At 40.7% G+C, this 72,089-nt stretch overlaps 3 protein-coding genes across 4 annotated transcripts in view; all 3 read left to right on the top strand.

The window, feature by feature from the left end:
* Positions 1–5,293, top strand: part of macc1 (MET transcriptional regulator MACC1) — an 8,969-nt gene extending 3,676 nt beyond the window's left edge. Inside the window, exons 2-5 of one of the 2 annotated variants that reach the window (XM_066715566.1) lie at positions 1–74; positions 790–2,834; positions 3,248–3,436; positions 3,574–5,293. The exon at positions 1–74 is cut by the window's left edge and continues 58 nt beyond it. In XM_066715566.1, coding sequence (XP_066571663.1) covers positions 1–74; positions 790–2,834; positions 3,248–3,436; positions 3,574–3,783 — 2,518 coding nt within the window. In that variant the 3' untranslated portion in view covers positions 3,784–5,293. Of the gene's footprint in view, positions 75–789; positions 2,835–3,247; positions 3,437–3,573 lie in introns of those variants that run through there. The other variant, XM_066715567.1, reaches the window with a different exon arrangement.
* A 24,517-nt stretch (positions 5,294–29,810) lies between these two features.
* LOC136759619 (transmembrane protein 196) lies at positions 29,811–36,053 on the top strand. The gene is made up of 4 exons (XM_066714602.1): positions 29,811–30,783; positions 32,843–32,899; positions 34,593–34,847; positions 35,406–36,053. Exons 1-4 carry the CDS (start codon positions 30,619–30,621, stop codon positions 35,475–35,477), a joined length of 549 nt encoding a protein of 182 aa, XP_066570699.1. The 5' UTR covers positions 29,811–30,618; the 3' UTR covers positions 35,478–36,053.
* A 4,755-nt stretch (positions 36,054–40,808) lies between these two features.
* Positions 40,809–46,345, top strand: polr1f (RNA polymerase I subunit F). Its single transcript, XM_066715565.1, has 4 exons — positions 40,809–41,138; positions 41,913–42,054; positions 42,321–42,529; positions 43,181–46,345. The coding sequence occupies exons 1-4, from the start codon at positions 40,849–40,851 to the stop codon at positions 43,611–43,613; spliced, it is 1,074 nt and encodes a 357-aa protein (XP_066571662.1). The 5' UTR covers positions 40,809–40,848; the 3' UTR covers positions 43,614–46,345.
* Positions 46,346–72,089: the final 25,744 nt, after the last annotated feature.

The following is a 72,089-nucleotide window of genomic DNA, read 5'->3' as shown; positions in this document are numbered from 1 at the left end:
TAAATCAGAGGGGATGCTGATTGACCTGGGTGATGATGGACCCTTGAACAACAACAACAACAACAATTTTAAAGGTAACATCTGTTTGGTATTTGTTCAGCATGGAGTTTGTTCCATGACTTCAGATATTATTAGTGAAGCATTATATAAGGTAAGCAAAAGGGAGTCTGTCAAGGTCTTTCAGTCAGCCCAAATGTGTTTCATCATCTGTAATCTACTAATCTTGCTGATATCTCATTGGAAAGAAACTGTGCGAGAACAGAAAATAGCTCAGCGCTATGTGTACTGAGGAAAGTCAATCTATTTTTCAGTTTCTGGAAATGCACTATTAACAACTTAGTCAGAAACGTGAAAATGTATTAAACTCCAAAACCAATTTTGTATTCATAGTCAATTCTAAGCACATATTTCTTTGTATATTGTTTTTATGTTAATGATGATGCCACTGATTGAAATTCATTCATGTGTACTGGATGTGATGCCCCTTAAATAGTTGTATTACATTTTGAGGTCCCCCTTTCCCTCAAGAAAAGATATATTAAATGGCTATGAATGCCTTCACAGAAATGGCCGTCATTAAGAAACGCACATGGTTTTTGTTTGATAGTACATAGGTTTGTTGTGTATACATCCAAACATGACCACTTACTATAAGTCATGTAACGTTCTAAAACAGGAGGTCTGAATTGAAATAAAATGTAATCTCTGTCTAAAGTTATGTATTATTTTGACCAATTTCATGCCATTTTTGTATAATAAAAAAAAAACATATGTATTTATTTATTGCAGGCAGTTTTGCTGCAGCTAATATAACAAACTATACAGAATGGCCCATTTTACAACCAGAGCTTCAGCCCTCGGCCAAAACCACAAACCCCTTCTGGAACGGTCTCTCTGGGTCGAATCCCTTCCTGGACGACATTGAATGTCAGAGATCAAAGGCCAATGTATCCAAATTGAAAGAGGACCCAATTGCTATCTTCGGTGACGACAATGCAGACTCTGTCAGCAACTCCTCCGATGAGATGAACGCCGATCACATTTTGAATTTGACAAGGAAGAGTGTGAAAAAAGCGGGCAGGTGGAACAGCGCGTCTGATATCCTGGACATTTTAGATGGGAAACAACCCCCCGGACAGAGCAGCGCAGCTCCTTCCAGTCAGTTCCTGAAACCCGATTTCGAGTGGCTTAAGAATGACAGGGAAGCCTACAAGATGGCCTGGTTGAGTCACCGGCAGTTGACTAGATCCTGCCTTGATTTGGGGATCATGAGTCAGAGCCCCGGCTGGGCCCAGACTCAAGCAACAGAGACACAGATTGTCTGTAAAGTAGACCACCGTGGGGGATCTGTACAGTTGCCCGATTCTGACATCAGTGCCCATATTCCTGAAGGCCATGTAGCCGAAGGAGAAATGCAGGAGATTGCACTGAAAGCGATGCTCGACCCACCGCAAGGACTGAACAATGACCTCTCCACGACGGTCAGCCCTCTTCTGGAAGTGAGTCTCAGCAACCCGAACACACACCAGTGCATTTCGCTGGAAATGAAGATCGCTGGCGAGATCAAGAATGATCCCCTCAGCCAGGTTATGTCCGATATTGTATGTTTGCGTGGTCACAAAAAAAACGGACCTTTCGAAAAGATAAAGAACTGTTACATTTATAAGGACATGTTACAAGTGAAACTGGAAGATATCAAGTCTCAAGTTTATATCATTGCAGCAGCTCAAGCCCTGGTGCTTCAGCCGCCAGCTTCCTCCATCTGGGACTACGTTGAGAGACGTATGACGGTCGGACTTTATGGCCCAAAGCATATCCACCCCTCTTTCAAAGTGGTGTGTGCAATTTTCTGTCATAATCAAATCCCACAAAAGCTTGCATTTTCAGATGCCAAAAAAGCGAACAAGAACTTGCCCCCAGTTGTGCTGCAACTTTGGGGGCAACATCAGTTCAGCCTGAAGTGGCTGCAGAATCTCCAGATTGTGATGACCTCAAGTGAGTCCATATTTGAGGTCGAAGCCATGGATCAAATGAAAGAGGTAAAGCAAGTACTTCTTAAAATGGGAAGAGTCATCCGTCTGCCATTTGCATTGTTTAAAACCCGACCAGGAGAAATGGGCCCCTTTAAAGTACAAGTTCAAGTCAAGGATTTGAATCGGGCAGTTCTGGCCGAGATCAGCGTGTTGACCCCAGGGGCTCCCCTGCGGCTCTCGGAGAGGTTGGGACAGAGACGGCTCGAAAAACGGAAAGAGCTGGCCTGTTCCGCTGACGTTCCCGAAACGACAATGCCGCAACCCCCCAAGTTCCAGGATCGGCCCATGGACGTGAGGCGCTATGGGGTGGCGTTAAAATCCGTCCTCCGGCAGCCAAAGGTCGAGTACCTGTTGGAGTATTTCAAAGGAGATACCATTGCGATCCTCTCTCTGGAGACGGTGAAGTCCATGGGACTGAGCAAAGTGAAGGAATGGTACATCGGCTTCCTCCGAGGGAAGGTGGGTCTCGTTCACTGCAAGAACGTCAAGGTCATCGGCAAAGAGCAAGTGATAGACTTCTCTGGGTTGAGGGTCACTACCCAAGGGCTCCTCGATCAGCTTCTGCTGCCCTATAAGAAGCTCACGTACATTTACTCTGCGATCCAGACGCTGGTCACGGAGAACATTCCTAGTTGGAAGGACTTCGCCGAGGCCCTTGGCTACTCCAGCTTGTTGATAGAGGATATGGCCAGAGTCCGGGCGCAGACGGAAACCGAGAAAGTTGCCTGTGTCCTTGAGAAGCTGAAAGAAGACTGCCATTCGGATAAAAGCAGGAAGAAATTCCAACATGAGCTCATAGCTGTAAGTAGGAATCCTTTCTTCCCCCCACCACATTTTTAAAGATTTTATCATCCACCCCAGATATTGAAGACTATTTGCACTGTTTTTAATAAAAATCTGTCATGCTCTAGTCTAGATGCATTTTATTTTACAGAAGTTGATGTGGTTTGAGAAATGTGATGATTGGAATTTATGCAAGATCAGACGTCTTCAGTTCAAGGTTCTGTGTTGGCCTCAAAAAAGGGAAAGGGATATGTGATGTGTTATTCCTGGATAATTTTATTTCAGTGTAGTTTCATTGCCATCTGAAAATAATGTTTTTTTTCATTGAAAAGCCTCTTGCGATCACCAGCAGTCTGGAAACTGTTCTGCTTGCTTTGGCGACGTGGTTCCTACTTTTCTTAAAACTCTTTTGTTTTCCTGCATTGCATCAGGGGCTTCTGAAGATTGATTGTCAAGGCCTTGTTGCGCAGCTCACTCAAAACACAGTCCTTCTCTCCACTGCAGTAGAGCTGGGCATTAGATGGAGGGAACTGGCTGAGCGAATGGGCAAGCTCTCGAGCGCTCAGATAGCTGGCTATGAGGCTCCCCACCGAGGGAAGAGTGGAGAAGTCGGCCTTCAGGTTTGTTCCCCGGTGCCTACCTAGAGTAACATCTTCCAGAGAGGCTTGGTGAAATAAGAAGTTAAATTAGTATCTGTTGGAAATTGTTCTTGCTGTAGAAGGTTTCAAATGGTTTAAGAGGTTTTCTGTCTCTGCAGTCCATGTGGAAACCTGCGTATGACTTCCTGTACACGTGGAGCGCGAGTTATGGAGACGCCTACAGAGACGTGTTGCAGGACCTCCACCTGGCCCTGGACAAAATGAAGAACCCGGTGACTAGGCAGTGGAGACATCTGACCGGAGCGCTCATTTTGGTGAGCTGCATGGACATACTTCGGGCTGCCGCCTTCCCAGTAGCAGCACAGTAGTAGAGGGTTTACCATGTCTGTACAGTGTGGACGTGTTTGTTACATTTTTAGCTTCATTCACAGCTCGATTTTGACTTTTTTCAAATACCTTTTACTTCGGAAAATAATTTTCAGAAATCATTTTGGTCTGTGTGTTTTTATATTTTTGTTAACCTGAGAGATAAATACATGAAAAAGAGTTCTGTTTTTGTTCACTGTGCTTGTGTAAATGCACTGGTTATTTAATGTTTTGCTAATACCTATACATTTGACTAAATAGGCATCTAAACAACGGACATCGTTAAATTTAACTTTAAAAAAACAAAACTCTGGAAATGATTATAATGGAAGTTATAACAAAATTGAAAAAATAAAGGCTTAAGAATAAAACATAAGGAGCATCTTATAAGATTATCTCACGAGATATTCACCGTTACAAAGTAATGCTATCCCAAGAAAATCTATGTTTTCCGTGGCTACTAGGTCATTGCATATTTTCTGCCCCCTATCTGTTACACACATTGGTTTCTAGTTTTCCAGTAGTAGTCCTATTGTACACAACTTTAATAAGCATTCAAAAATATCCTACAATTGTATAACTTTTGTTTCTTTTCCTGTATTCTGAAATGTGATCCTGCCATTGTAGTTAAAGAGATAATGAAGGGTCATACTTTTTAAACCAGATTTGTTTTGTTTTGTAAGCGTCTCAATGGGTCCCTGTCTCCGTAGCTTCATGCTTTTATATGCATGTAACTGAAATATCTGAACAAGTCTACAGTTGGGAGATGTATCTTAGTCTTAATATATTAATCTCCCATTGTATTTGATGCTAATAAAATATGCTTTATTGGGCGAATTGCGGACTATCTTTAAAGATAATTTGACATGTTTCTTATCAGCCAATAAATCAAATATTTTAGAAGTAAAAAAATTGGGATTGTAAACTTTGTCAACAAAACTCTGAGATATCGTTCTGTAGTGTGTTACAGTCCACAGAGAGGCATCACAGGGAATAACAAACCAGAGACTAATAATCTCATAGCTGTATTGGTAAATTATCTGTATGACAAATGTAATGTCAAGGTTATTAAATTGTAGTATTACAATGTAGTAAAGCAATTTCACCCACATTGTCCCTCATAAATTTGAATGCGGTGACTTTCTTTACTGTGATATGGCAACTGTAAAAGCTGATGTATTTTGTATGATGCATTCAAAGAAGATTCAGAGAATTGTCTGTCCAGTGTACTGTACCCATAAGGTGACTTCAGTATTTTAGAAAGTAGTAGTTCACCGATTGCCTTTAGTGATTTTTTTAAAACAATGTGCTGCTGAAACCATCCTTTAGAGATAACCGCTGTGAAGAGTTGTGTAAGTGTGGAGTCCTGTCAAAAGTATACCTTTTAAACAAATACAAAAAACAGGTCATTGTAGCTGTATATACATGTATTAATAGATTAGTCAATGAACTGTGTAATGTCAAAACAATTGCATTTATAAAATAAATGACTTGACTAACGGTTTTACGCCATCCTGTATACACATACATAATTGCTGTCATGAATATACTTTTTATTGCATTGCTGTCATTTTTCTGATATTGCAAACGTAGCAAAAAATGAAAAGGGGTGGGGGGGGAATGCTACTGGTGCCACACAGCACACTCGTTACATTGTGACCATTTTTCTGGAGAATGCCATCCATTCTCACTTACAGCTGTCAGGCTAATGAAAAAGCCAATGGCAGTGTTTGTCATGGGAATTCCTTCAGGACTGCACCAGACAATTTGTCAGCATACTTGTGAGGTTTGTGGAAGGGCACTCTCTTGAAAAGTTTCTCAAAGCTGTAATTGCCTACTGTATTGCTACTAGCAGTGTTCTCACTTCAAACTTTAAGGATTCATGTTCTCAGGTGATTATGGTGTGTGATTATAATTGTGTGCCATTTTAATATGATCAGACTCCACGGATATTCATTTTGAAGGCAGTATGGGGATGAAACTGGCTTAAAGACAACGAATTAACATCATTCCAGTTGTATAAAGTCTATTTGGCAGAAGTCTATCGGTCTCTAGAAAGTGTGATCCATTGAGTATCTTGTCTAATGCGATTAATATTTAATAAGGGTACTTGTTAACTTGGTGTTGAAAGAAACTGACACAGCAGATGTTATTTAAAACGGTGCAGATAACTTAAGAAGTAAATGAGGCATCAGAGATTTGGCGACCAGATTTGAACAGCTCGCTTGAACTGATGGACGGCTCCATTACACGACACTCTGTTGACCACGAACGACTCCACAATGTATGAAAATCAGTGGCAGCGTTTATTATAGGTGCTGCTATGGAACAGATGGAGTTCAAAAGGCACATAAATACTCAGCATTTAGGAAGAAAAAAAGACGCAGTGAAAATGACAGTAAACTGGCAACTACAGCTTCAGTGATTACTCAAAATAACAGGTTTGACAAGAAGGAAAAACTAGATCAATATATAATGTTTAAAGGCATTTACAACCCCCTTTGAAATATTATTCATCAGATGTTTTTCTTTGGGGAATCCACTTATGTTCATCATAAAAGAGTATAAACCTTTCCAAGATGAACCATATATTTAAACTAGCTACTAAAAATCACATTCTGACACGTAGGGGGATACACACTTGCCCACAAACCACTTTGCTCTACCAATGTATACCTACCAAGCTGGTTTCCATCTGATCCTCAACACAATTTCAGGGTGATGGGTTTTACATGCTCAAGACCCCCTGCTGAACATTCAACTCACATGGTATCATTACAAATCATATCTGAGATGTGTGTGTCTATATATGTACTTATACATTGTACACTCACCTAAAGGATTATTAGGAACACCACTGTGTTTGACCCCTTTTCGCCTTCAGAACTGCCTTAATTCTACGTGGCATTGATTCAACAAGGTGCTGAAAGCATTCTTTAGAAATGTTGGCCCATATTGATAGGATAGGATCTTGCAGTTGATGGAGATTTGTGGGATGCACATCCAGGGCACGAAGCTCCCGTTCCACCACATCCCAAAGATGCTCTATTGGGTTGAGACCTGGTGACTGTGGGGGCCAGTTTAGTACAGTGAACTCATTGTCATGTTCAAGAAACCAATTTGAAATGATTGGACCTTTGTGACATGGTGCATTATCCTGCTGGAAGTAGCCATCAGAGGATGGGTACATGGTGGTCATAAAGGGATGGACATGGTCAGAAACAATGCTCAGGTAGGCCGTGGCATTTAAACGATGCCCAATTGGCACTAAGGGGCCTAAAGTGTGCCAAGAAAACATCCCCCACACCATTACACCACCACCACCAGCCTGCACAGTGGTAACAAGGCATGATGGATCCATGTTCTCATTCTGTTTACGCCAAATTCTGACTCTACCATCTGAATGTCTCAACAGAAATCGAGACTCATCAGACCAGGCAACATTTTTCCAGTCTTCAACTGTCCAATTTTGGTGAGCTTGTGCAAGTTGTAGCCTCTTTTTCCTATTTGTAGTGGAGATGAGTGGTACCCGGTGGGGTCTTCTGCTGTTGTAGCCCATCCGCCTCAAGGTTGTACGTGTTGTGGCTTCACAAATGCTTTGCTGCATACCTCGGTTGTAACGAGTGGTTATTTCAGTCAAAGTTGCTCTTCTATCAGCTTGAATCAGTCGGCCCATTCTCCTCTGACCTCTAGCATCAACAAGGCATTTTCGCCCACAGGACTGCCGCATACTGGATGTTTTTCCCTTTTCACACAATTCTTTGTAAACCCTAGAAATGGTTGTGCGTGAAAATCCCAGTAACTGAGCAGATTGTGAAATACTCAGACCGGCCCGTCTGGCACCAACAACCATGCCACGCTCAAAATTGCTTAAATCACCTTTCTTTCCCATTCAGACATTCAGTTTGGAGTTCAGGAGATTGTCTTGACCAGGACCACACCCCTAAATGCATTGAAGCAACTGCCATGTGATTGGTTGGTTAGATAATTGCATTAATGAGAAACTGAACAGGTGTTCCTAATAATCCTTTAGGTGAGTGTATATACAGACACACACTTTTTTGTTGTAGATAGTTATTCCCCTGAAAGTTGTAATCAAGGTGTTGCCATATTACAGAGGTGACTATTAGATTACTTGGATAAATATTGGTCTTGGTGTATAATGAATCATTTTGTGGAGGTGGGGTGAAGTGTAGTGTTGGCCGAAAGTCACTTGAAGGGAGCGAGCACGGTGTAATTGGAAAAATGACTTCACTGATAGTTCACACCACAAACGCACCCAATGGGAGTTCATTAGACTGACATTTCACTTAAACTGGCCTGGTTACAGCTTCTAAATTTCCAGCCCAATCCCATGACTCTGGTGTGGTATTCTGTTACTCTTGTTTTGTCAAAGGGTTCCTATCACTTAATTATTAAAGCACACTTAGTCAATGAAACCTTTACAGCACTCTAGAAGAATGGTACATGAGAAAGTAACAATGGGTTTGTTTAATCAGCAAAGAAAGGAAATTAATGGGTCAGAAGGGATACTAAAGACCTCTTACTTTAGTAATATGATAGTACAAATTATACATGATGAAATAATCATTAATATATTGACTGGGCAGAAAAATTACTTTTTTCATTCATTCAGGAAGTCATCTCTATAAAACTAGATCTCCCCTCCTCCCTTTCAAAGACTTAAAATCTTTTGTATATAAAAAGATTGATAAAATATAAAGATAAAATGAAAACTAATTTTAATTTAGCTTTTAATTTGCAATACTGTGTAAAGACCACCCCTACAATTGTATATGTACATGTTCACAAATCAGAGACCTATACCAGCCCCCTCTCCTCCCAACCTAAGTTTCCAGGAAGGAAAATACAGTCAAGAGGTCCCTTCGAGGTCATGCAGAATGATACATATTGAAAGCTCATTATAAAGCATGAGAAACACACTGCACCTGTGATTGCATCATGACCTTGAAACTCCCCCTTCCACCCCACATAGCTCCCAAACACAACAGCTGCTCAACTTGCTCTTCCTGTATGGGTCAACATCTGACCACAGACATTTAAATACACATGCTCTTCTGTTGTGCTGTTGAAATGAGTGTCATTGAACATCTGGAATACATCATGTAGAAAAAAAAACATGATTTCTACATCTAGTAATATAGTTAATAATAATAATAATAATAATAATAATAATAATATTATTTCTTGGCAGACGCCCTTATCCAGGGTGACTTACAACATAAGTGCAAACAAAGTGCAAAAATACAGAGAAGTAGAGAAGGCATCAATCATTACAAATTCAATTTAGCTAAAACAGCAATTCAAAATAATACATTTTACAAATTCCAATTTACAATTTACACAAGTACAGTAAGTGACTTCCTAAATCCTGGACGGTGAAAGCTAAGTGCTGTCAAGATGTAGGGTCACAGTCAAGGGCTACGGGAAAGGGAGCAAGGAGGAAAACAATCAAGAACGCGAGAAGCATAATAAAAACTGTGAAGTGCTATCTAGCAGGGATAGAGGACTAATATTACAAGTACTGTCGGAAAAGATGCGTCTTGAGTAAGCTCCGGAATGAGGTCAAGGACTCTGCGGTTTTGAGTTCAATGGGAAGGTCGTTCCACCATTTAGGGGCCAGGGATGAGAAGGAGCGGCTCTGGAGGAAGGAGAGTGGAGAGGAGGCAGAGTTAGTCTTCTGGCACTGGAGGAGCACAGTGGTCTGGAGGGGATGTATGGAGAGACGAGTGACTAAGGTAGCTTGGTGCAGTGTGGTCGAGACAGCGGTAGGTGAGGGTCAAAGTCTTGAACTGAATGCGTGCCGCTAATCGGGAGCCAGTGGAGGGAGTGGAGCAGTGGAGTAGCGTGTGCGAATCGGGGCAGAGAGAATATCAGACGAGTTCTGGATGAGCTGGAGCGGGCGGGTAGTAGATGCAGGCAGGCTGGCCAGGAGGGAGTTGCAGTAGACCAGGCGGGAGAGGACCAGTGACTGGACGAGTAGCTGAGTCGAGTAGTCGGTGAGGAAGGGACGGATCCGGCGTATGTTGCTCAGGAAGAATCTGCAGGTGCGCGTCATCGTGGTGATGTGCTGGGTGTAGGAGAGCGCAGGATCGAGGGTGACTCCTAGATTTTTAGCGGAAGAAGAATGAGAGAGTGTGGTGGATTCCAAGGGATCGAGATGGGGAGATCAGCAGAAGGTGAGGAAGAGTGGGGGAAAAAGAGGAGATCCGATTTGGAGAGGTTGAGCTTGAGGTGGTGCGAGTGCATCCAGGCAGAGATAGCAGACAAGCAAGAAGAGATGCGAGAGGGGATGAGAGGGTCAGAAGAGGGAAAAGACAGGAAGATCTGGGCATCATCAGCGTAGAAGTGGTAGGAGAAACCATGGGAAGTGATGAGGGGGCCCAGGGAGCGAGTGTAGAGAGAGAACAGGAGGGGGCCCAGGACGGAGCCTTGGGGAACGCCTGTGAGGAGAGTTTGGGGGGTGGATGAGGAGCCTCGCCATGTCACTTGGTAGGACCGGTCACTGAGGTAGGAGGAGAACCAGGTGAGAGCAGTCCCAGAGATCCCAAGGTCAGCGAGGCAGGAGAGGAGGATGGAGTGATCAACGGTGTCAAATGCTGCGGAGAGGTCAAGGAGGATGAGGACTGAGGAGAGGGAGGCGCCCGAGCACAGCTGAGGGAGTCAGTGAGCCAGGAGAGCCGTCTCAGTGGAGTGAGCTGTGCGGAAGCCAGATTGCAGAGGATCAAGGAGTGAGTGATGGGAAAGAAAGTCAGAGAGCTGACGGTGGACCGCCCGCTCGAATGTCTTGGGGAGGAAGGGGAGTAGGGAGACAGGACGGTAGTTCTGAGAAGAGGTGGCATCAAGGGTTGGTTTCTTGAGCAGTGGGATGACAGCAGCTTGTTTAAATGCAGAGGGGAAACAACCAGAGAGGAGTGAGGAGTTGAGGAGGGAGGAGATGAAGGGGAGAAGATCAGGAGCGGTTGCTTGGAAGAGGCTAGAAGGGAGAGGGTCCAGGGCACACATTGTGGGTTTGTGACGTAGGAGGAGAGCAGAAACTTCAGCATCTGAGAGACGCAAGAAAGAAGAAAAGGAAGCTGGATCGGTGGGAGGTTTCGGTGTGATGGGAGATGAGGGTGGAGTATTGAAGAGCCTGCGGATGTCTGCAATCTTGGAGGAGAAGAAGGAGGCGAAATCATCAGCAGTGAGAGATGGGGGAGGAGGAGGGGGAGAGGGGGCAAGGAGGGAGGAGAAGGTGGAGAAGAGTTTGCGGAGGTTGTTGACAGTGGATTCAAAGAGAGATTGGAAGTAAGACTTCTTGGCTGAGGTGAGAGAGGATGAGAATGTGGACAGTAGGGAGCGGTAGAGTTTGAGGGCAGCTGGGAGTTTGGTATTTTTCCACTTCTGTTCGGCAGCACGCAGTCTAGTTCGGGTTGAGCGGAGAACAGCAGAGAGCCAAGGCTGAACAGGGAGGGGAGGGATGGGCAGGACAAGACGTGAGAGGACAGAGAGAGTGAAGGGAGGAGGTGAGGGAGGAGAACAAAGAGGAGGTAGCACAGTTGACAGATGGAGGACGGTAGAGAACTAGAAGGAAGAGGCGAGAGGGAGAGGTGATTTCCACTGCATGGAATTCAAAGCTGTGGGTTGCGATAGAGGAGAGAGAGGGGGGACAGAGAAGAGGAGAGAAGGGGAGAGCAGGAGCCCTGTTCCTCCTCCCCGCCCGGTAAGACGAGGGGAGTGGGACAGGACAAAGAGAGAGGATAAGGCAGCAGGGGTGGTAGAGTTGTCTGGGGAGATCCATGTCTCGGTGAGAGCGAGGAAATCCAGAGACTGGTGGGAGGCGAAGGCGGAGATGAAGTCGGCTTTGTTGGAAGCTGAGTGGCAGTTCCACAGGCATCAAGAGAGTGGAGTAGAGGGGAGGGAGGAGGAGGAGGGGAGAGGCAGAGAGATGAGGTTGGAGGGATTAGGGAAACAATGACGCACAGGTGCACACCGAGAAGACGGAGAGAGCAGGAGAGGAATCGGAGAGATCGTCATGGTTGCCTGTTGTTGCTGTTGCTGTGTGGCGTCTCCTCGCAGGCGTCTCCTCGCAGTCTTCTCCTCGCTGGAGTCCCCGCAGCTAGAGTCCCTACCCTTCGGAAGGGGGGCACTGAGGGGTGGGGGGCGGTTAAATACGACACTTGTAACTAATTAGGACACAAACACCTGTGTTGTGTTGAATGACACAAGGCTGGTCAGGATGGCCCTCCCTCCCATGCAGGACTGCTAATAGCACAATTAATGGCTGCTTAATATCTGAATACAGACAATGACAGTGCCAGATACACGCAGTTACACTGAACAATAGCTCCTAGTAATGTTAAATAAATGCTAAATAATCACAGCCTACAGTGTAACGCTTCTAATTGCAAACAGGGCGTGTCGAGTGCGCTAAGTTATTATAAATTCACTAACAAACACTCGCTGCTCTTCCTACAAAACAGGTGCAAGATATGCAATTTGTAGCTAAACAACAAACCAGACTTCTCAGCTGGCTTGTCCGAGAGTCCAGTGTAGCTATTTCACTGAAAGAATTTGACAAATTGGACAAATTAATATACTTGATTTGATTTCAAGACAAAATGCTTATCTGAGAATGGACTTCCATTACATTCACATTTGGGCCACAGACTCCTGCCAGCGACAGCAGTTGTGCCCCTGCAGAGATTGGTGCTGTGGGGCTGGTTGGGGGAAGCTTGGTTTCCCACAGGCAGAGGATTCCTGTCAGTATCCATGAGTTAACATTGCAGTGTCAGTCCTCTGACTGCAGTATATTCCAGTATTTCAGTCTGAGAAAGTTATTCCAGGCAGCATATATACACACACAATTCTATACTTTAAACATAAGACATTTACAGAGCCCATACTGCAGTCTGAGCTGAGGATTTCACCGGATGAGCCACATTGGACACTCTTTTATGTCAGTATTGTGTGTTCCAGTGTGGACACTCTGGCAATGCAGGGGGCTTAACTTTAAACAAAAAGTAAAGTGTATAAGAGGGACTTGAGTGTCTGGCTTCATTTATAGACATATTTGGTTGGAAAAGCAAGGAATTAAAGGCTCCATACCATAAATATGAATTAGAGGGATAATTCATTTAATTTTAAATTTAATCTTTATGCTAATCTTATCCTCTGCAAGAGTTATATTGATTGCAGAGATTAATTTGTAACTTAGTATATATTGCTGACAGGATCATCTCTGCCCTGCGAGCACAATGGCTTGAATCGGCATCTGCATTAATTCATGCACTCGAGAAAGGTGATAAAAGCACACGGCACCTATACAGTAAATTTTCCTTCCCCGTTGCTTTTTAATTATTATTTTAAATTTATCCTACATCAAATGTTTCCCAAACATGGCACTGATGGAAATGTGTGATCTCCCAAACTTAAATTTAAAACCATTGAGTGGAAATAAGGATCTTCCTTTAAAGGGATAAATCAATGGTACATCACAAATAAGACATACACTTCTGCCGTGCTGATCTGATTAGATTATTTTTTTATAACTGGCTTCAAAGACTCTTTAGAATGCCACAAAGCCATTATGACCTGTCAGTGAAGGCTGATGTCACCCCCTCCCCCACAATCAACATTTATCAAGCCACCTGAATAATTCAATGAACAAACAATAAGATTGTTGAACTCAATACTTAGGCTTGAAATGCTGAAGAAAAGCAAGTTTCAGTAAAGTTTCACTTCATGTGTGCACCCTCTGAGCAAAACTCCCACGCAGATGAGGAAATAACCCTGTGGATACCAACCATGGGCAACCAGAGCAGAGCAATTGGCATGGCAGTTATAGTCATGTAAGTAAATTGATGGTATTGATAGTTATTATTAATTTGTCTGGACGTGTAGTGAACCAATGGGATGGTGACAGGTTGGTTACTTGGAGTGCTGGTCGAGTTTGAGAGGTAACAATGCGTTGTCACACTCTGTGGTTTTCCTATTGTCAAGGCTATCTGTTTTCTATAGGTACGCCGTTAGTGTCAATACATTCGACTTCTCGGTGTGGAATCCACTTTTTCTTGTACTTGGGTACGAAGGTTGTTCTGTTTATGCTTCGATTTGATGGCCCTCTCACACACTTCAGACACAAATACCAGCCAAACATCAGGACTGAGGGCTGTCTCTTGGGATCAGGCATTGAAACTGGATCCCCCAGCACACTGTATAGATTATAGATGCCATCGAGGGCAGGACAGAGAGTGTACATGTGTAGTACATCATTATTTTACAGGAGCAATAGCCAACCTGCATTCACAGTGCAGGTGTGTCTGTTGATAAAGGGATTTAGCTTTACAATGGAAGATGGGAAGATTCATATAGCCTGTTCTCATCCTCCCTCATATTGCAATGGAAATAGCAAATTAATACAAGACTCTCCAAATTGAAAGAGAAAAATAATAAATTAGTATCTACATTTTTTAATTAGCTTTACAGCCACAGCAGAAATGCCAGAGAGGTACCTATGGTCATATGATAAGTGTGTAAATGCAATGGTTTAGATTGCTGTAGAAAAGTGCCAAATTGGCAGAACAAATAGCAAGTGGTGGCAAAAAAAATCATTTGGTGGAAGCAAAAATAACTTTAACATTTACAGTGAAATGTCAGCAAGATTTCTACACCGCTCGGGGTGACTCAACCTTCGAGATATCTGTCATAAGAGGTTCTGGTTCTATTTCACTGCTACATTGATGTATAAAGGGATACGGCAATGAAGAGTTTAAAAATAAAAACTACAAACCGTAGGAACACTTTTGACCATCCTAAACCCAATAAGCCATTACTACATTTATTGAATCAATTCAAACCAACCTCTGTATTACCTCCCCTAAGAAGCTGGCTTTTACCATTACTTTGTAATAGGAATATGATCATATAAGTGTCTTAAAGAAGGAGAATCATGAGTAAAGATGAGATACAGACGTGCAAACGTGGTTGAATTCACTTTCAGTTTCACTAAATAATGGATGAAATGCGCTCTTGTTTAGAAGGATGACTGTTGCCAAATCACCCAGGAAATAGAAGTAACACAGGAACAATGCCTAGTCAAAAGTGAATGAATTGAAAATGAAATCATCAAAAGCAAAAGCAGAGAAGCCAACATTTGAATTATTAATTAATGACATTCAACACTCATTCTTCACAAATCCAGGACTGCAATATTTGTGAAACAATGTACTTCCTTTTAAGACTATAACTAGTGAAGGTCAACCATTCTGGCTTCTATGCTATCGCAGCACTGTTTACACAAAACTACACAGCACTGGATTTCGTCTGCTATCCAGACAGTGCAAAAGGCTTTTGAAGTTGAAGGAGTTTGTTTTTCTTTCACCACAAAGTAAAAGGTTGAAAGTGACCACCCTATTAATTACTTTTACATACATACAGCATTTGTTTTGCTCTGTGCTCATGCTTACTGCACACTAGTACCACTACTTTGGTTAGAACTGTTTGCAGTGAAATGAAAGAAAAACAACATTAATTTATTTTCTGGAATAGGTTAATACAGTTTTATAAAGATGTTTATTCTTTCTAAGGTTTATTTCAGGCAGATTGTCCAAGTGAACCCATATAGGTGACCACCAGTGTAAGTATTATTTTAAATGAAAATGAATATACCTGAGGTAAAAGCAATGTTATTAAAAAGCTGTATTGCAGATTAATATTTACCGCCCTCTGATTGTTTAAATTTATTATTGACTCTAGAAAGTGAGCAAACAGCTTGAAAGACCACAGGAGTTTATGTCCTTGACTAGCCTGGCACATTATGATTTTTCTTGGTGTGTATGTGTCTGTGTGTGTGTTGCGTGTTTTCCGTGCTGCTTTAGTACACAACCAGCTGACATGGTGTTTTTAAGTTGGTAGTTGCATGAGCCACCACTATAAACTTCTATCCATGTTGTTAATACACTGTTGCCCAAAAGATCACAATATGCACAAGAACATGCCTAGCACGTGTCCCCTGGTACAATCCATTGCAGGGGAGGGAGACTCGCCATTATGTGTGGTAATACAATGTATGAATTATTAAACTGTACTTGTTAAACTTGCTATTAGAAAATGGATTGGGCACATCATAAAAAAAAAAAACAGACCGGTTTCTTTTCATTAAACTTTCATGAATAGGAGCAATTAAACAGGGTGCTTTGAAAGAAGATAAAATAAAGCAGGGAATTCCCAACAGATAACTTGCACAACAATCAAAAGAACGACCAAACGACAGAGTCCCACCAGTAGTAAACGTGTAGGGTCAGGGACCTTTCAGCAGACGGCATGCTGGGATATTAACACCATCAATTATCAACTGTTCAGATTAAATCAAAACTTTGACCCTTTGACCCACAAATCAATTGCAAATTACCATCGCAGTACACAATGGCTCATTTCCTTTGTCCGAGAGAAAAGCTGTCATCAAGTGGTGCATTTTGTAGTGATCAAAATAAATATGCTGTACCGTTAAGTTTCTGTTAACAGATGAGTCCTAGCTTTGTTTTAATCTGGCCCTGAAATGCACTGTAGGCAGGACTGAATACAAAACTGAGTGACTGGAATCGGTGCAAAAGACTTAACAGCTCAAAATGAAAACCATAGTCATCCTCCCGAGGGAAAACAAAACAGTTATAATTGAATAAAGCATTTATCTTGAGGGGAATCTCCATAATCAGGCAATCTCCTCCAGCCTCCTCTGTCTATTTGTTTTGTGTTTTATTTATCAAATACCTCAGCGTTGCGCTTACGTATGCACACCAACAAAATCAATAGCCGAGGAAGACGGCTGATGTATCCAATAAAAGAAGCAGTGTCTGAAAGAAGAAACAATTATTCACAGAAGACAAAGATATACATCTCCACTGTTCTCCCGAAGCGACAAAGCTGGGCCTAACTTCAGATTGCAGAATGGGACGGTTAAATTAATGGAATGGCCCTGGCATATTCATGTGCTTTTAGTTTGCCTTTAAAATACATATTTAATGTTGGTCTTTCAGCGTGCTTAATTATGGAGACAGGACCATTGATTGTTTCGGTCTGTGCTTGTAAACAGGTTTATTTATATAGCTCTATAAAATATGTAAAGTATAAATATATATATATATATATATAAAGGGAAATTGCGGTGATCAGTGAAGTGTATTTAAATATAAAGTAATATATGCCTGAATATTGAATATGCCTCAAATTAAATGGGATCCATGCTCTCACACACTACACATCAGTTCCTGGATGGCAGGATGACATCTGCATTATAAGCGATTGTCTGACGATGTTATGTCGTGCCGTCTTCTTGCTCCGATACGGTTCCCGATTCCTGGGACCATCGCCCATCATTCTGGACGATCAACATCAAGAACATCAACGGGCCGATCGAGGCGATGAACAGCGAACAGTTCATGATAAGCTCTGTGCTTCTCTGTGTGGTTACTGCAGTGAGACGCAGCCAACTGGTGGTGATGACATTCCAGCTTTCAGAGCAATTAGCAACTTGGGCCATGATGAAATGGAACCGATACACAATGGGCTCTTGTTCCCATGGGATGTGAGGACACTGGAGCCAGTTATTGCTCAATGAAACAAAGCCAACACCACTTTTCCAGATGAACTCGCTAACTCCAGTGCGTCCCTATATTTTCACAAAATGGAGACAGCAGCAGATAATTCAATATCCTATTACATAATGTTCTGCCGACTTTGTTACAGTTACTCAAATTAGTTGAAAATGTCCAATGCTTTGCTCTCCGTAGCTTTTGTTGAAAAAGTTAATAGCCAGCAGTTCTACACTAAATGAGATATAAGTCATCCTGACACGTGAAAGCCCAAGATCACGGTCCTGTGTGGTACTGCGTGTTTGAAAATGCAGTCAGAATTTGAAAGAAAAATAAAACCATTTAATTTCTTTAAACTATTTGTCCTACAATGTTTGTAATGATTTACTTATAAAGGAATAGCACAGTAGCTCTACTATTAAACACCCTACAGAATAATATTAATTCAGATCTGTGTGCAAGAAAGCTAACATTTAATTCAAATGGTTTGTTTTCATTTACTGGATGAGAGTCTGACTCTTCTCTGCATGGATTATAAAAACACAGAAACCAACAGACATCAAAATCAAGGCTGTAGTGTTGTCCATGTACAGTCATAAGGGGCGTTTACTAGTTGTCAAGATTAATGAGTGTACAGTGCTTAGATTAAAAAAATACTTGCCCTCTTACTGAGGGCTGTGTCGAGACACTGTAAACAGAGAATGAAATGTGTTTGAATCATATGACATGACTTTAATGAGCAGTTCTGTGTTCTTATTCTACAAGAATAATTAATTTAGTTGCCATTTTATTTTCCAGAAAAGGCAGATAAATTATTCACCAAAATTACAGCAGAGGATGACAGAAATGCATAGTAACCATCGCACAACCTGAAAGTATCTTTGACAGTGGCCAAATTATTAGCTGAGGCAGCGATTTATCAAACCATGTAATATTAAGGATCCTGCAAGTCAATATTTCAGGAATTAACTTAAACTGTACACTTGTCAGCACCATTATTCAGATCTTCCGGCTCCCAGGGTCTATAATCTGACTCAGCAGCTGCAGCCCAAGGTATTTTTTGGCACACAGGTAGGCAAACTTTTCTGTAGCCCACATGAGCTACAGATAATGAGGGTTACATTTTCAAATGTGTGTGTTGCTTTTAATGGCACAGGGTCTTTAATCTGAAAATCTAACTGGAAATTAAATGAAAAATGAAATGTTAACTACATTATTAATTTGAACAATTACTTTCAATTATACAGCCACAACAAAATAAACCACTAGTGATTTTTTTATAAGGACCTGATAAGACCCCTTTTTTGTTCAATCAGCTTTCAGACTTTAAGTTCCTGTTGTACAAACAATTACACGATCTGTCACCAGACGGTAGAAGAAGACTTCGCATGAGTCGAGGAATTTCAAGGGACAAGGTCGAGCGACTGCTGTCAGAATATATTTAGATTTCACTCTCGGCTTTTCTCTGTCCATTAAGCATTTACATGTCTAAATGCAGTCTGCTGTAATCAGTCTGCTGTCATTTACCCCACTTTAGTAGATATTTTACCAACATGTTTGTGAAAGTGAAGTCAGTCTGTGAATCTTTTATTTTTTCTACTTTCCCTCACGATTAATAAAATACATGAATTAACTGATCTGGGTACTGAAAATCCAACAAATACAAATCAGCTGCAGAAAAAGGGTCACATGATTAAAAATAACCTTTTCAGTGCCTCAGCTTTCAAAAGGTTCACTTCAGACAGAGATAAGAAAAGTATTTGTACAGTAAAATACTTAAAGTATCTCATAGATAAGCTTGTGATAATTTAAACTATGAAATAAAAGGTAATTAATTTGGCATTGTTCACAAATCTAAAATTTGTATTTGTATTTTGTTCAAATGTGAATAAGGTTTACCACTTGTTCTTTCCATGAAAACGTAATTAAAATAGAATTAGAAATAGGTTCTTGATGTTACATGCAATAATACAAGGTCCCTACTGTGTCTTTACTAGAGATGAACAGATGGCTGAAACAAAGCAGGGAGAATTCAAACTGGCAGTTCCAGTGTGCTGTGTTACCTCTTCTGGTGTTAAGTAAAACAATAGAGGAACTGTAAGTCGTGAAGCTTCATCACCTTTCAGACACACAACGATGCCATCTGAGTTCATGGGTATCAGGTTCCTCCACAAGGGGGCGAAAGAGGAGAAAGTGCAACTGGTTGAATCGTAAGGAGAAGGAGGACTGTACGTAGGGATGGGAGCCTGGAGGGAGGAGAGAGCAGAGCAGTGCCGAGAGCTGTAAATCAGGGCAAAGACCTTGACACGGATATGAGCAGGGATGGGAAGCAAGTGGAGAGAAAAAAAGGAGTGCAGGGGTCACATGGGAGGAGTGAGGCAGAAAGAAAGGAGAGAGAGTCCTGAAGGAGATGAGAAGGACAGACTGTAAGATCAAGTAAGTCCCCTAGGAGGAATCTGCATTACTTCAGTCTAGACAGTGCTTGGAGTAGAGGAGGAGTAAAACCGGTAGTGAGAAATGGGCAGGAAGTAGATACACTCAACAGTTGGACAGGGAGGGTGACATCAAGGTTACTGGGAGAAACTGAGGCAAAAGTTGAATCTGAGGGACTTGAATGCATCCAAGAATAGATGGTTTAGAGGCAGGCTGGCAGGTCAATGGAAGATCAGAGTATCACCAGCACTAATGTGACAGGAGCATCCATCGATAGAACACCCCTTGATAGAGAGAGAGAGGACACACCTGGATACCTGGGACAAGTGGTCTGAGAATCTGAACTAGATCTGGGCAAAAGCAATGCCTGAAATTACCAGATGAGAGAAAAGGTGTAGTCAACCGACAATGGCAGCTTTAGGTTTATCTATACCAGGATAAAGTAGATTCATAGCCTGTATTTATTTTTTATGAGCTGAGAGAAAGACCTTATGGATGATTTAAATCTAAAGCAGCATTGATTTTCAAATGGGCCCCGTCTGTGGAGATCGCACCAGAAGACCTGAGCATTGATTTACTTTTCTCATCTACCGTCATGAACTACAGCAAGACGCCCCCGATTTCCACAGCCATCAAACCCAATGACGTTCTCCAGGTTATCAACCAGAGAGTGAGGAAATATGATTTGGTTTCCTTTTGGTATTGACTTTGACATAAAAGAAGCGGATAATCTCAGCTCACTTATAGCATTGTGTGTATGTGCAGCGATGAGAATAAGGGATCAATACATTTTAAAATTGTGTGAGAAGTGTTAAAGTGATCAGGTCAATGTAAGCAGAACAGAGGGTGCTGTGTGAACACATTTAGTTTACAGACCCTAATAGTTACTGTAGGAGTGTCAAAAGCATTCAGAAAATATTTTCAATTCCAACAATCCTTCAGGAAATGGAGCTGACGCATCATCCCTGTGCGAATATTATCCATTTAATAGTTCGTATTAATCCACAGAGCCCCCATCAGATTCTTCTGGCAACAAATCGACAAAAATAGCTGGAGTGAAATAACAGCTTCTTATTTATATATCAAGTACATGCTTTTAATCTTATACATATTAATATTCAAACGATTGTTTTGCCCTGCAGGCAGTATGTCACTTTTCAGTTCTGATCTCGGAGAATTCCCCTGCAAGGCGTCATCAGCATTAGTTCGGATGAACTGAAGTGTCAGATTAACTGAACTTTGACAAACAGTGCAGGGAAGTTTTCAGCTATTAGAGAGCAAGCAGTTGGATCCACTTCAGGTTTCAAAGGGTGACCTCTTGTACAGATTGAACATTGCCCTGTTCACACAAGCATGAGCAGATGCCCCCTGCAGCTGCCCCACCGTGTGTGCAGTGAAGGTCACTCTGAAGGACATGTTGTAATTCTCACCTTCTTTCCATCCTGCTCTCGGTGGAGAGCAGCCCCCTGTTCACTGGCGAATAGTCCTGAGAGGGGTGCAGAGTGGTTGAGGTGATCGACACCTTTCAACACCTATTAAGATCACGATGTGCTTTCGTTGTAAGACGGGACATTGCACAGGTACGGCAGTATGTTTGTTTAGGTAGGGCACACAGTCACTCAAACGAGAGCTGAACTTGCCCTTGGCCCTGTGGCATGATTGACTAAAGGAAAATGGTCTAACCCATCTGTTACAATCCATCACGCCACTGTGTGGTACTCGCTGCGGGTCTCTGAGGGAACGGTGTTCTACCCAATGCATCTTGATTCTCCAAGGAGGACATCTGATTGTTCATCACATCTGACAGGGCAGTGTTTTTGGGCAAGATACTGGACCCTGGAAACAATGTTGAGATGGAGAGAGCCCCAGTGTTGCCTTTGCCAGGTCAACAACCTCAACCATACATGAGGTTCTGGGGCAGATTCTGCTGTCTGCCAGGGATGGTGTAGCATACTGTGCAGAGGACCTGAGACCACCTCTCCCTGATCTACCAGCTGGATAAGAGCAGCTCATTCCAGTTCTGCGTGGTCGGGGCATTCACCACCAATGTATCCAGCTCACTGTGCTCAGCAAATTGAAGGCCCATGGATACCTGAACAATACCCTGGTCTGTCTTATATGATACCTTGAATTTAACTAAAATATATGTTCTGTACGGTCATTCTTCACACCCCAGGCATTTTGCAAACTCCTGCCAGATGCACACATCTGCCCGGGAGCGACTGGAAGTGAGGGCACCATGTCAGCACTCAGCACTGTGCAAGACACCTAAATATACACCTAAAATCTGATGACCATTGGGAAAGCGGAAAATCATGATATCAATGGCTCAAATCCCCAACTATTACACAGCTATTTTTTTTTTTTTTTTTCTGAAATCTGAAATTGACCAACTAGCCAACTTCTGGTTTCCCCAGAGATCATGCTGGGCTCTTCTTGCAGATATTTGTAAACTGATTTCTCAGCTCATTCCATTTTGAGGACTGATGAATATCCTTCAGGGCAGATCCGGCTATTGCAAGCCACTGGATATTGCAGACATACTGTGCTCAAGAAGTCAAACTCAACATGGGTAATGTGTGCCTGGCTGGGTACTGGAGTTGCTTTTGTGCAGACAGGCAATACAGTTCTAAGCATGCAAACTGTAAATATTAAAAGAACAAACCCAAACCATTTCATTCATTTTAAAGAAGTAAAAGTTTTTCTGTGAAATGTAACCCAGCCTTAGCCCGATCCAAAGACTAATTGTCAGCTGAACCTGCATTTTATTCACTTCAAGGCTTTTTATGGCCCTTTTGATTTACCCTTCACGGCATTCGGCACATCCATGTGAACTTGATTTCATTTACGTGCATCACGACTCTTCAAACATATACTTTATCAGGAAGTCTTTCAACATAAGAATGTATATTGTGTTTTGCTGTTAATGCATTTCTGAAGTGGGTTACATGGACTTTTACTGTAGTTTCTCATACTGGAATTTATCTACACCTTGAATGCAAATACTGAAACTAGCTCTCCATTTTACTGCAGTCTGAATATATATTTACTGTAATTCTGTCATCAGCCTTCAACTACCTGCCAGTGATTGCTGCCCCAAAGACAGAGAAAGGTCATCCCTGGCATGGCTTTTTTAATCACTCAATCCCTTATGCTGCATTTTACCAGAGGCCTGAACAGCGACCTGGCAACTGTATATAATTTCGCTACAAAGGCAGTAAATCTTTTGGTATGTTTCTAATGGTTATGAATTATTGTTAAACCTGCACAAGACTTTCTATTCAGCATTCAGCATTATTTCAGGTTTGAAATAACTCCTGGAGATTGAGTTGGATTCCACCTAATCATTGATTATATTGGTTCAACTGACTGCATGTTTTTAATTCAGTCCTTCATGAGAGAAGAACATACATACATCTATTGAAAATATTCAAAGGAATATCCTTGCTTGGGTGATGGAGGGATTTAACAATGAATCCCCCCTACAGACAAATACAAACAAAGCGCCGTTACTAAAAATAATCTCGCTTGAACAGAACTCTGCTAGCTTTTGGACGCAGAGACCCAGCAAAGCGAAATCAGAAGAACAAAAGTCAGTCCCGGGAGGAATACATACTGAATTAAGAGCAGAGACACACTCTGCATTTGTAGGTGTGCCTTTTGAAAAGCACTGATATAAGATCGAATGCACCTGATTGCTTCTGTGAAAGGTCCCTTTGAAAACCAGAAAACTAATGTTATCCAGCAAAAACGTTAAAAGGTTCTTTGCAATTATTCTCATCAGTGTGAGCATGAGAGCCCCTACAGCTCTGTCCATTGTGCAACATAGTGGAAGTGCTATTAATAGGAAGTCCTTCACTTTTTTTAAACCAGGGTAAATGATCACATCAGCAGTTTTATTTTTATCAGCGTCATTGCAGTGAAAACAAAAACAAAGCATTGTCGAAAGGGAATGAAGAGCCATGGTAACAATACTGTGGTATTTAGACATTACATATGGCAAGATCTGGGGCTTTGAGACTAAATCACAATGAAGAATAGTACTTGCCTGCAGTATGTATGCTGTCCTACTCAAACTGCTACAGAACTGAATCCTAGAAACAAATAGTCCAACACAGACAATAAAAATACAGGAAGAGTGTCGGTAATATACACCGATCAGCCATAACATATGGCCACTGACAGGTGAAGAGAATAACACTGATAATCTTGTTATCATGGCACCTGTCAGTGGGTGGGATTAGACAGCAAGTGAACATTTTGTCCTCAAAGTTGATGTGTTAGAAGCAGTAAAAATGGGCAGCGTAAGGATTGGAGCGACTCTGACAAGGGCCACATTGTGATGGCTTGACAACTGGGTCAGAGCATCTCCAAAACTGCAGCTCTTGTGGGGTGTTCCCGGTCTGCAGTGGTCAGTACCTATCAAAAGTGGTCCAAGGAAGGAAAAGCGGTGAACCGGGAGAGGGTCATGGGCGGCCAAGGCTTACTGATGCACGTGGGGAGCAAAGGCTGGCCCGTGTGGTCCGATCCAACAGACGAGCTACTGTAGCTCAAATTGCTGAAAAAGTGAATGCTGGTTCTGATAGAAAGGTGTCAGAACACACAGTGCATCGCAGTTTGTTGTGTATGGGGCTGCGTAGCCGCAGACCAGTCAGGGTGCCCATGCTGACCCCTGTCCACTGCCGAAAGCGCCTACAATGGGCAGGTGAGCATCATAACTGGACCACGGAGCAATGGAAGAAGGTGGCCTGGTCTGATGAATCATGAGTTCAAGGTGTTGACTTGGCCTCCAAATTCCCCAGATCTCAATCCAATCGAGCATCTGTGGGATGTGCTGGACAAACAAGTCCGATCCATGGAGGCCCCACCTCGCAATTTACAGGACTTAAAGGATCTGCTGCTAACGTCTTGGTGCCAAATACCACAGCACACCTTCAGAGGTCTAGTGGAGTCCATGCCTTGATGGGTCAGGGCTGTTTTGGCGGCAAAAGGGGGACCTACACAATATTAGGCAGGCGGTCATAATGTTATGGCTGATCGGTGAAGAACAAATTGCATTAGACAATATTCTGATGAGTGGACAAGATTCAAAGTTTTTATATATATTGAAAAACTATATTGTCCAAGCCACTGTAATAGGGGTGGCAAAAATAGACTATTATAGTCATTTTAATCCTATTAAGTCCTATTAATAGTGTAGTATTGTGAAAAAAAAATAAGTGGGCCATTTCAAGCCTAGTTTTCACTTCCAACTGTATCGAACTCACAAAAATAGCTTCTGCACTCTTTTGAAAACCACATTTCCTCTCCCAGAGAATGATTAGAGAAGTGGGACTTCCGAGTTAAGGAAAGAATTTCTGTTTGGAAATCCAAGTGTGAACTTCTCTACACAAAGGATGAGAAGCATGTACAGCTTGTGCAACTACTCATCCAAACACAGGTCAAGTCCTTAAATAAACTCCTATTGGCCAAAACAAATAATTTAATCAATAGGTAGATTATTCCTTCGGAGTACAAAGGTAATTGATTATGTGAAAATGAGTCCAATCTTATGAGAGGCGTAAATTAGTGTGTTATATTTAAAATAAAAACAGCATGCTTGCTCAGCAATAAACAAGTCTAATAAGACATAAAAATGCAAAGGAAAAAAAAAGATAGAATAATAAAAAGAAAATCCTGGACTCATTTTTCAAAGGTAGCTCTATGGTCTTTGCTTAATTCTGCTTTGTCAGCAGTTTCCTTCGAGGTTCTCTCTTATTTCCTCCTGCGGTGCAATTAAAGTTCTGCTTCTTAGTAGAGAATTAGTTATGACCTCAACCTTTTTGAAGGAGTTGCATTTTAATCATCTTTAATTCATAGCTGTCTGCCATGAATGTTGTCGGGTCCACGGCTCTACTGAGTGGAGGCTGGAACAGTGAGAAAAAAAAATTATTAAAAGAGGGCTGTATTTAAATTATTATAAAGCTTTTTGTGTAGCTCAAGCCAGGACTAAAATGTTTTGCACTATCATATAACAGCTACACTTCTGTGGACTGTAGCGCTGATCGAGTTGTTGGAGAAACATGTGTGTGTGTGTATCAAATCATTCAAATTGGGGTATTTTTTTTTTTTTTTTTTTTTAAAGCAAACGTAATTTACCACCCACTGTTCTGTCAATGTCCTGGAGGACCCAGACAATCCTCAGAATTAGTAACAAGTATTACCGGTGCATTTAAATTCTGAATCAGATTTTCTTAATATGCTTGACATTTTGTATATAATTGTATTTGGCAAGTATTAATGCATACATTACCAGTTTCTAAGGCAACAAACTGAGCATGTAAAATAATGTAAAGTATTGCAGTAAGACTCAAATATGGGAGAGCAATAGGATGCTATTGTAAGTATGTTTTTGTATTGGCCCACTTGGTGTGAAATATCGAGGAAAAATGTAGAGTTTTCCTCCAGGCTTAGAAGTGAATTAGAAGTGCCATATCTCTGTTTAAGATCTGTCCACACATTATGCCTGTGGGCCAGTTCATAGCTTAAATGTTATAGTCGACTGGACGCATAAAATAAGAGCAGTAACTATGCAAGAGGCAGCACAACAATAAAGGAAAATGCTCTCAGTATTACACAAAAGAGAAAAACAATTTCAGAGAGTAGTTTAATAATTACTATATATATATATATATTTTTTTTTTCTATGTACACACACAAACACACACACACACACACACACATATATATATTAACCCGATATTCGTCTGACTCCAAATATGAATGATACCCAGTAAAAAGACAACGGATAACTCTGTGACGCACAAACCACAAACCTGAGGAAAACAGATGTCATAGCATAGACACCATACTTTGGTGCCATAAGCATGCAGAGAAAACATTTTTACATTTTAATTTTCTCACAGTATATTAAATCCCATGCTTTGGCTGCATGTTCCTCGGTTACAGTTTTATATGATTGAGAGTATCTGCAGGCTTGCGGTTTAAGGAGCATTTCCGAGGTCTATTTAAAGAATAGCCTGTGTTGGAATTTAATTGGCGTTAGGAGTGTTGTCAGGTCGATGTGATTGGTAACCTGTTATCAGATTATTCTTGCTCATCCAGGATTCATGGGTGACGGTTGCTTGGGGCAACAGGCATTGGCAGTAATCAGCGATACAGACAGAGCCCTTGTTAATATCTTCTCTCACTGCTCAGGTTTGCCCCTTAAAAGCCTCTTCAACACAGAAGTGGCATTTCACACAGCTGACTCAGTGGCAAGTTGAAGTTTTGCACCCAGCCTGATCCACCTCATGAAGCCATTCCCCATTACAGGGAGTACCACCGAAACTACAATAAACGTAATATAGTAACTGACAAGAATGTATTTTTTGTATCTTAGAATTGTGTTTGTGTACATTTCTATGAACACAAATTATATTTACTGCTTAAACACATCACTAAATACCTCAAACAAACGAATCAATAACTGAAATGAAATTGACTAAAAACCGACCAGCTCTGAAGATGCTGCGCACAGGAACACCAACCTTGGTGAAAAGTGCTTGTCGGCCCATGAAATGCATTCTCGTCTCAGAGGACAGTGGCTCAGGAAATGTTTATTATCATTATTCTAACCAATAAGCAAACTTAAAACTGACCTTGAAATAAGTCTGCATAAATAAACAAGGTTATGGAGGTACCCTGGCATTCATGCACTTAGAGCTCCCATATTTAGGTTATAAAGGTCTGATTTAGAGTTCACTTGCAAAAAGAAAAGGGTAAAATGTTGATTCCCCACCCAACATCGGGTGTTTTGGAACTTTTCTTGTACCACACATTTGTCCAAAGGCTGTAAAGGCAAATCATTAGCATGTCTGTCCTCTCAGAAGCCCGAGACTCCATTAAATACCAGTGCTAATGACCATGAAACTGTTAATCTCAAAGTTAGAAGCAATAATGTTATTAAAATATGATTAGACAGGCAGGGGTTGTTTCAGCTCTTGTCTCAGAAGGCTGCAGTCCTCTGCTTTTAGTTTCATCTCAGCTCTTAATTATTATCCAATTATACTAATTATCTTCTTAACTGGGCCACTTTAACTACTCTCCGCTCTAAAGCCATTGATTTCAATTAACCCTCAAACCTGAAATGCACTTCTATGTTAAGGGTGATTTTTAATATATTAGGTTTCTACTTTTCATGGCTATAAGTTGAATTAAAAGACTGTTTAGCATAAGTAGTGTGATTAAACTTTTAATTTTGAGTTGTTCCATTAATTAAAATACCAGCTTGGTAAGAATGTCATTGCAGATCTGTTTTGAAGCATGAAAAGGCTTTTAAAAATAAAGCTTCAATTCTGTTGATATCCCGCATAATTCCCTGGGACTGCTGTTTTGAGCAATGGCTGCCACATGCTGACAAGACAAATGCTATCAATTTTAAAGCCACAACTGCACTGAAAGAAAACAAAGTTGCCAAGTAAACAAAATTGTTCAGTTAATGGTTGTTTCTCCTGTAAGTAAATTCCACAGAGATCTCAGAGCGATTACCTTAATTAATATTTTAGATATGCTCAGTCAAGAAAGGCGTTTCTTCTGCTGGTTTACCAGGAAAATAATTAGTAGATTAATAATTCAGCAAATAATAAGATAGAGCATTGTATTAAAGCTAGGTTACAATTACTTGTGTACTCCTTCATGGCACTTTGAAGTAAAACAATCTAAATATTTGATAAAGGAAAAGATTGCATCAACAAGTATTGCATATCGCTGGAGAAGCCAGGAATACCACAGGCCTCTGATTGGCGACAGGGTCTGCAACGATTCGACCAGACGCCATGCCGTTGTATTTTATTATAGTCCTCAGAGATCTGTATGGGCTATGTTGTCCGTGTGTAGGTGTGTGACTGCAGCATCCCAACACCTGTGTGGTCTCCACCAAATTGAAAAAAAATAGAAACTGGTTCCGTTTGCGTTTCTTGCTTTCCCCTACATAAAGACATGTATTTACTGCTTTCAATGAGTTTCATTGAGACACAATATGACCTGAATAAAAACAATATCAACAGTATTGTATAGCTTGTGTGTATGTGTTTGAGTCTACATCCAAAAATCATGCATTCCCCCCTTGAACTGATATAGGAATAGACACATCCTCATTCTAGTGGACTGAATTATAAGTGATAACTACTTCATGATCAAATATATTATGTCAAGAGCTGTACCCAAAAGCATTTTATTAAAACAGTACAGTGTCGAATATAGGGCTGACCAATCCATTCCAGTTGACTATTTTGGATCATTCTGCATGTAAATGGTTTCTTCATATCAGACCAACTGTTTAGTGACCACTTTATAATTGGCATTTCAATAAATCTACCCGGGATTGAAAGGCACAAGGGGCAGATTAGAAAGCAGTGGTCGGATAACAAACGGATTCATTGGAAAATAAGCAAAAAGAGTAGAAATTAATGTATGCACACCAGGGAGAGTCCAATACCAGAATTTCTAAAGTATTCCATTCCATCCCACAAACTCCTATTAAGTATTAGGAATGATTAATTAAATTATTAAATTAAGTATGTGGCTGTAGCAAATAGCTACACCGTTTTATTGGTTCATTTATTTTAGATTGCATTCTTTACAGAAAGGCTATACACTGGGAAATGTATAGCCTACTTACTTACAGTGTAATCAGTATTTTAAAGCACAAACTTGTGTTCTCCTTTCTTCATACACCACGCAACAATGTAGTGTATTAACTTTTATGTATAATTAGTTATTAAAATGTCAGTTTTTAAACACTATACATATGTTGAGGGTGTTAAAAAAGGAGAAACCTAGAAATGGAGAAGCAGAACATGAAAATGAGATACTACAGTAATTGTATTTCGTGGTGTCGTGTTGCGCATGAATGATTAGTGCTTGCCCGTGGGGTATTGCAACGCACTGAGCTATCAGTGAGAGGTTGGGAGGATTTTAATACTTCCCTTCCTCTGTGTGGGAGAACAGACTCTAATAGCGACAAAACCGGACACAAGATAAAGATCTCCAAGGTCTCTCAGACGAAGGATTCAAGGCAGACAAGATAATGACAATATCATCAGTTAAACTGCAAATGAGGGTGCATCTGACAGCAGAAGAAAAGGCACTGTAAAAGTTAAGCAACAAGAAGCACTGCTGTTTTGTTGGACAACTGGGACACACAAGGCTCGGGAATTGGGATGCGTATACTCCGTTTCTGGAGTTAAACATATGTGCTTGGCAAATGTGCCTGGATGCATGTAAAAAATAACCAAAAAAGAGCGGCGTGCCCTATTGGCTACCCATACACCGTTGAGGTCGCTCGAAATGCGGGCGACACGCATCGCTCAGTGTGCCAAACGGCAGTACACGGTGGAAAGCTAAAACTGACCTTAAAAAAAGGGATGTAGAGATGCACAGGTGAATTAACCTGATGTCACCAGCTGATTGCAAGTAAGAGCCAATGCAGGGTGGATGGGACGTTGTTCAAGTCGTTAAAAGCATCGCCTGCAGGAGCAGCACCCTGGACAGCACCGGTACTCCTCTCAGGCACCTCAGGGGGAAATAACACGCATCTCGGTTTGCAGGGGTCCACAGTGTCGGCACATCTGTTGACGCCCGGGTACAGATTTATTTTTCAAACAATATTGAGATTTGTAGGGGGATTTCACAAAGATTGTCTGCCTTCTCTATCCTGGGGAAACGTATTGATGTTGCTAATGATCTGAGGCCATCTCTCTCGGAGGGGCGAGCCGCGGGATTCTTGCATCCTTTTCTTCTTGCATCTGGAGGAATGATGCCCGAGAGAGGATGTGCACCAATAGAAAGATCATCTGGAGCCTGTTGGTGCTCTCTGTGCTGGAGATAGGGCTCGGGGTGTCCAGCATCGCCCTGGGAGCGGTGGGCATCAGCCAGGTCAGGGGCGGACAGAAGACCCAGCTGGGAGATGCTTCTCCGGTATGGAGCGGGGTGTGTGTACGTTAGACATTTCACTTTCTTTTCTATCCACCGTTTGAAACTGCCCAAAGCATGCTTTTAAACTTGCAGCATCCCTTTCGTTCCATTAAGTGAAATTGTGATGTGTGGCATGCCTGTAAATAAAAACGCCATTCTAATCTGAAGTAATTGGCAATCAAGAATTTGAAATATTAAAAAACTATGAGCAATGATCGTTTTTAATTGTTATTGACAGCGATAATTCGTAGACGTTCTGCAGATGTTCAACACATAAACATCCACTTTAGAGCTGAACTTTCTCAACTTTTCTTTTAATACTATAAACACTAATTTACCAGGAATCTAGACCAGACCACCCGAGTTGATGTTGAAAGAAAATATGTTCAAATATCAATGTCTAAAGAAATTAGCCTGAAAAACGTAAATAAATACATACAAATCTTTGCAATTTACCCTATAAAGGGGTGGTGCATTTTTGACGTTCCTGTGCATCTGCATGGTTATTTACTTATTGTGATACGTGCAATTCAAAGAGTTTTTATTTATTTTTGTAGATATGAATATCATGTATTTAAAGAAGACAATACACGTAAATGTAACTAAAATCAAATACACATCAATAAACAAAGCACAGACAATAACAAAATCTATGAGGGAAGCAGGTACTGTAAACCGATACCTGCATTGTAGTTATGAACTTCCTAAGCAGGCTTAGAAAAGGTGAGGCACACACACCATGTAGGATTTATGGCAACATAAATGTATTATGCTTTTGTGTTATGAAGTTATACATGTATTATTCATATAGCTGGTTCTTATTTTGAAAATTATTATATGACATTAGGTTTACTAAAGTTGGAAAACGTTGGATTTCAGCTTTAAGTAAAAAAAGAAAAAATGTTAAAATGTCTTAGGCCTAATTCTGGTAGTTAAATATTTCCCCAATAAATTGTAAAATAATTAAGAAACACATAGAATTAAAGAAGGAGGACAACTGTCACTCAGTCTGGTATTACAAATTCATTTTCAACCGCATGTTGCCTTATTTTCGTTACAATGTGAACTTTTCAGCCGCATATTAAACGAAAAAGTACACAACTGTACTGAAATATCTAGTTGCAATACACACAACACACACACACAGAATTTATTATATATATATATATATATATATATAATGTGTGTGTGTGTGTGTGTGTGTGTATACAATTCTATGCACGGAATGACATTTAAACATTTAAATTAGAGGTACAGGAATGTCTGCAAATCCTGCTCTGTGCTGGTTTCTCCTGCGATTTCAAATTAAAGTAACAGGTACCTTGAGTAAGAAAAGATGATTATGTACTGCATACAATTCTCAGTTTACTGTGGAAAATGAAATCATTGAGGATTGTGAAGTCTAAGGAATGATGGGTTTAAGTCTAGATTCTAGAATAAGGAGTTCTGTAAGTGGAAAGGCTCACTTATTACATACGAAAGATGAGAGCAGAAAAAACGGAATACCTTTCATCAGTTTACATTTTCTAACTAAGCTGTATAAAAGTTTGCCCGGCTTCCTCCATCCACTCTGCTCCGTGCGCAGGCTGAGGAAGGCAATATTAGGATGCAACCCACCCTGACCCTGTGGATTTCTTATAGGACAACTGCCCAATCAGCCTGAATTAGGGAAGGGGAGAGCAATTGTCCAAAAACAAACTTGGGAGGCAACTACTGAAGCAAAGAGAAGGGTTGGGGGAGAGCAGGGCTGTCCCCCTGTATGACCCTCTCAAACACACTAAGATCGGTGCAGTCATCCACAATTATCACCACCCATCAGATTATTCTGTCACTGGGGTAATTAGGAGTTCATAAATGAGTGACTTCTCTTACTGATCCCAGCCAAATCTCAAAGCTCTGATAAGGAGTTGCTTTACTTTATTTTATTTAAAAGGTGTTTTTAATATGTTACTTTCCTATTTGTTACTTTCCTTTTTTTCTCCATTAAGCAGCTGTACAAGAAAGCACAAATCTGTTTATGTTCGGTGGATATTTGTTGATGTAATTATTATTATTGTGTGTTGTTGTTCTTCTTCTGCAGTTTCTCATATGTGGGCTCTGTGGAGTAATCTGTGCCAAGAAGAAGTCAGGACTAATTGTGAGTACGAACGCTGGTGTAAACCATGATGTGAACACTCGTGTAACAATGCTCAATGCTCAATGTTTCCTATCAAAGAAGATTTCAGCACTGCTCATTTTAAACAATATTAACACGAAGGGAAAAAAGAAACAAGCAAATGCTCTTTCACAGTGGTGGCTTTGGAGTATATGCAGCAGTTTATTCCGATACTTAGCATAAGAGAGGGGATTCAATTAACCCCCTTTAGACCTTCAAACATTACATTTACTGGAGAGTTTTAATGACAAATCAATAAATAACTGAAATCCATCCCGAGACGTGGCTTGCCAGATCAGACCTTTTCCTCTGTGATCAAATTAGGATTGCGAACAGGACTCGGCTAAAAAGTTTCTCTCAGACGTTTTAGAAACTAGATCCTTCTTGCTGTAGTGGTTTGGTTTCTGTCAACATCAAAGAAAAAACCCAAAAAGAAAATACTCTGGGGCTCCAGGTGTTCCATATTGTGAAAGTTTCAATGCAGGTAACAAATGTGCAGCGAAATAGAGTCACTTGATAGATTTTTCGGCAAATTGACCTGCTTCATCATACAGGCAATAAGGACAGCACACTCCAAACATCTCATACCTACATTATTTTATTTTCTTCACGAGGAAAATACACTTATATTTCTACTATACTGGCTGCTCATCAGAGGAGAATCGAGTCTGGTAGAAAAGTCATTATCTATCAAATGAAATTCAATGTGGACAAGTGCAAGGTAATACATGCAGGTAACAAAAATCTCCACTATAATTACACTATGGGAGGTACAGAACTAGATGAAGTAACGCATGAGAAAGACCTAGGAGTCTATGTGGACTCCTCACTTTCTCCATCCAAACAATGTGGGGAAGCAATAAGAAAGACAAACAGGATGTTAGGGTATATTGTCAAAAGTGTAGAATGGAGAACAAGGGCAGTGATGTTCATACTGTACAATGCACTAGTTAGAGCTCATCTGGATACTGTGGACAGTTCTGGGCTCCACACTTCAAGAAAGATATCGCTGCTCTAGAGGCAGTTCAGAGGAGAGCAACCAGACTTATTCCAGGTCTGAAGGGAATGTCCTACTGAGAGACTGAGGAACTGAACCTTTTCACCCTGGAACAGAGGAGACTACGTGGGGACTTGATCCAAGTCTTCAAAATCATGAAAGGCATCGACCACATCAAACCAGAGGAGCTTTTCCAGATCAGCAGGGACACACGCACCCGGGACACAAATGGAAATTGGGCTTCAAGGCATTCAAGACAGAAAACAGGAGACACTTCTTCACACAGAGAGGCGTCACAATCTGAACAAACTCCCCAGCGATGTGGCTGAAGACACAATTTGGGAACATTCAAAATTAGACTGGATAGGATCCTTGCATCACTTAGTTATTAATGGACACCAAACGAGCATGATGTGTCAAATGGCCTCCTCTCGTTTGTAAACTTTCTTATGTTTTAAATCTGAGCAAACAAAACACACACAAAAACAATGCAAATGTAAGGAAAAACAGCACGAGGACCCACAGTCACGGTTAGGGTTGTGGAAATGTATAAATAATGAGAATGAATGTGGATAAGTGATCTTTGAGAAAAGCGGGCAGCAACAACAGCCCAATTTAACACCTGAATTTGTAAACTTGTTTTCGCTCTCTTCTTTTGTCTTGTTTTCTGGCTGACAGATGATATTATTTTCAGCCTGCTGTATCTGCGGCCTGATCGGAGGCATCCTGAACTTCCAGTTCGTGCGCGCGCTGGTGAAGAAGTCCACGGCGTTGTACTCCCTGCACCTGGCCGCCATGGCGCTGGCCTGCCTGGGCATCGGGGGCTGCACGCTGTCCGCCTGGCTCACGTGTCGCCTCGCCAGCAACGAACAGCAGAGGATGTTCCTGGAGAGGGAGCACTCTCTACACCACTCCCACGAGATGACCGAGAAAGTGCGTCCTGCTTTATTGTTATTAATATTACAAACAGATCTGAAAAGGGTCCTGAAACCAAAGACTAACTGGTTTATAAAATGGACTGGGTTGTTAAAAAACATTTTACGCATATACAATAGACATTCGATTACAGTTTTGTTTTCTTGACATGTAGTGAAGTCATTTTTGCCTGAGATGCCATTGGTTGAAAGGTTTTCCATTTCTATGTATACATTTATCAGGATGCATGCGAGCTGGAAAAGAGGTCATGTCTCATAGTTAAAGAAGAGTTCAGACCTACACCCTATTACATAAAAACAATAATCTTAAGGCAGGATATTGATTGAAGCTAGATTCACACTATGCTTTATAGTATTTAATGTCTGTACGATCATAGAGGCTGGAAACTGGGGAAATATTCTTAATTATAGTGATTGCATGTAACAGGGGGACAGAACCATTACACTGATAAACACATGACCCTACAGCCAAACAGACTTACACCTGGGGGGCGACAACGGTGCCTTTCTGTTGTTCGGATAAGTATTTAATGGCTGGTGTATTCTGCTTCAACAGGAGTTACCGGATAATTTAAACAATGGGATTCCTCTGATTGTCCACAATGGAAAGACGTCACCTCCACCCTAATGGAGCTCAGCTCAATTTCCGTCTCCTGAAACGGTGGAGATCACAGAAAGGGAAACCGGGGAAGAAGGACAGGCATCTTAAATTGGTTGTAATCGACTCCTGGACTGCTGTAATCGATGCAAAGTGTCACGCCAACAAAGAGTTTAGCTTCTTAAAGTGGAAACTGATTGTTGTGGATATTCTACCTCTGGACCAAAGCTTTTCAGATACAAAACAAATCCAAGATCTTTGGAAGACTTTTAGCATATTGATCTGCAGCGTTTCCTGCTATTTTTTCCTCCTCTCTCTTTTTTTCTTAAATGGATGGAAGACACAGATGATATGGAATGCACAAAAAGGCATGTGAATGGCTTTACAGGTCTCTCAGCCCGTGTTTGTGTGTAGCACCCCGAATTATTGTACACAACGGAATGCGAATACAAATGTAACTTCCAAAAATATAGTCATAGGAATCTTGAATGCTCGGACAAGACGTCGTTGACAATACACATGATCGATTGAATATTAAAGCCTGTACAAATTTATAATTTATGAATGAGATATTTTTATATAAGAGCTTCGTACAAAAATAAAATAAACGAAAGAAAGAATTGGGAGGTATTGATTTGTTTCTGTGTTCGCCATTGTGACACCATACTTTGTAGATAAGCAGAGAAGCAAAAACAACACACTCCTAAACGTTCGCTTGTGTTTTTCATTCTTAGAAGCCCTACTTAACACCATGCTCTTACTGACTCTTCTGTTTATTGATGTCTGTGGAAGTGGGTAGTATATTTCTGGCATGAAAAATAGTGCGTTTCACAGAAAATATTCCAAATGATAGTTTTACAAAATAATCTAGCAAAAGCACATCTGATTAAGTTAACAGGTACATGCACTGGCAGACTACGGTGTCATATTCACACTTTAATGTACACTGGGAGAACAGATGTACCTAAATGGGCTTTTCGTAGCACGGTCTCAACAACAGTGTCAGTGGAAATAATTGAACGGATACAGTCTTTCAATATTGCTACAGTCAATCTGAAAGGCTTTAATATAGATATGACCTTTAATTTAAAAAAAACTGGAGGTGGAATGAAACCCACTGGTGGACACGGTAAGTGGGAAGAGCATGCAGTACTGAGCAAAAAATAACATCGAACCCGAGACAAAACACACACAGAAAGTCAGTCAACGGAGGAGATAAAAATACAAACCTGACAGTGTAAATGTCAAGGTTAAAGAGAAGTCACCCGACATCCTGCTGCCTTATCTACCAAACAGGACAGAAACTCTTTGACAGGTTACTGAATTTAAGGGCTCTGCTTTCTGTGGAAACATTTGTCGCTCTCGTTACGGTATCTTCAGTGAGCAGATTACTGGAAGCTGCTCGGCACGGGAACAGTGGCCCAGCTGGGTAAACGGAGCTGGAGGCCCTTCTGGGTTCAGACTCAATTCTCCACAGGCGAAATACCTAAGTGATGCTTTTTTTCCGTTTTCAAATGCTTGGATGGTAATGAGGTTGCCTGCACCCCCCCCGGCTTTGCTCTCAAACACTCGACGAGAGACACGTTCATCCTTTTAGTTAATTGAGTAAATGGTGTTTAGGACATGCTCAGAATACTTTCCTGAGTTGAGCCAAAATAAGATTTATTTCAGACGGTACAGAATGCTGACGGCTGTCGATCCACGCCGGCGCTGTTTGAGCCCAGAGGATAACATGGCAATGGGTAGCAAATCAAGTGCAATGAGAATATTTTAAGTACAGCATCTTCCCCCCCATCACATTTTGCAGAAAAGTGTTAATTTGTGTGTAAGTAAGTTTTGCAAAAGTCTGCAAATATAACCTGCCTTGCCTAAATATGCGTTTAAAGACTCTTGACTAGGGTAGGACTACTCTCAGTACAGAGACGATCCCTGGATTGAGAACTCTGTGTATCGCTTACAGGTTGAACCTACTACGGGGTTAAAACCTGCTGTATTTATAGGTAACATTCACTTAGGAACCTTTTATGATTTCTGTGGTCGGATTCTATTGCCCCATTCAGAACAGTAATCTGAGGTTATCCAGGAAAGAATGGTCTGTCAATACCTCAGGGACTTCATTTCTATGGCAGCAAAGGCCTTTATTGACTACTCATCTACTACTTACTCTGGGATGACAATTAAATTGCACACAAACACAAGTAAAAAACTATTTTCTCACAGCCATTTCTGGTGCAAAGTCTATCGTTCTGAAATAACTAGGCTATGTCAACTGTTTTTCTCAAAAGAAAAAGTAAATCATGGAGAGAAAAATAAGTTGTAAAGGACTGCATATTTAGGACAAGAAAAAAAAAGTATCTTACAGCCTTATGATTTACATTGCAGACCTTTTTAATAATCCAGAGAAAAGCTTTGTAGTTTAGGGTTTAAGTACAGTTTTATAGGTCTTCTCTCGGCACAGCTTCGGTTTTTAAAAGGTCTAAAACAAAACCCGTTCTGTCAAAACAGCCTCTGGAATTAAACTGGAGGGATTTGAATGCTTAGTGTTATAGATTTTCTTTTCCTTACAGCCAAGAGGATCAGCGGCTCTTAGATTTTGTCATAAAGTACCAATTAAACTGTCATATATGCTTAAAATCAATTTTGAGACCTTTACTGTACAGAATTCCAAAATCAATTGATAGATTTCGGAATAAATTGCGTTGTTATAAGCACGGCGACTGATGTGATCCACAAAACAATGCACTGAATCGCAGATATTTTCAAACCTTAAAGTTATAGTGGAGTGCAGCAGAGTGCTCTGAATGAAAACTGAATCTTAACACTGTGGTGAAATGAGTTGGAAGTGCTTTCGGTGCAATATGCCTCATCTGTGATGCTTCAAATCTTGTAGCATTGCAGTGTAAGCATTCGCCCCCTGTGCACTTACATCTCTTACAAAAACAAACACCTCCACCGGATTATCAGTTTATACTTCATAAAAGACATTGAATATGGGCAAGTTGTACATTTCCATTCCACACATATAGCATGAGACTGAACGGGTGAGAAGGATGAAAACTCAAAAGAAAATGTGTGTAGAAAAAAAAAAAACTATTATAGCACTGGGTCAATGCCTCCTGCAGAAGACTTCCGCTACACAATATACTCCGTTGAAACACAACTCAAGGCTATATGGGTTTAACCTGTCTGACACCAAAGGTCAGTCTCCATTTACAGACAATTCAAAGCACAGCACATGGCAAGACATCGCACTTGGCAGGCCTAAAAGAAGGCAATCTCACACAAGCGAGGCATTTATGGGTTTAGTTTGTCAGTCTTGTAACAATAAACAGACAAAGTGAGATTGAAGAGACAGTGGGCCATGGCCAAGCGCAAGAGTGTGCCTGAAATCCCACAATGCTGACACCAATGACAATCCTTAGCTGCCGTTCTTACAAAGATAGTATTAGTTTGTGCAAATGCGAGTGTGCGTGTGCATGTGTGTGCGTGTGCGTGCGTGTGTGTAGTGCAATTGAAAACAATGTGTTCATGGTAACCGAGTTTGCTTCTGAGGAATTCCAGTTCATATACGGTGAGTATTTCTTTGGCGTTATCTGTCAGGCCGATTTCCAAATGTCAAAGAAGAGCCACAATGTTCGTTAGATTTTCAATGTTCTGAATAAAAGTAAAAGTTCTTACTGCCTATGAGACATGGCACATAACAATACAACTAATAAATGAACTGAAACAAAATCCACAGAATAAACACACCCCTGACTCTGAGGTTTACTTATTATTTCACTAAACAACAACACCAATCCTGTGATGCATCTATAAACGATCGTGTCAGATGTTGATTGAAAAGCCCATATGTTTGATACATAGCTCAAGAATAAAGTCACTTTGGAAAATGTAAAAAGCAGGGTGTTGAATAATACTTTATTGATTTTTTTAAATATATGTATAAAGCAGATGCATGTATAGATATTCAGAAACAGAAGCCAGAAAAAGAAGAACAATAACCATCTTATATAAATCTTTTGTTTTAGACTTCCATTGAATGCCACTTTTAATCAAATATGTTATTCCATGACAATATGTGGATTAGCGCCCCAGGGTGTCAATGTCAATAGGTACAAACTGTCGGTTTTAATAAGCACACCCATTTCTTGTATTTAAACTGTGGTCTTTCATCTGTATTTAACTGCTTCTAACTCTGCCTCTGACATATTGAAATATGCATCCTCTCTAGATTAGGATTCAATTTAATCAATACAGTTCAATAGCTCATCACTCATTTGCTTACAGCAGGTGTTGGCAAATAAATGTTTCCCTCCCCGAACACAGGGAAAGAACACAAATTAATAAATAAATGCAGAAATGTATTGCTACAGCAGAAACGACTGGCTATTGCTGACTCAGATCAGCTGCCACAATTGAACATATATCACCTGGAGGCAGACTGCTTGTGGACGGAGCTGCTTCCACTGTAACTTGGTTTGTTCTTTAACCTCAGCTATTGTGCAGTAGTGTGATTATTTTAGTCACAGGGCACAGGGTTACTGTAGGGCTTACTTCCATCAGTTCACCTAATGTTTAATTGTCAAATCACTGCAGTGTACGGCTTTATCAAAGGGCAGATTTGAAGCATCATCCTTGTCACAGGGGACAAACTTTCTAACTGCAGTTGCAACTAAAGAGTTTCTGTTTGTAATGACTTGAAGTTGGAAAACTCTTTATTGGTGGTTAGAGCAGAGACACACACACACACAGTGAGAGAGAGAGAGAGAGAGATAACTTTATGTGCACACCATGCAGGATTTCAACTAACATTAAATATTTAATTATTTCAGTTTCTAAACACTACCGTGTCTATATATGCTGTTTTGGATTAAAAATACAGCATTCTGGTGCCTCCATATCATTTGAAGATATGATGACTGATATTCCCTTTATTGATTAATATTTGAAATATAAGAATTAAAAAAAATATGATGATCCTCACACCTTATTTTTGCACCATAATATCTCACTGCAGCCAAAGCAATACCATACCAACCACCTCTCATGAATCTCCCATTATGTTTTAAACTACTCTTCATAATGCATATTTTTTCATCATAGCTCCTGCTTTTGTCTGTGATGGCCTCTCAACCGAATAAAATAAAATTGCACGAACAAAAAAAGGGTCTAACAATAACTAAACTAATGGCACTGACCGGCCCCTACATGCCTAAAGTTATTTATTTTTTTACATGTGAATGCACAGTCACTTACCCACAGAGCTGATAGAAGTCATTGCACTCCCTTCCACTAGGCGGCGATGTTGCTGTCGTCGAGCATTACGTTAACACAACCGCTGAGAATGTTGGCGCGACAGCACGTTGTTTTCCTGTAGGACTGCTTTACGGCAGCGGGCAGCATGGCTAACGCAGAGGGAGAAGATGCCAATAAGTTGGACGACATGGCTGCTTCGGTTTCCAGCTCCGGGCCGCCCAGTAAGAGCGCAGCTGCGGACCCGGGAGAGAGGAGCGCAGTTCCGTGCCTGATCCCAACTTTCGCAGACGCCTGTAACTTGGTGAACGCGCAGTACTCCTGCCTGGTGGTGGACACTCACAGGAGACACGTTGCTCTGTCTCCAATGTACCTAAAGAAGAAGAAGACCGGCCTCCAGGAACAGCTGAACACCGATCTCCTGAAATACTCGGAGAGGTATGAGAGGCTTTGCTTATTAGTCTACAGGAGGAGGTTCCCAGCCCTGGTCCTGCAGGACCCCCTACCCTGCTGGGTTTTGTTCCAACCGACTTCTCAATTACTTAATTGAACCCTTAATTGAAGTAATAATTCGCTTAACTTTTACTTTTTAAATAGAATAATTGATCAAAAGTTCGTTCCTGAACAAGATAAGTTCCTTATACAAGATTATACTTAAAAGCCCTACTGTTTAAAATTTAAATTGAAAATGTGTTTAATTAAGGATTCAATTAAGTAATTGACAGCAAGGTAGAGCAAGCAGGGTGGGGGGTCCTCCAGGATCAGGGTTGGGACCCCCTGGTCTACATGCACCCCCCACTGCATGTGTCACAGCCCCACTTCCATCTGAAGCAAATTACTGTTGTTGTTGTGAATCACACAAGTACAATTATTCTGGATCTTTTTATTTAATCCTTTGTACTTTATCTTGTTAGAGCATAAGTGATAAATGGAAATATGAATGATATCAGCATTCCCTTTTTATTATCCTGCAGCGAGCAATACAAGATAAAGCCTGACTTTGAGTTGTGTCTGTTCCTACACAGGGACTGTATCTATTTGCTAGATCAGTGTTTTCTGCTGCGATTTCAGAAAGTCCTACAGGAATGCATGTCTGAGTGTCGTATTTGGACAGGACATGGACATGAAATTGTAAAGTGATTCCCAACACTTGTCAGACCTGTAACACTGAATTGTATCAATGTGAAGCATTTTCTGTTTTTTTTTCCTCAGTCTGAAAGGTGTCCCGATTGCCTACGACAACATTAAGATCTTGGGTAAACATGGAGATATATACGACGATCAGGGTTACATCCACATGGACATCGAAGCGGCCTTTGTCACTTTCAGACCCAAGAAAGGACAGAAGCTCCTGGTATGTTTGTATGTATTCACACTTACACGTATTGAGAATATAAGGACAGGAGAAGGTTTTATACCCAAGGGGATTTGAATGAATAATTATAAGACAATTCACACATTTTATTAGAAAATACTTTTTTTTTTTTTTTTACCTGTGCAAAGTTTAATATCTGTGACAGAGAATGATGATTTTAATTGTTTGTGCAGAATAGTATGTTCATTCGTGCTTCAAGGATCTGATAATCATGTAACCCTGTTTCTCTCCTCTCCTCCCTGTAGGGAGTTATAAATAAAGTGGGCGTCAATCATGTGGGGTGTCTGGTCCACGGCTGCTTCAACGCCTCGGTTCCCAAACCCCACCAGGTGACTCTTGAACAGTGGCAGGCGCTGGGCCTGACGGTGGGAGACAGCCTGGAGTTCGAGGTCTTCCAGTTGGATGCAGATGTGGCTGGAGTGCTCCTGATCAGAGGGAGACTGGATAAAAATAGGTACGAAACCTCGACTGTGCTTCCTTTTGTGGATTAAATGGATTATTTTGTTACCGTTGATGATAATGGAAGCATTCGTAGATTCACATTCCCTGCGTATGATTTTGCTTTCTGGTGAGACTTGAAACAGAATTGGTGCAACTTTGAGGTTCAACATCAATATCACAGTGTGTCTGACATGCTTGTTTTTAATACATGCTTTTTTACAGATGATCCTATAGGATTAATTTTGTGAGGTTTAATTTAAGTGAGGCTACTATGTATTTATCTAGACTATATACACATAAAATTGCCTAATTTCTTTATTTTTCTGTTTTTAATTGAACACCACTAGGTGGCACCAAACTACTGATCAGAGTAGATTTTCTCAATTTAATACCTTAATCAAATTATATCCCAAAAATGTTGACTCTTTGTATGATCTAATGTATATTAACACTGAGGAACATTTAGAAAAATAGCAGTGTCGGTTTATTGAATGCTTTGCTTGTTTTTAACAGATTTGGCAATTGACTGAAATGACTAATCTCAATCTTTTGTAGTTCAGCATAGAACAACTTGCACTTCAGAAAAAGCAGGGAAATCTCAAAGTATTTTTCCATTAACCCTCATCTGAAGTTAATCTATTTTATTTCTTCTTTTCCTTGTCAGGTTCAATGAAACGCAACCAAGCACAATTCCAGAAGAGGACCTGGCAGACGGCGAGGGCGAGGATCAGCCTGCAGAGGTGAAAAGGAAGAAGAAAAAGAAGAAGAAAGACAAGGAGAAGGACGGAGAGGTCTCCGGGACGGCGATCAGTGTGGATGAGTTGCCCGTGGAGGATCCGGTGAACGAGGAGGTGGATCTGACCCCCGGAGACCCGAACATGAACGGACACGTCGCCGAAGGAAAGAGGAAGAAGAAGAAGCACAAGAACAAACGACCGGAGGAGGAGCCTGAGCCGGAGCCGGAGCCACACGAGATTCACGAGCAGACTGGGGAGCCCAGCGACAAAGCTGCCAAGAAGAAGAGGAAACGGCCGAGTGAGGACGACGTCGACAAAGACGTGAAGGCGCCCGGTGCCAAGAAGAAGAGGCGGGATTGAGGCATAACGGGGACGGCCACAGTCCAGTGAACCGCCACAACACGAAGAACAAAACCGAGCTGACTGTTGTGTCCAGGAGCCGGGCCCGGGAGACGATACAGGGTCCTGGGAAAGATGCCGGTGCAAAGGATTATGGGAGGAGAACTGGGAAAACCTGTGGTGCTCATTTTAATATTGCAAGGCTTTTGTATTCACTCTTCCCTCGATCGTTAGACTCAATTTCGCTGTACAGCGCTGCATTGTAATCAGTGACACCGAGGAACCAGATATGAGTGCGATTATGTCAAGGGTTGGGAGAGATTTGAGATGCACGGCGGTGGTTGTCCACCAGAGAGCGCTGTTTGTTTTTTGAGAAATGTTAACGGGACTTTTCCACTCTTTCCTGGCGACCTGCCTGTGTACGCTTGGCCGAGTGGCGCTGTGTTTAAGTGCATTTCTGTCAGTCGGGCCACTTCCACAGGGATACCGCAGTACAGTAACACATCGGCGATCTCCAACAAATAAACACGGAAGGTGATTTCACTGCCGGAGAAAGAAAAGGCCGAAGTGGGGAAATACGGCTTCTCTAAACAAGTTAGAAATGTTTACGTTCTGTCATTCCTCTTATGCCTCCCAAGACTGACAGTCGTATAAAGTTATTTAAACAAAAGACTTGCAGTTTAGTTTTTTCCGTGTTTCTTGTCCAAAGTCTCGTATAGAAAACTGCCAAAAAGACTGTTTTTGTCTGAGTTTGATGAGTGCGAATGACTGACTGACTAAACATTTTTATATTTGTGATTATTAGATCTGTTTTGTCAGAATAGGTCTGATGGGTTGACAATGAACATGCCATATTTATACATCTTCCCTTTTAAATATGACAGTTTTATATTTTTAATAGCGATCATATTTATGTGCATCAAAAAGAGCCCAGAAGACTTTGGGGAGGTGTGGGGGGGAGAAAAATTAAGTTGTTATAATAAATTGTGACAGAAAAGACAAAGTAATGAATCAGATTGTGTTCAATCCCTTAATAAATGTGGGATAAATCCAACTCAGGTTTTGTTTTCAATCTATAAAACTCCCATCACTGTGTTGTTTAGATTACTTTTATTAATTTGAGCCGAAATGTATTCCAGATGTAAGCCGAACGTTTGTTTATATTCAAGATAACTACAAGTTTAAGAAGCTAAGAGCCTTTAAAAACACCTTCGGTCTGGAGCGTGTTCAACTTGAGAAGCATTGTTTGTGGTTATCAGTCAATTTTCTGCAGGAAAAACTAGGTCAAGCGTGTGAACCGTGTTTTAGTAGATCAGTATAAAACTCCCGTTCCCACAGTTTGGACATCGGTCGCCCAAGATCGCACTTGCTGGTGCTGCCTAACCGTTTATATAATTTCCACCAGCCGCTGATATCACACGAAAGCCCAAAATGTGCAAATCCCGCTCCTTCACCTGCCTTAACAATCCATTTCCCCCGGCAAGCGCCCGAGATTAAATCATTTCAGCTTCTCAATGTCCTGTTCAGTTCTCTGTCTTAAAGGTCAAGGGGATACGGTTACTATTTTTACATGTACAGGAAACGCGCACGGCCGTTCCAAACCCCAGAAATGTGCGATGAATCAGAACCCAAATTCCCCAGGAAAACCAGGCTCTTGGCAGGTATCCGTCCCCAGGTCTCCAACTGCCAGAGACACGGACCCCCCCCCACCACGGCAACCGATAATTAAATAAATAACGAGTTATTCGGTGGCAGATAAGTATTAAATGAATGTGGTTTTTAAATACTCTCAATATTGTGCCATATGAGTTGTAAGCACATGGTGGGAACGTTTTAAGTGTGTTTTTCAGGGAATGACACGGATTCTGAGCGAGTTCTTTAAAAACCTCAAGGGGGGAGAGAATTCTGCTCAGTTTGCTGATTTAGTTCCTAATAAATGAACTCTCCCAGAATCGCATCCTGTCTGTCCTTGAAGAAGTCGAGTGAGTCAGCGTCAACCACCTGACTGGGATTTTTTCTTCTCCAGACTCCTGCAACTCTTGCTGTAAAGCAGTGCCTCCTGCTGCCTGTTCTGGATATGAGAGCTCAACTTGCCATGGTGTCCTTGGGCCCTTTATTGTGAAATATTTGGGTCCAGAGCTGGCGTTTTATCAGCCTTTGTGGGTTTAAAATGTGGATAAAACTCCCCCGCAATCCAAGACTGAATAGATTCAGTTCCTTTCACTGGTCTTGTATTTATAACATTTCTTTGTATTGCTGACTTATTCTGGTATCTTTTCTTTGGCTCCTGCTGCTGCTTCTCTGCTAATCTAATGGCTGCTTATGTAACAAGTTCCCTAACGATCGACCCTAGATATTTGACCAGGAAGAACAGTTTTATTCCAGTAATCTTCCACCTCCATTCCAGGGATTTTATTTATGCCTTTAATGACTGATAGTTGACTGAGCTTACATGCTTTTATTCCTGTGAATCTTTGTTGTTTTGCTCTTTATATTCTACTGGAAAAACACCTTAGTAATTAAGATTGCAGTAGACTACATTAATCAGTAATAGCCTTTACTTTATAATAATACTAAATCCTTACCAAGAAACTAAACACCAGAACAATTATTTTATATATGTTATACTTAATTTGTCAGTAAGAGTGTTTGTTCTTTGCTAATACCTGAATTATGACATCGTAGGGCTTTCACATCCCTCGATGTAATTCTACTGTATCATAAAATAAAGTTTTTATTCTTTCGATACTGACTTTTTGCACAGAGCCCCCTCTCGTCTTTTCCCATTGCCTGTGAGCTGCGTGTTTATGATCTTGTGAGAATGTCACGTCCTGTAAAGGAGTCTCAGGCAATGAAAGTATGTCCCTGCCTGTAAATCTCCCGCCTTGATAAACCCTATAAATCTCAATCCTCGAGAGCACATTCCCTCTAAAGTGTCCTGCCAGCGGAGTCTTTAGTGCACCTGGCTCCCAGCTCCCATCACCTGACAGGACTAACACCGGGGGGCTCAGCAGCGTTTACTTTATCTTGTCGGGGTCTTTGAGGAGCCACTGGACAGGGTTCAACATTGTGCTTGAGAAAATCTCTGCAGACTGATAAATTTCACTTTTATTTTTGCTTGTGAGAAGTGCACCGCTATCCGACTCATGCTCTCCTGGCCGTTCCCCCCGCAGGCTGATGACATTTGGGATTTTTTTTTTTTCCAAGTTGTTTTTCTTCTCTCTTTTTTTTGGTTGGGACTGCTGCCAGTAATGCTCATATTTTGAATTGTTTTCACTTTGTTTTTCCACCACCTGAACACATACACCGGGCCTGTCTCGAGACATCTTGGCGTTTTTATTGAAGCGCCCGCTCCGAGAGCTAAGTGAGCTCTTGTGCGATGATTAATATGGTGTGGGAGCCGACGATATAAATCTGTTAAAGCGGCCCCGATGCACAAGCCCATATATAAGACTGCCAGTGGCGTATTGCTGTGCTAACCTCCTGACATGAAACAGAGTCTACTGTTTTTTGAAATCTGTGAGGTGCAGAAAAATAAAATTTAACTCGAGGATTAAACCGAACCCCCTGGTTTGTGTCGAGATTCGCTTGGAGGTTTTTATGTGAACTCTGTAAGTGAACATATAAGGAAATAAACATGACAATCAGTCTGGCCAAACGAAGGGCAAGAAACAGTGATTCCATGTAACAGAAAATGATGACACCTGTCCATATTCCCAGCTCCCCTGTTCCCCAATTTGTTTATAGTGAAGGAAAATACTTACCCTGTATTACCTCCATCAATTGTGTTAACAGATTGTGCAGATTACATTCCCTGTTACTGGAAAATGCTTCGTATTAATAATAATGATGATGCCGATATATTTTTCATTCTATTGCCCTTAGTATCATTCATTTTAGAAAGTAATTATTTCTCTGCACACATTCCTGAGGGACGTTCTTCTATAATCCATCTTTGGTAATTATGAGATATGGGTCATCCGGATTACTGCTACGGAAACGGCAAACTTCCAATCATCCGTCTGAAACAATAAAAGTATGCCTTTGTTTTTTACACTCCTAGGCAACTTGATATGGGTTTTGTTGTTTATAGGCATTTTGGGGCAAAATCAGAGTTGTGTGGAAAATGGGGACTTTAACTGAGCTAATTTTTTAAAGAAATGTCTCTGTAATGTGAATGAACAGAATTTGAATTGGATATTTGCATTTAAAAAAAAATGATGAGAGCCAATTAAGTGGGAAAATAAACGAACAAAAGAAGACCTGCAGGAAGATCTGAGGAAACAAAGTTCAAACAGATCGCATTGACGCAGTGTGTGGAGGCTGACAAACATTAAGGCCCAACACATTGCTTTCAAAGTACTTAAATCATCAGTCTCTACTAGGCACATACAAGAAAAACACAAAAGAATCAGCAGCTTTGAAGCCTTATAGAAACACACCAACAATGTGCATTTGTTAACGTTTAGTTTTGGCCCGTGCTTTTTCTGCTCAAACATGGTAAGTAGCCTTGGAAAGCTCTGCGAGAGAATGTCTTCGTTTGGGATTCAATAAAAACACGTCTTTCTTCCCGAATTGTTAAGCGGCTCATTTCCTTGGTGTGAGCCCCTGGCTGGGAGCTGCTCAGACTGTCATTAAAGGCAAAGCCCAGCATGACTCAGTGTTGTGTCAGGGAAGGACAGGAAAGAAGAAATTCAACCCTGAAGGAAACCATTGAGCCTCACCAAGTTCTACTAAACTGTAGACACTCCAATAATAATAACCCCGCGAAAAAACTTGAAACAATGTTTTAAAGAAGGATCAGTTTCCATTCTCTTCCAAGCCAAACTGCACTCGCACCGAGGGACGGCTTTGTTTTCCGAAAGGTTTTTGTGTATCCTCGAAGTCTATTAAGTGTAGCAAATTTCATTTTATTGTATCTGTCACCCGAATTAACCCATATTTCTCAGAAAACGTGCTTTTCTTTGGAAATCATCCATCTTAGCAGGGTCAGCTGTTCCCAGACACTTTAAATAGTCTAGCCTAATGCACTATTAATAAAATAAATGAAATTTAGCCAATTTATGATATATATTTTCCTGCCTCATTAAAAAATGTATCCAACCTCATGCTCAGCACATCTTGATCTGAATCTACATTATATAAATGAACAGATGAAGATTGTGGTCACTTGGGTGGAACCCTTTAAACAATTACCATATTATATCCCACAGCATGTCTGATAATGTGGTCTGACAACACAGATATGGATAAAAGAGCACCACACCACCCGAATTAATTCATGAGAAATATCATAATGTAGAGTCATTTTATTATATTAGAGCTACTTGTTAACCCCAGTCAATGGATAAACTAGTGAGAATGTCTTGTTTTTGAAGAATTTTGAAGCATGTCAGCTATCAGCCTATTAAAGGGGTGAAATTAAGAGTTATATAAACATTTCCATCTTCATTCTTCACATGAGGCTAAAACCACAGAAAATGTGGCAATTCTGACCTATAATCATGGTTGCCTTGGTGCCCTAAATAAAAAATGATTGCAATCTGAATGTTTTTTGACAATTGGGGAACTCACTCAGACTGGTCTCTAGTGACCGAAACCACCAGGCCGAAAAAGTCACTGTTGGAAGCTAAGATAATCGCGCTAGGGTTAGCTAACATCTAGAGTGATGTCACTGAGAGGTCAGGGAACATAAGAACATAAGAAAGTGTCCAATCGAGAGGAGGCCATTTGCCCCATTGTTCTCGTTTGGTGTCCATTAATAACTAAGTGATCCAAGGATCCTATCCAGTCTGTTTTTAAATGTTCCCAAATTGTCTCTTCAACCACATCACTGGGGAGTTTGTTCAGATTGTGACGCCTCTCTGTGTGAAGAAGTGTCTCCTGTTTTCTGTCTTGAATGCCTTGAAGCCCAATTTCCATTTGTGTCCCGGGTGCGTGTGTCCCTGCTGATCTGGAAAAGCTCCTCTGGTTTGATGTGGTCGATGCCTTTCATGATTTTGAAGACTTGGATCAAGTCCCCACACAGTCTCCTCTGTTCCAGGGTGAAAAGGTTCAGTTCCTCAGTCTCTCAGTAGGACATTCCCTTCAGACCTGGAATAAGATCATCAGTTTTTATGTGGCAGGTTTCTGCATGTTGTTTGTCATTATCTCTCTCTAGCTAAATGGAAAGAAGAGAAAGCATTTGAAAACTGGATCTCTCCTCTGAAACATGGTTCTGTTATTAGGAAATGTGAGGGGGCCGAGGAGTGGCTCCCTGTTGAGCTAACTAGGCCGAGCGCGGCTTCCTGGCTCCACCTGATATTAGCTGTGAGTCATCAGCTGACCCACGCAGCCGGTGGGCCACTGTGGTACCGTCTGTGAGCGGCTCAGCAGGCTGACAGGTCCCGGATTAGTTTACAGAAACAAGTTAATTGCCTCGTTATCTGAGGTAACTGCATTCCTGAGTGTTTGTTCTGTGTTTCTGTTGGGTAAACAATCGTTGTCGTTTGCTCTGGTAGATTGTAGATTTGGGACCAGTAGTATTAAAACTCTGGAGACTTCAAATAGATTTCAAATAACTTACTTAAGCTTAAATCAAAACATAATTTCAGCTACATGTGATGTTTAAAAACCTAATATTAAATATGTATGTTCAAGAGATGTCTTCCTCCAGTATTTAAACAAAATATAAACATAAGCTATGAATATAAACTTTATTATATTATATTATAACTAATTATAACTTAGTATTCTGTATACGGACGGGTGACAAATTAAAGGAATAACCCACATAAAGTGTCTCAGTAAGGTGTTGGGCACCACGAGCCGCCAGAACAGCTTCAATGCTCTTGGCACAGATTCTACGAGTCTCTGGACTCTACTGGAGGGATGAACACCATTCTTCCAAAAGATCTTCCCTCATTTGGGGTTTTGATGATGGTGGTGGAGAGCGCTGTCTAACACGTCGGTCCACAATCTCCCATAGGTGTTCAATTGGGTTGAGATCTGACTGCGAAGGCCATAGCATATGATTCACATCATTTTCATACTCATCACACCATTCAGTGATCCCTCGTGCCCTGTGGATGGGGCATTGTCACCCTGGAAGAGACCACTCCCATCAGGATAGAAATGTGTCACCATAGGATAAAGGTGATCACTCAGAAGAACTTTGTAATGATTTGCAGTGACCCTTTCCTCTAAGTGGACCCAAACCATGCCAGGAAAATGCAGCCCACAGCATAACAGAGCCTCCGGACCCCCTCACTGTAGGGGTCCAGCAGGCAGGCCTGTATCGTTCTCTTGGTGTCGCCACACATGCACTCGCACACTTGTCCAGAACATGAGCCAGTTGATCGTCTGTGACTGAAGCTCTGCCATTCATGCCCCAATAATGACCCCTCTTTCAAAGACTCTTAGATCCTTTCCTCTTGCCATATTGATCCAAAATCGAGGTCAGCTGGGCCTGCTCAGCATTTGTATACATGCCACACAGCCTGATAGGATGTTAATTGCTTAATTGTATCACGCAGTACACCTGTTTGGAGGCATCTGCATTCGTTATGTTCCTCCACTCATTTATTCAGGTTTTTCCTATAATTTGTCACCCGTCTGTGTATATCACATTATATATCACATAGAGCATCACATACCTTGGCTGGTATATAAATGAACTAACCTATGACATTGTACTTCTTCATAAACCTCCACACTGGACAGGCAACACGGCTGCTTATTCTCAGTCAACACTACCCTTGATGAGTTTTGCTGGGAGCTTAAGGGAATCTGAGTAGGAAGTCACACCCCGGACGGATCCCACTTTGACGCAGCCCTATTTCAGGAGTACAGTCTGCGTTTTGATTTGTTGTGGGAAAGATCCTGGCAAGTCCTGGACCGACGAGGAGGACGGTGTGTGAGAGTGACGGTCTGTTTTGCGTTAGTGCAGTGAGCACTCATTGTAAAATAAAAATAGCTGCTCGGACGAGTTCAAGAAGTTCAACCAAAATCAGTAGCAGACCAGAACTGCCGGGTCTGTCTAAGACTGCATTGTGGATCTATCAGAGATCGCTGACACATGTTCACTGAGTTGTCATTGCCTTGATATGTTTCCACACAAAAACTTTAGCTATAAAGCTACAGTGTTCAGTGTCAGGAAAAAACACACATTAAGAAGTAGACCCACAGACATTATTCTGTGCATGATATTTGGATAAGGAATGGAGCTGAAGGAATTTGATGTTCAATTTGGAAATTAAATTAAAGATTAGCCACCTTTTTCTTTTGCTATAAAACGTGCTTTCATTTACTATATTGTTTGAATTTGATTTCATGTGCTATGCCACCTGATGTTGCTTTGATCGAACTATAAAGTAAAATATTTCAGTTTTGTCCGTTCTAAGATGGTAATTAACGTGTTTTCTTTTTAAATAAGCACTTTAGCCAGAGCTGTGAGATTTCCCCTCTGGCATTAATGAGACATGGTCATTAAAATCAGTAAAGTAATGGAGAAATAGCCGAATTTCCCCTTGGAGGGCACTGACTCAGCAGAAAGTATAGGTACAACACCAAAAAAAAAAGAAATCCTGAACAGAAACGTGACTTCCTTGTACGTGTAAACTAAACAAGAGTGATAATCATTTGTGCAAGCATAGTTACCAGCAAAACAATTCAACTTATATTACCTTTTACTACAACTCAAGTCTGTTTATATAGAAAAATATTTTTGAGCAACATTTTTGCTGGTTCCCAATAAAAAAGAAGGAAAAAAACAGATCATGTTAAAAAGGATGGCTGGCAGACGCAATATCTGTATCAGTTTACTCGTAACATTACAGCAGCCTGTATCGGAGCGCTAATTGAATCTGGCGATCCTTCCATCCCATGTCAGAGTTTCCAGACCCGGCAGGCTTTGAACCCCAAACATGAAAGAGGGAGGTATTTATTGGAAGTGGCCTTCAGCGTAGGATTCAGGTCCTGCCTAGAAACTTGATTAGGATTATATGGGCTGAGATAATTAGCCTGTGGACTGTCTCTTTGTGAGCGGTCCAGCACACGTGTCCAAATGTTAACAGTCATAAAAAGCTAAGTGTTCCAGCAGTCTGACCTGTACCATTCCCTTCAAAGACTTCTTCTCTCTTGGCTTGAAAAAGGGGCATTTCATCATATCAAAGGTTTATTGACATCCATGATTTCGAAATATTTTTGACAGCGTTTTCAAGTAAAACTATTTTATTGTGTTTAAGGCGCCTCTGCTTTCTGAGTTACATATCTTGAACACAAGTCCTTTTGCCTTACATTCTCCTTCCACTTCTTTCTTCTGCGTCTTCTGGTGTAGTTTTATGAAGAGCAAAATCATTGCCTGAGAAACATGATGTTAATAAAGTGATCATTGCTAGCAGACATAAAATAATTCTATTCATTTTTTTTTTTTGCATAGTTTTTAGTCTCAAATCGCCATCATTGCCAAGGTAGTTCAGTGAGGGACTTTTCAGACGGGAAACAGCTGGGTGTGGTCCAGACGTGGAGCGCTGTGGTTATATATTTTACTGACTGGCAAAGTCCTGAAACCTGCTGGGATTAAAGGATGTGAATGGGCTGGCATTGCCTGAGGTTGAACACCATACTGTAAATAATCAAGCTCTCACTGTACTTGTAATGAAGCTCTGCGGAGAGTCCAGAGTGACTGCACATAAAACAGCATTTTTTGAAATTCATTCTGTTTCTCTTTATTGCACAACTCCTCCCACTGAGTTTGTTATCAGTCAGGGTTTAGTGACGTGACCTGTTAGTTAAAATACTGATTTATGAGAGGAGGTAATCCTTTAGTGAATATGTGCATGAAGACACACAGTATTTGTTAAACAGAGAGAGAGAGAGAGAGAGAGAGAGAAAGAGAGAGGTTATTCATATTTATATTGCTTATGTTTTTTTGTAGGTTTTATTTATTTATGATATTGACTGCCACATATTTATTCAGTAGTTCACTAAACTACTGAATCTAAAATCTAGAATACTAATCTGGTTGATGCAATGGTGAAAGCATGCGTTTGGCACAGTGCCGAATTAAACACATGGTAGTCAGTGAGTTTATACCAAATGCTATAATGTTTTATGCAGTGTGAACGAGGTGAACGAGAAATCTAACTCTAACCCGGTTCAGGGATCTCAAACTCAGTGAGTGGAGCAGCAGGTCAGGGGTCACGTCACGGGCCTCCTGGTTCGTGAGCAGGTCACAATCAGACTGGCCTGTCAGACCGGGCCTACTGAGTTTCCGTGTCAAACGTCCACATGGCTTGCGGTCACTTTCTTCTGTGATGAGGTCGGCAGTGAGGGCTGTGGAGAGAGACGGTGGGACATTTGATTACTGTCAGTCCCGGGGGTTGGCAGCTTATCAGGAAGCTCTGACACTTGTCTGGGTCCTTTCTGAGTAGTGGGATCTGAGTTGGTTCCCCTCCCTCCCCAGAGTAAATGTTGAACTCCTTCAGATTGGAATGAATAAAATTAATTTGAGCCGATTTGATATATTTTTTGATGTTTGATGTTTTACTTTGTTGCTCTGAAAATCCACTGTGACAACCTGTAAAGTTTACTATCTCTAACTTTAGTCTAACTATACAGCACATCTTAAAATAGACACATTTCTGCTGTGAGACCAATCTTCGTATTATTTTCTTGCCCTTAGTTTAATCTTTTTCCTCAGTCCAGTGTTGTTTAAATAATTTCTCAGAGGGTACACCAGTCTTGTCTCCTCTAACTTGAGGAAAATAATTAGTCTTCATAATCTGCTGCCATCATCAGGGTTCAAGATGTCTAGACACGGGTTCACTTACATGTTAATTCGGTTCAGTTGCTTTTCAATCCCAGCCACCACAGTTAAACATTATTCAGTTGTTTGCTAGTTTTTTTCATAAATAATTATTCCTGGATGTTATACCCACAGACATCAAACACCTGTAACTCATACCCTTGCTTGTCAGTTTTCTTCCAATGGAGAACAAACAGGGTTTAAATATGAAGCTTTTGCAGTTTGAAAGTGATGCAGATTCAAATTCAAGGTAACATGCTTTTATTTTTGTCCTACCAGACATACCATTAAATCTGATATTTCTAAAAAAACATTGTGGAACCCAGTTTAGGGTAAATGTCATTATCAGAAATATTTGTTTTATGTATTTATACCATTTCCTGCACAGGGGGCAAAAGTACGACACCAAAGACCAGTCCTCGTTAGCCCCTGTAATTCTAATCCCTGTTTCCAGAGTAACTGATTGCAGTCTTGACTTCTACTTTTTGAAGAAAACCGTCCGGTGTGCCACCTACAAATCACTATTATGAACAGAAGCATTCTTCTGTCCTCAGGGGTATAGATTGCTTCATTTAATTCCCTCCTGTGATATATGCTAAGGGCAAGAAGTCATTTAGCCTTTAATTTATTAGTAAAATGATTTACAGCCGCAATATAAACACAGTAGTGTCCCCACCCTGCTCAGAGTGGACTGATGACGTGAAAGGGGAAAGCTTGGCAGTTATTACGACAATTAAAAATGTAAAATAAATAGGGATTTACAGTGTTTGTCTCAGTAAGTGAGCAGCCAGGCTTTTGTTTTTGAAGAACCATCTTCCCACATGTTGTCTGGTCAAGGTTGATTGACGCACTGAGAGTCTTGACTGAGGAACAGCCGAGCAGCCGAGGAACAATTTTAAGACTCAAGATTGAGGGTCAGGCTGAGCTGATGTTTCAGAGATTCTGGAAAATCCCCTCAAACCCACAGGCGCTCACATGCACGTGTTGGACTGTTTTTGGTTAACATCTACAAAGGATTCAAAGGTCATTATTAGATGTATCTATGCACTGCCTATATACTTTGCACGTGACATTTGTACGTACTTATTATTTGTATGAAGTATCTCTTTTGAAGTGACAATTAGCACTCAGAATACTCTCTGATTTTCATCGTCATGAGATTAGCTTTTTATGACAGCAAAGGCACAAGCAACCTTACTGATCTTTCCTCAGGTGTTTTATGTGTCGGTAGTGTTCCCTCACTGGCAGAGAACGAAGCTGGGTTTGTTTGACTGCCCTCGAGAAACCCAACTGAACATCTGTGATTCTGAATCTCTGCCCCAGCTTCTCTCTCATGCAGGATCTACACCACAGATACTGGCGTCCAGCTTTATCTGAGTCACCTCTGCTGAGTAAGGTTTCCCCTGACAGCTACACTGGTGTAAGGTGTTGAACGGTCAAACATATTCCCAGTAAGCGGCTGTGGGAAGCGTTCAGAAGGAGCCAGTTGTCTTCGTGTGACTAATTCCTGAGCCACATCCACGCCCTCAAGCCACCAAACTGTACACTCATCTTTTCCTTGCAGATACTATTACAAATACACAAGCACATCCCTTTTTGAATACGATCTCTAGACCCCAGAGTGAAAGAACAGCTCTGTACCACATAGACACTCAGGATGCATTGGTCTGCCAACTTGTTAACATTAACAGTGAAAACATCTCGCTTTAGGGAGATGATCTAGTAGATTGAAACAAGAAGTTGTCACAGTATCCAAAATATTGTAAAAAAGTGATCGATGCTTTACTTTTGACTTGTTATTGTAGATGAGAGTTAGTCCATCAGTATTTTGGATGTTTAAAAAAGCACTCCAGTAAGCTCAACTCGATACTTTAGCAGTCCCTTTGAGGTTTACACTCCTCTGACTGACGCAGCTGCCAAAAACTCCTTTTCCACAATTTTGGAGCTCAAAATGATTTCATGGAAATTGTTTATTTTCGTATTTTTTTCACAGTTGTCATTCAAACGAGATGATGGAAGCCAAGGGTAAGCAACATTCCTCCATCATCAAAGCGCCTTGCTCGGCTCACTGCACAAAAATGCACGCCGTCCTCGCAACGTTCTCGGCCTTGTTTGTCTTCGCCAGATTAGTCAGCCACGTGGTTTCCATTTTGACATGAAAAAAAATATACATATAGAATGCACAAACTTCTGATTAAATGTTGTTACAGCTGATCTCAACAAAGGCGAACACGATGGCCGTGGATCGAAGCTAAACAAATGGTGAGTCAAAGGGCTGTATACGCCATGCGTTGCGTTACATTGTCTGGCATCCAACCTGGGTCCACATTTCTGGCACACTACAGTAAAAAAAAATACCTCAACCAAAGCACAATATCGAGATTCAATCATGTTTGATAAGTTGCAAATTGTGGCTAATGTTGTATATGTTGTTTCAGCTGTGAGGAATGACCAGAAGGAAGTACAAAAATGCAGCACAGGCATGAAACGCAAGTCTAAACAATGTGGAATGAAACAGCACAGCACACTGGACAATAACAAATCACACTTTTTTATGCTCTTATGGAGAGATGAAAGGACTACAAATTGGGATTTTGATCAACAGACCTGATACACACATATAATCTGTTACTGAACGGAATCTCTTTTGTACAGCCCTGTTGTGCTGGGGTGTATATACATCGCATGCTGGTGTTTAGCCCTTTGCATCTCAGTCTTTTCTGCTGGTGTTCTGTTGCAGGATAATTAAGTACTTGTAAGGAAGAGAGGAGGAAGTTGAGGCTATTGGGAGATCACAGCTCATTTTGTTTTAACGTTACTAAACTATAAAGAGGGGAAAAATATTATTTAATTAAGAAAATGCATTTTAGGGTATTTATCTGTCGGTTTGTTTGCTTTATTTGAAGGAAGTGTGGGTCTCGATTTTCATTTTTCTACGGCCAAGGATGAGGTTTTATTGGGTTGGAGAGGGTGTGGGGGCGGGGGTGTATTTATTTAGTTCATTCGCTCTGCTCCTTGTGGTTTCTCAGTAATACGTTGTGCAGACAGACCATTAGCTGAAGTGGGATCTGCATTCATTATGTACATTGATGTTTACATTCGTAGAATAGTGGCGTGGGGAGTGAGCAGCAAAACACATGTTTTTACTTATTTGAGTGAAATCCCGTCCTCTCTTTGACCAGATCTATTTTGGTTTCAAAAGCAGCCCCCAAGCAGTGGATTGTAACGAGCAATAGTTTTCCACATTTGACTTTTCGTGGAGCAGCTATGCTTGTTTCAGGTGGTAGAGTGTAGTTAACTTGGACGTTTTTATATCAAACATTTGAAACAGTTATAAACAGATTTTTCGTGGTTGTTGTTCACTTTCATTCAGAATACAAAATGCAGTCTGTGCATAATGAAGTTAATTTCATTCGCAATACCCCCAGGTAAGAGGTTCTGAAATAGTTTGCACATGTACTGTTTGGTTCAGATCTATCCAGCACATGTGTCAGGACCAGGAATGGCTGTTTGACCTGGGCATTAGGAATGTAACCTTCCCACTAAATATGCATTGTGTCCTTTGGCCTGGATTATTAAGACGTGACAGACATTAAGGGAAGTGAACACAGCCTTGAATCCCCTTTGGGAAATAGTTAACAGACAGTTTGTCCTTGAGCAAATTTATACAGAATTCACTGCATGCATTATGCGTTCATTTCAATTCTGCCTCCACAGAACGATAGGAAGTCTGAACATGTGGCTTTCCTTCATTCTGATGCTGTGAATGTAAGAGGACGGTGTGCTTTTTTGGTGGCAGTCTCTCTGAAGATGATGTGAAGACTAGGTGACCTTGTTTTTCCTTGAAACTTGAAAGTGACATACATCTTCTAAACGATCTTTTTAAGCAAGTTCTTAGAGGAATGATACAGCTTTTATTGTTGTTATTATAAGCATTCGATGTGTGACGTGGAAGGGACAGATAACAGTATCTGAAAATGTTTCTGCATCCCCACGATCTCCTTTCACTCTCTTCTCAGTCCGCCTTTCCCTTAAATGGTTTTTCATGTGTGCTTTGAAGGTGTGTGGCTGCTGAGGAATGGAGGTCTGGACACTCGCTGACAGCTCTTCTTGACCGACCCATCATTGTTCATGGAGTCTTTGTTTTAATTTAAGAAACAGATGGACACAGAGTGCTGAGAGATATGGGCCACAAGAGGAGTCGACGGACTTGGAATAAATGATGGTGCACAAAATATCACTGAAGCTTTCAGTGTGTGTTTCCACAGCAGTGGAGGAGACGTGAACGAAAGAGATCCAACATCTTAAACCCAACCTGTTTTAATCCACACAAAAATCATCAAGTCTTGATAAAAAATAAAAAAAGGTCAAGTTAACATTCCTATCATGGTTCAAATAAACAGCTTTCAGGACCAAACACTTAACAGTCACTAGTAATTCTTCTTTCTGGGTTTATATTCACACACACATTCAGAAGAGTGAAACCTTTTAATCTCTTTCAATAAATAATTTCCACTGTGCTTGTCAATGTAATATACTTACAGACACCTTGGTTGAAGCTTTACTATGCTGGATTAATTCACAAGGAAATCTAAAAGGAATTCATTATTTTATCTAGAAACAACAGGTAACCAATACTATTCAGCTAGAAAATATTAAACAGCCCAGCAACGTACACTTGCAGATTGGGGGGGTAACTGTCTGAGATTTCTCTAACTGGAGAACGAAAGTGACTTCAATTAACAGCTCCTAATATGCAGACGGTATCAGTGATGACTCTGGCAATGTGTTGAAAATACGACCTGGCGTTTTTTCCACTTGGTGTGCAACCCTTGACGTGAAAATAAACACTGCAGATGCATTTAGAACCGGTCAAAGGTTAATCAAACAGATTTTATTAAAATAATGTAAACTTGCAATTCCCGTTACCTTGTCAGTCATTTAGAGATTCTGACAGACGATGACTGTGAAGACTGAAGGGAAAATAAGAGACCTAGTCCTTTACATCTGGTGTCTTAATGTGATAATTCAGCGATTCCTGTTCGAGTATCAGCATAGGCCAGACAGACATGTGATTTTGCAAATATATACTTCAAAATGAAAATCTCAAAGCACCTTACATCTACATTGATAAACAAACAAATCAATCAATTAATCAATCAATCAATATGGCATATTTTGATGGCCCTTATCTTTTCTCTCAATTTTTTAGTTCATACACACCTGGTGAAACCTGCAGCAGACATGAACTGAAAGAGAAAGACTGGATTCCAAGTTCATAGCAGCCGCCTTAATGTTGTACACAATCCTACCATTCAGTAGCGACAATCATTTTATTTATTTTTTTAAGGTGGGACTGTGCCCAGAAAAATGATGGTATCGGGGAAATATCCGTGGGAAAAACTGAAATGTGATCTCATCAACTTCAATGATGCACGCAGAGTGTACTAATGCAGCGCTATATGGAGGTGATTCAAGGCTGGTACTTTGTTATTTGTTACTGGGTAGAGATGACAGTGTTTCAATAAATGAAGTTTAAAAGGAAATTGTCTCTTTCTCCCTGGACTTTTGGGACTATAAGTATTCTAGAATATGGATCTATTGCTGTGTGTAACTCTGTAAAAAAGTTAGTAATGGTTACTTTATACCAATATTATTAAGGACTACCGATACTAACGATTCTTATAATTTAATGTGTCTGGGATCACCTTTGATGTTGAGCTTGGAATAAAGGCAAATGGTGTGTTTTCCCTGGAAATGTAGACACACACACAAAGTTACAGTGTAGGTAATGTTGTTAACTCACACATGTATGTGTAATTACATAAGAACCCACATAATTACACATCTAACTACACTGTAAATACACCATATGCACATAGCGAATTTACTGTCACCCAAAAACAGCCTGCTTAACACGGTGTGGCCAGGAAATGAACGAGGAAGGAGCTGTGTCCACAGCTTTTACACACATTCTCAGTAGTGTTGAAATGTGTGTAAAGTCACTGGTTTTGCTCCTGGATCACTCTGGTAATGCAGTATGCAGTTCTGCACCGAGCACCACTTAAAACTTCAAGAAGCGTTTCATCAGACAGCACGGTGACCTCACAGAGCCCATAATGGATTCAGCAGATGATTTGTAGGCGCAGGTGCAATCTCTCTCTCCCCTGAGTGGGGTAATCCACATAGCAGACTGCGCTCCGTTCTGTAACGCACCCAACAGATCAAAACGCAGTTCATCATCCACTCCAGGTTGGGACCCATGCTGAAATGTCAGGAGGTGTGTCAGTAGCAGAGAGTTCAGGTTGTCTGAAGGCTTTCTGAGGGTATCTCTGTGTAGTTTCCTATTTTTTCAGGGTTTTAGCCATTGCTTATGAGTAAATCTCATACTTCTTGATGGCAATAAATAACTAGATACAAATTCTCAGGTTATTATTACTGATTATGTGGCAAACCTTCGTAGCAGCCGTGAAGAAAAGAGACTATTTTTCAATTTGCACATTTGTTGATCTTTCAAGTTAATATTTGATAAGTGGGAAGTTAAATAATTCACACCAACGTTACAGTGTTTCCATAACTAAACGGTCAAAATATTCCCCTGCAAAACCAAAGTAAATATGAAAATATAGCTGTTAACTGTGCCCTTTTTCTTACAGTGAATCTTAAAGGCATCACTTTGTTAATGGCTCATTGATTTTTATGTTTCTAGGCCTTTTGTGGATCAGGTTTGTTTTGTCCACTAACTCCTCTGACCTTTGCCCTTTTTCAACAGTGTTGCACATTATATGTGTGTGGTGAACCAGCTTCACAGGGGCAGTGGTTGAGAGAGATTGAATCAAATAGTCATGACAAAGGGGTAAAAAAAAAAAGAGCCGTCAAAAAATAGATTCTGGCCTCTCTCCTTGGTTTTCTGTACACCGCGTCACCTGGTTCTCGATCCACACCTATTGCAAGCTCCGGTTTTGAGCCAAAAGGTGAAAAATACACACTTTTCAGATGTCGATAAAGTCAGTTACTACGACGCTTTGTGAAATAGACATATATTTTCTTTGGATCATCAGGAAAATTGCTGTTCACTGGTTCAACATCCCTTATCCACTAAATGATTACCCCCCTCTGTCAATTTCTGTTGGTTTTACAGAGTTTCTCAAGTCTTGCCAGGGAGAATACGGAGCGCTAGGATACAGCGATTATTCAACACCAGGAGATAGTGGAGTTCACCCAGGCAAGTAATATCATTCTCTGTTGACTCCCTCTGGAAGCCAGCCCTCCGGAGTCATTTTTCAGGCTTTGAAGACGTCCGAGAGGGGAGAAGGATTGAGGACAAAGAAAGAAGCTCAGACTGCCATGGGAAGCTAGAAAGCGGAAATACAAACAGGCTTTTGAGGTCTGGTTATGTGTGGCAGTGATGGTCTCTGACATTTATCTTCTTCTCCTTTCCCCACATACTTTACTGATACAAGATCTTTATAGTACATTTTGATTGGATAAATGTAGCTTGTCTTACTGTTTTTTTATCAATCTGTCTGTCTGTCTACATTAGTATTTCTGTCTGTTTATCTATCTAGACATAAAAATATAAGAAAGGAGATTTTAAGTATTAGAGAGAGTAATCTCTGTCATTGATGTTACTTGTATATATGATACAGACGGGTGACAAATTAAAGGAAAAACCCACATAGAGTGTCTCAGTGAGGTGTTGGCACCACGAGCCGCCAGAACAGCTTCAATGCTCTTGGCACAGATTCTACGAGTCTCTGGACTCTACTGGAGGGATGAACACCATTCTTCCAAAAGATCTTCCCTCATTTGGGGTTTTGATGATGGTGGTGGAGAGCGCTGTCTAACACGTCGGTCCACAATCTCCCATAGGTGTTCAATTGGGTTGAGATCTGACTGCGAAGGCCATAGCATATGATTTTCATACTCATCAGACCATTCAGTGATCCTCGTGTTTTGTGGATGGGGGCATTGCCATCCTGGTAGGAGTCAAGCAGTCAGGCATCTACCGTTCTCTTGGTGTCGCCACACATGCACTCGCACACTGGATGAGAATATGGTGAAGGATGACTCATCTGACCAAATCACTTTTTCCACATCTCTGTAGACCAGTGCCTATGGTGCCCCAATAATGACCCCTCTTTCAAAGTCACCTTGCCATCTTGATCCAAAATCGAGGTCAACTGGGCCTGCTCAACATTGTTATACATGCCACAGAGCAGGATAGGATGTTAATGGCTTAATTGTATCATGCAGTACACCTGTTTGGAGACATCTGCATTTGTTATGTTCCTCCACTCATTTAGGTTTTTCCTTTAATTTGTCACCCGTCTGTATATATCAACAATTAACTTAAATAAGTAAATTCCTTTTTAATTTACTATTTTACTACATTTTTTTTCTTCATTGGAGCAATGTAGCTAATCCAGCATATTTACAGTTTGATTCATTTATTCATTGAAGTGTATTATGTCAGCAACTGACAATTAGCTATTCTTAGGAGGAACATTTAGCACATGTTAGTGAACAAGAGATATTTTAGGTAGTACATGCATATAAAAATCAAGCATTTGTGGTTAATGTGTGTATAAGAACCAGTGTTTAAATTACATGATTAATTCAAAGATCAGCACTTTTACTATATCCCTGAGGGCACTTTCAGCCTGGAAACTATTCCTGTATTGCAAAGATTTATCGTGGAAAAGCTTCGTAAATGAAAATGTGCTTGCAGTTCACACTATATTTCGGTTTCATATTTAAGAGTTTGTCGGTTCCTCTACACCTGTACACGGGTCCCCGAGGGGCTGTAGAGCAGTCGGCGTGAAAAAGCTACTTCAGGATCTCAAAGGGGTCTGAGCTGTCAGTGCTGGAAGAAGGAGTCACAGACTTAAGAAGAAATACAGTCAGAACACATGGTCTGACACAAGTGTGCACTAAGGAAACAACAAACACATTTTGTCTCTTGAATTATAATGATAATGATATCCTTCTTGGTCCCTAAACACGAAGTAGATTCAGGACAAGGGCTTATGATTGGTTCGAACTCATTCATCAAGCAAGACAAAACATATTTTTCAAGAACATATTGGGTTATGGATTTACAGGAAGGCATTACATAAAGGAGGAAAAATAAAAGTGTATTCATTTCTAGAGATTTGAAATGTGTTAAAATGTATTAATAGATGCTATTTCTTATCTGTCTTCCGCCACCAACTGGAATGAAATACTTTCCTGGGATCACTGGAATGGTGAGACCAGCTAAGCCTAACATGAATTATCACTGAGAGCTTGGGTTTCTCTTTCAGTCCATTCACCTGGTAATGTGGACCTCACTCTACCAACTGGGAGGCTAACCTGTGACACACAGGTGTTGTAATGTCTCCTCCATCTGCTTGAACCACAGAAACGGGTGAATAAGCATTGTCCCTTAGGAGCCACAGGCTTGATAGAGGATTTAGCTTAGGGTGTGTGCCTGCGTGTAGCCCTGTCTGTGCTAATTCAGTCTACACTCTGTTAAACTATGCAGTCATGGGAAGGATAAATAAACCGGGAGACAGATAATAAAATGGATTGTTCATGTCATCGTAAAAGTGCTGGAGTGTACAGTATCTCAGTGATGGTAGATCATTGTGACCTGTATCGCAACTACATAACTAGTTTTCAAGTTAGGACATTACCAGTTCTCTCTCTCTCTCTCTCTCTCTCTCTCTCTCTCTCTCCCTCTCTCTCCATTTCAACACTGCAACCAATGGAAATCTGTAAGTTAATTTAGTCCGATGTAAGCTCAGGAAATACCTCTTTATTGCTTTCCCAGACACCTGGAACGAAAAACAACAAACTGTTGACTCACGAGGCAAGCATTTACTGCCAAACTATCACAAAGAATAATCTGTCAAAAAAAAAAGCACGGGGGTGGGTATACAAATACTCGGTCTGTGATTTCTATTGCTCATCGACCACCTTACATAATCAGCCAAATCAAACTCAAACCTGTTTTTTTTATGTTCCTCTCTCTGTGTCACTCTCTCACAATATATTGTATTTGATCTGATTATATATTCATTGTTGATGTGTAAAAGTCCTGTTTTTTTCAGTCACAATGTATCTACTGCCATTTTTCTTCGAATGACGGTCTCTGGCAGGGCTCGATCGAAGCGCAGGTCTCTTTGTGCCACCGCATCTGTGTTTACATACCCTCTGTGATCAGTCAGAGGCCTGCTCTTGGGGCCTGTCAGCTCCTTTCAGGCGGAGACCTTAAGGAGTTTAACCAAACTCTACGTGGTTAGGATCAGTTACTCCCCTGAGCCCGGCCTGGCCAGTTTCTGCTTTCCACTGACATTTTGACATAAATAGACAGGCAATTGCTCCCTAGTCTGGAGATATGAGGTTTACAAAGAGTGTGAATTCAAATGGCTGTTGATAAATTGCTACATGTAGGCCTTCACTATTAATTTCTGTCAGTCAACAGCAAAATGGCAATGGCTGCGAAACATTGTTCCAAAAACAACACTTCCTGCTTCAGGGCAGCCCGCTGTATACTGACAGATTGGAATTAATCTCCGTGAATTGAATATTGAGTGCGATGTAAAAGTATACAGCCGGTGCTGAGCAGAGAGATATTGTTCTCATTCCTCTTTCGAGATAGAGACTGATCTTCCAACCCGAGTACAGATGGGCTGGGTGTGTACAGCAGAACGTACGGGCAGAACGTACAAAGATTAGGATGCAGATGATCCCTTCGTTAATAGAAATGGACCTCTACTAAGAAAGTTTTGGGTAATAGGATCTATTTTAAGCATATAAAAGAGATTAATGCGAAGGTTAGGATTTTAACAAGGCTGATCGGCACTTGAAGGTGTTGTAGGTAAATGTGTGAATTACACCTGGTGTTTCTGCAGAGTTTGCATTCACAGTTCATCAGCGATGTTTGACACCTTAACCTGTAGAGAAGAAATCAACCTGCTTTAGATGTGTCCTTATTATCAATAAACACTTTATCTTTCTATATTTATGGTTGGATTTTATTTAGAATGTCCTTCATTGAGCAAATTAGAGTTAATTAATTACTCTACTATTTCCAGGGCGCAAACTGTGTGAACAGCCAGTAAATCATAGCCACATTTGTTTTGAAATCCATAATACGCTTTTGTTTCATCTGATTGTTAATGTATTATCTTCCTTTCCAAGTAGGGTTCTGGTAAGATGTCATGGAAGTCACCATGATTGAGTCTGCCAATGCATAAAAATTATAATGTCTATATAATGAAAATATAATGGCAATGCTAAATCATTCCCTTTGCAAATCCCAGTTCATTTGGAAGATCCTAAATAAATTCTCCCTCAGCAGCGGAGGTGCTATATAATATTTAGATCAGCCTGTTGGAGTTACTTGCTTACATTCCCCATCTACAGTGTGACCTTCATTGTAGTGAGTCCCTTCAAACGAAAAAGGCCCAGAATATTTCTTGTGTATTAGTAATACCAATCTCAAGGTGATGAGAGGTGAGTTATAGTGTGTAGGTACTGTGTAGGCACATATAAAACTGGAAAGTCCAGTAATCAAGGAGAGAAAATAGATGTCACTTACAGGTTTCCAAGTACAGTTAGTTATTGTGGTTGAAAAAACAAACAGCGAGCAGTTAAAATCTCAGTTACAGCTCAGCCTTTGGGTAGGTCACTTAATTTCTGTATTTCTGTCAGTTTCACAGTGAAACAGGAAGCCAAGCGGGAAACCACAAAAACAAGATGGCACCCTTCACTTTGGCTTCAGGAATTCCTCTTGTGTTTCGTAAGGGTGAAAACACAATCATTAGGACTCACTGTTTTCTAGGTGAGCTCATGTAAAGCTTTTGAAAGTAAATATTGTTTTTCTGGCCTAATGGGCACCACCTGCAATTAGAAATTAGGATCACATAGCATTTTCCCCCCCATTTTTTTCCCTGTGATGTGCCCATTCTGCCTTTGAGACGTTTGAATGGCCATTAACATTTTCCTATGCGAACACTTTGGCACTGCATTTCGACTGATGTTTTCTTTTCGTTTCAGTCATATAGTTTGTCTTTTCATTTTTTCGTGCAGATGTTGTGACTTAAGTATGGAATAATTAAGGACATTCATTTTCTGTGTTGTCTTCTTGCCAGTCTGCCAGTCTTTAAAGGTGCAATTAAGCATCATTTAGCCCTCTAGGTTCTCTATCTAACAGAGAATCTGCTCTTTATGGTGGAGGGCACTGAAGTATCATGCATACTTCTATTAAAGGTGACACAACGCGATCATTTCAGTATCATTAAAATGTTTAGAGGAAACTTAAGAGTTGGCAAAGAAGAAAATATGTTGGCTACCATTTATAAGCTCTGTAGGACTGAAACAAATGCTGTGGGACCTGAGAAAATAAAGCAAAGGGACCTTGTCAGTTTCCTCGGCTGCCAGTTGAGGGGGCTCCACTCTTTCTGGAGAACAGATCCTCCGCGAGTCAGAGAAGAGGAGGCGACGGCGCTCCTCCTCGGATCAGCAAAGGAGTCGGTGCATCCATCCGGTATCTCTGTTGTTTTTGGCTCAGAGGGTCCTATCGGTCTCATCTCTCCTCTTCCAGCTGATCAGCCAGTGATTCACGTCCAGTGTGGCTCGAATGCACCAGCGGCTGCTCTCCCTCTGTCAGTAGCAATAAATTAAAACTTCTCAATGGTATTCGTTTTAAAACGTAATGAAAACGCCTACAACCAAAGCTCTGGGGGCGATAAATGTTTAACGCAGTGAGGAAATTGCTAATGCCCATGAGCACGTGCTCTGTGGCACTTTTAAAGGCCTGGATTTCGGGGGTCAGGTTATGAGTGGAAGATTTGAAGGAGTGTTACCTGAATAAGAATGTGTTTCATGTTTTGATCGGAGTGGCAGAACTGGTAGCATTACACACATCCACATACAACTGAGTTGATGTCAGCTTTACTCTATTCTAAGTGCCGTCAGGACTGGTTTTTAAATACACTGAGGGGGATACCTCGGCTCAGAGGAGCTGAACCTATTCGTGTATCTGGCTGTATTCCTCTGCAGCTGTACAGATGCTGATTCAGAGTATGTGGTTACAATCCAGATTCAAACTGCCCTCTCAGGCCCAGGCCACTCGGCTCGCACACGTGAGGAATTAAAATCGAGGTTTCCGTGCCACGAGAGAGAGAGACTGCCAGGGTAGCTTGTTCTCAGATGTTGCTTTGTTGTCTTATTTCCTTCTAGTTCCTCTCTTTACTTTCAGATTATTATAATTTTTTCCGGATGAAAGTTTAATATGATAGAAATCCGTCAACTACATTTTTCAAATTTGTACTTTCATGGTACTTTTATTGGTCTTAACTGAAAAGTTGCGTTTTTGATGAACTGCAGTTTGTGTTGTTTTACTTTTCTGTATACTAATCCAACGATATTTACAATATATATTTTTTTAAAACTAAGAAATGTTTTCCTTTTATTATATGTAAAAAAACAAGAACCTACCTTCATTGGTTTCTAACCTTGCTATCTTACTTAGTCGCAACTCCTGCTTCTTTTTTTAAGATGCCTCGTTGCTTTTCTCAACATGAAAAGTAAAATAGCCTTTGACATCACCAGGAAACCAGCAGATGGGCAGTTAGCGCAATAGCCAAAATAAGAAACCCAGATATTTCTAGGAAAATGAAAGATAGCCCCCAAAAAATACACTTTATTCACTGAGACAGCAGGGAACCCTTCAAGGAAAACAAACAGGGTCAAAGTTTCAGGCTTATAACCTGTTAGTTAAAAAACTCCTCTGTGTCCAAGCATACAGTGTTTAATGGTGAAAGCGGGATCTAGGAACTGGGGGCTCGTGGGATTCCTGTAACTCCCACTGATAGAGACACAGCTGTGCAAACAGTTCCAGGCTTTGTTGGGGAAGGGTGGCCAATAAGCTGAAAACGCTGAGCGTATCTGACCTATAAATCCCTTACAAAAGCTCTGCTCCAGAGACAGCCAGAAGTCAGACCGATTTTTTTCTTCCCTAAATCCAGAAGGACTTTTTTTGACTGCTCTGCAAATCACAAGTGCAGCGACCAAAGAGTGAGAGAATTGCGGAAGTAGCGTTTGTTGTTGTCTTTGTGAGAGCAGATGTATGAATGAGTTGTTGTTGGTTTAGTTTGGTACTTTATATTTAAAAAATGTTCAAATATAGACAGACCTGGGGGCTTTGTGAAATAAAGCCTACAGGTTACATTTGTTTTACAAGAAATGAGAAAGTTACAAAGTGATTTACTACTTTTTGTTTGGAGACTACATTATAAACCTTTTTAATGAAGAAATACATCAACCCTGTGCTAAATCATGTGAAATGCTGAGCAATGCTTTGCCATACCACCCTGAAACACACAAATGAGATTATAAAAATATTGTGGTAGGACACATATTTGGGTATCCATAATGAAGCCTTGTTGGCAGTGCGGTTAAAGCAAGCTAATGTTTTGTTTATTGGCAGTCGAATTAACAGACAGTGGGTTTAGTCTGAGAGGAAAATCCAACACTTTACCCAAGAAATGTTGGAGACATGCAAATTACAGAAAGCTAAGCTAAGCAGGACAAGTCATAAACAAAGACTTTGAGTTTTAGAAGAACCGTACACAAAATCCAATTGATCTTAAATGGGCTTTTATATTCCACTCATTATGGTTCAAACTGATACCAAGACATGCCTGTTTGGAGGAGAAGAAAAGCTGAATCGATGTCTGAACCTTATGAAGGAATAGTTGCCAAAGATATCTGCTGAGCCACCGTTCAAAGAAAAGTGAACAAATAAATGGACAGAGATAATAACTTCAAATACACAGCTATCAAGATTTTTTAAAATAGATATAATGTCATAATATGAAGTACTTGTAACAACAGGCCAGAGGAGATTTAAAGTTCATGGCTGGAACTTTGTTTGACCTTCTAACCTATCAAAAAAATAAAATAATCCCAATTGCAGATTAACACTTGGCTACCCAGTCATATTATTATCAAATTTTCTCCCCCTTTTCACACATTTGTTTTCTGTCTGTCTTTTTATTTAAGTAACCATCATTGAAAGAAACTAAAAAAAAAAAAACATCATATTATTACAAGAACTCACAAGCTGTAAATATATTTTAATGATATAGTACTTATTGTACATTTGGGTCAGACCTCAGAGCGGAGGCCCCCAAGACCCCAGCTTGACTTCCTGTGCAGATAATGCGCTTTGTTTTCCTAAGGACCTTGTATAAATAATGGTTAGGGATGACAATTTTACTTTGTCAAGGAGGTCTGTGTTGCCTGTTCTTTTGCAGAGATTTTAACCACAAAATCAGCTGCAGGGGCATTTTTTCAGAACAAAGTGAAACAAACTCCTTCCCCAAACCGCACAGGATTCAGTTTATGAAAATCAGAGCTAAGCGATCCCCATCGTGCAGTTTGGTTGGATTATGGGATTGGGTGCTTATCTTACAAAGGCCAGGTCCAAAGCTTGCTCTATATTAAGTTTCTTTTGTAGGTAGAATGGAAGATGCTTCTGCCGGTTTTTAAAATATGTCTTGAAAGCCTTTATATTGCTTTTAATCTTGGTGGTTTTATTCTCGAGTGTTCCTGAGATTGGGAATGTGCTTGATCACATGAAGGTCATAAAATAAATGCTTTTGTTCACAAAACAGTGATGCATAGGCAAGCAAGAGTATTTAACAATGAATATGAAACTAAACTCATCCCGATAAATAAATAAATAAATAAATACATACATACATAAATAAAGTGACCAATACTTACCGAGCAGAATGACAGTTGCTATTAGAAAAAACATTATTGTGCCATTTAAAGCATAAATCATATATTATTTTTATTTATTTTTAATTATAATCCTACAGAAGCAAAAACCTCTTAATGTTTTAATTGACATTCAAGCAATTGTTTATTTTCAGATCAAATAATCCTGCACAAGTCAATTTACATAACAGTGGAGTTCAGGAATTTAGGCTTCATATAAAACAGAAATAAGGAACTTGCTTCTGCAGTTTATTATTGATAATATTTCAATTTTAAATATAACTGTATTAGGGTGGTTTATTTTCGAGAATATCTCGTTGGAATCACACCAGGAACAACTCATAACCTGCCACTGGAAAAGCAACCAGCTCTGTGGTCATACTATGTGACATATCTAAAAGCATGTAGCATGTCTTATGTTGTGCACGTCATATCTAGTCTTACCAGATTGATGTCATTTTCTCCGCTTTATTGCTGTTCTGATCGCCTGTCCAAAGCAAACTTGGGGGGAAAAAGAGTAGTCCTGTTTTCTAATCTAATCTGGGTCTGATCTGTGTTAATTCAGAATATGTCTGTCTTTTGTCTTTCAGCTCCCCTGCTCTGTCATTGCCATGCAAGATGTTGGAAAGCATAGGGGGGGAAAAGCTGTCAAAAATAAATAAATAAATGATCAAACACGTAGAAGAAAAACACAAAAAAGTGTGAGCATGTTCGAAAGCTTTTTTCTGTTGAATGAAAATGCATTGTGTGTTTCATATGAAGACTGTCTATCATATAACAGAACCACAATGAAAGAAGAGTGACTTCATGCTTCTCATGGTTAACAGCAGGGATGTAGTGGAAGGGATATGTGAGTGTACGACACATACCCACTAATTTGAGCGCACAAACATTTGCTCCCCTTGATAACTAAACCACAGTTTCCCCTGAGAGTCAGAACATCTTGCAGAAGCTTTTGGGATGTCCTCTCCACTGTGCGACTTGCCCAGGCTCCTCATCCCTCAGTCATGAAATGACTCTCTCCCTGAGACCAAGGGGTCAAATTGGACATGCTGTTTGTCAGTCTGCAGTGCAACTGGGAGACAAATGATGCTTCTCCCAGCATCTCGCCTTGCTTCAGGTGATGACCAATTATTATTATTATTATTATTATTATTATTATTATTATTATTATTATTATCTTGGCCCTTATCCAGGGCGACTTACAACATAAGTGCAAAAATACAGAGAAGTACACGGCATCAATCATTACAAATTCAACTTAGCTAAAACATAGCAATTCAAAATAATACATTTTTCAAATTACAATTACAATTTACACAAGTACAGTAAGAGACTTCCTACATCCTGGACAGTGAAAGCTGTCAAGATGTAGGGTCACAGTCAAGGGCTACGGGAAAGGGAGCAAAGAGGAAAACAATCAAGAATGCGAGGAACATAATAAGCTGAAGTGCTATCTAGCAGGGATAGAGGACTAATATTACAAGTGCTGTCGGAAGAGATGTGTCTTGAGTAAGCGCCGGAATGAGGTCAAGGACTCTGCTGTTTTGACTTCGACCAATGCAATGCAATATCTATAATGCAAGCGATCCCTTCTCTTGATTCATGCAAGCCAATCAGGTATGATCAAACAAGCCTCAATTCCTTCTGGTTCAAGGTTATGTTTTTTCTTTAGTAATCCATGCTATTTATCGATCCATGATCCAATTGACTTTATTTTATTGAACACACATACATATATAATCTATTATATGCAGTCTGTTTCTTACTGAGACTGTAAAGCACTTTTTGAACACTTGCCGCAGTGTATATATATATATATATATATATATATTCATAATACTTGTTTTTATTTCTCTAAGTTGTTGCTTTTAGACCAAACAAAGAAAACAACATGAAGAGGAACATTGTATGAATTCTTGTATTATGTAAAC

This window comes from Amia ocellicauda, chromosome 10 (assembly GCF_036373705.1).
Source record: "Amia ocellicauda isolate fAmiCal2 chromosome 10, fAmiCal2.hap1, whole genome shotgun sequence".
Taxonomy (NCBI): domain Eukaryota; kingdom Metazoa; phylum Chordata; class Actinopteri; order Amiiformes; family Amiidae; genus Amia; species Amia ocellicauda.
The sequence above is the reverse complement of the archived record's forward strand: the minus strand, read 5'-3'. Positions and strand labels throughout refer to the sequence as shown.

Excerpts from the sequence above, each read along its gene's own strand:
- polr1f (XM_066715565.1), top strand. The coding sequence starts at position 40,849 with ATGGCTAACGCAGAGGGAGAAGATGCCAATAAGTTGGACGACATGGCT. Across the intron at positions 41,139-41,912 it reads CTCCTGAAATACTCGGAGAG|TCTGAAAGGTGTCCCGATTG; the intron begins GTATGAGAGGCT and ends TTTTTTCCTCAG. Across the intron at positions 42,055-42,320 it reads AGAAAGGACAGAAGCTCCTG|GGAGTTATAAATAAAGTGGG; the intron begins GTATGTTTGTAT and ends TCCTCCCTGTAG.
- LOC136759619 (XM_066714602.1), top strand. The coding sequence starts at position 30,619 with ATGTGCACCAATAGAAAGATCATCTGGAGCCTGTTGGTGCTCTCTGTG. Across the intron at positions 30,784-32,842 it reads CGGTATGGAGCGGGGTGTGT|TTTCTCATATGTGGGCTCTG; the intron begins GTACGTTAGACA and ends CTTCTTCTGCAG. Across the intron at positions 32,900-34,592 it reads AGAAGAAGTCAGGACTAATT|ATGATATTATTTTCAGCCTG; the intron begins GTGAGTACGAAC and ends TCTGGCTGACAG.